This window comes from Amborella trichopoda, chromosome 5, assembly GCF_054954075.1.
Source record: "Amborella trichopoda isolate Santa Cruz 75 chromosome 5, AtrichopodaSantaCruz75HAP2 v2.0, whole genome shotgun sequence".
In the NCBI taxonomy this organism is placed as follows: domain Eukaryota; kingdom Viridiplantae; phylum Streptophyta; class Magnoliopsida; order Amborellales; family Amborellaceae; genus Amborella; species Amborella trichopoda.
Genome location: NC_142340.1, coordinates 28,403,227 through 28,458,025, shown reverse-complemented (window position 1 = coordinate 28,458,025; position 54,799 = coordinate 28,403,227). Strand labels below are relative to the sequence as shown.

Genomic DNA, 54,799 nt, shown 5'->3' with positions numbered 1-54,799 from the left:
GAATCATGGTCTGACTGACGTTGCGGCGTTTAATGGCGGAACATGGTTCGTGTAGCCGACCTCAAATAGTTGAGATAAAGCTCAAATGTTGATGATGATTCATGCATTTATTGTTTCCTACGTATATCTAGACTGCAAAGAATATAAAATAAACTACATAGAGAGGAGGAATCAGCAAGCAACCACATCAAATACTTACTTGTAGCCATTATGGTGACTCTTGTTAATTCCCTCTAATAATAGCAGCACACCACAGGTCAACCTGCCTTTAAAAATTAACACAAATCACCATTAACATATGTGACAAGTTAAGGGTAAAAGATTCTTAACAAAATCAATATGGCAATCATAAGCAGGAGAAATGCTTTAGTTGTACAACGTCAGGAAAGAAACCAAAAGGTCACATTACCATCTAAAATATATGGCAAAGCATTATCCATCATTTATAGTACGGGCCCGTTTGGATTGAAAATTAATTTCATCTGAAATAGACTCTTATCCAAAACTAATACATGCTAGATAATATTATCTTGTTAGCTATATGATATGTATCTTGCCTTAAGTGTAATATTACTTTATTGAACTCTTTCAATAATTTCTAGCTATTTTCAGCTATGTTTGACCAAAAATATGTGATTTTTTAGCAATTACTATGAATAAAGCAAAACGAACTTTAAAAAATGTACATTTATTTGCAAAACTGCCTATAGGTTTATATCAAATAATTGTGTGATGGACACTACCAAAGACAACTAATTCATTGACTAGATTAATTTTTATTGAAATTATGAAACATCTTAACAAGCATGTAATTGCAATGGAGCTCTTCATTCATAGTATGCACGCAACTACATTGAATATGTACAATAAAAGAATCCAGAAGATGATTAAAAGACACATTCAAATTCATTGGAATGCAAAACTCACACCCAAAAGTTGGAACTAGCTCAGATAAGTCACACATATCAGTGACAAATATGGAATTCAAGTAGACCCTAGTTGATAATATGTCAAAATACCACCAAGATTTTAATATAGAACCATCCAATTCCAACTGAAAAAACCAAAGCCCAAACCAAATCAATCACAATCATACTGATCATAAACCCATAAAAACATAAATTCAAATATTAGAACATAGAATTATAAAACCCTCCCAATCTCCGTGAATCCAATCATATGGCACCACATTTTTTTCCACATATTAAGATAACCCATAACAACTGTTAAGGGCATATTTGATAATAGGAAGTGGCTTTTAGAAGTTGAGAACTTATCAACTTTTCGTGTTTGATAAAAATGAGAACCCCAAATCGAAACTTTTCATCTTCCCACACCCGTGTGTAAAAAAAGTTTCGACTAGTGGTTTAAAAAACGTATCGGTGCCCCAGATCGGGCATCCCAAAAACTCATCCGAACCGGTGAATCAGCGTTTTAGATCGGGAATCGGGAGGAATCGATAATTTTTGTCTCAAAAAATATTTTAAAAATCACTATAAATCTCTAAAAATAATGCTATTTTAATTTGTAAATGAATTTAGGAGTGGTGCGTTATGCATTTTCATTACTTTGTAAAAATAGGTGATTATTGAGACGATGTTTTTATATCTGAATGTCTATATAATTAAAATAAATAAATTAATAAATAAAATATAAGACTTAGTTATCATTTATAATTAGTATAATTATTAATTAGAGTATTATAATAAACGTGATTCAAAAAAAAAGGGTATGACCCTCACAAATAAATAATCTAATATATAACAACTAGTTTGGATAGAAATATAGAATTTAGAAATATAATTTTACAATAATATTTTAATAAAATTAAAAAGTAAATAAATAAATTCATACTTGCAATGTGATGTAACTAGTTACAAATACTTCCATGTTAGAAGATTAAAAAAATTAATTTCCCACATAAATTAGTATCACATCAAAGTATCAAACATTTATTAATTTGTTTTACTTATCCAAAATTATTACAACTTTACTAACTATAATAATATATATGGAAATTGAGGTTGTTAATTTATCACTTTATATTTTATAATTATTTTACTATACAAATAAAAATATAAAATGTCTTATATATCATCTAATTTAAAAAATCTTATTTACAATTATAAGAAAAAATAATATATTATAAAATTTATAATATAAATAAACTAATAAATAATATAAATGATTTGGTTATTAATAAATTAAAAGAATTATATTTGCAATGTGGGATAATTGATAAAGCAACTTGAAATAAATTCTAAAGTGGTATGAATTAGTATTATTTTTCTATCTTAAAATATCCTCTAAACACTTTTTTTTAAATATCCAATAGACTAGAAATAGCATTATTATTATTATTATTATTATTATTATTATTATTATTATTATTATTATCCTATGAGCTAGTACTAATTTTTTAATCCTAATTAACTACTTAATTAATTATTACTTATATAATGAAATAATGCCATGATATAATACCTTAATAGAGTTTTTATTTTTTTTTGGTAAGTAAATTTAAATTTTTTTGGTGAAAGATAGGGGTGATGGGCACCCAATTATTATTTTTAATATTTTTTTTCTTTTTTTATCATCAAATTTCATTGCCACAATCGAACATACAACTTTCTTATTCATGACGGGCATACACCGTCGTGCGACCATCTCACTAAAATTTATCCCAAGCGAATAATATTTGCCAACCTTTCTTCTACTCACAGATATATCCCACATTGAAGCAATGTGAGAAGAACGAATGCTATAAAAGAACAATCTGGCCACATTGAATGTTGTCTTGGCTATGTGAAGCGTGCGTATTGCACCTTGAAGCTTTTTAAGCTGGCATGAAGGAAGGATTGTCAAGGCATGAAGGAAGGATTGTCAATCACGTGTAAGGGAGGAAGGTAAAGTGCCAGCTGGCATGAAAATTGTCAATCACATGCCAGCTGGCATGAAAATTGTCAGTCACGGATTGTCAATCACGTGTAGAGAGGAAGTTTCATGCCAGCTGGCATGAAAATTGTCAATCACGTGTAGGGAGGAAGGTGAATTGCTAGTTGGCATGAAAATTGTCAATCACATTTCAAAAAAACATCACGTGTAGGGAGGAAGGTGAAGTTGCCAGCTGGCATGAAAATTGTCAATAACATTTCAAAAAAACCAGTATAAAAAAAGAAAGTTGGATTGAAACAAAACATCACATGTAGGGAGGAAGGTGAAGTTGCCAGCTGGCATGAAAATTGTCAATCACATTTCAAAAAAACCACTACAAAAAAAGAAAGTTGGATTGAAACTGCCCTGTTTTACTGATACTACATTTGGATTGGTATCATCGATAACCGATCTGGATCGCCCCGGACGGATTGGCGATTTTTCAATTGTGATTCATGCCGATCCGGATCGGCAATTTTTCAAATGTGATTCATGCAGTCGATTTTTCAATTATGATTCAATCTGCATGAATCACAATTGAAAAATCGCCAATCCGATCAGGATCGGGCATCGGTGATACCGCTCCAAATGCAGTATCAGTGGTTTCAATCCTGCTTTCTTTTTTTGTACCTTGGTTTTTTTGAAATGTGATTAGCATGTTTTTTAGCAGTATCAGTGGTTTCAATCCGGCTTATCAGTGGTTTCAATCCAGCTTTCTTTTTTTGTACCCTGGTTTTTTTGAAATGTGATTGACATGTTTTTTAGCAGCATCGGTGGTTTCAATCTGGCTTTCTTTTTTTGTACCCTAGTTTTTTTGAAATGTGATTGGCATGTTTTATAGCAGTATCGGTGGTTTCAATCTGGCTTTCTTTTTGGTTTTTTTAAAATGTGATTGGCATGTTTTTTTGAAAAACTTCACCTTCCACCCTGCATGTGATTGGCAATCCTTCCTTCATGCTAGCACTTGAAATCCTTCCTCCGTGCACGTGATTGACAATCCTTCTTTCATGCTAGCACTTGAAATGTGATTGGCATGTTTTGTAGCAGTATCGGTGGTTTCAATCCTTCTTTTTTGTACCCTGGTTTTTTTGAATTGTGATTGGCATGTTTTTTTGAAAAACTTCACCTTCCTCCCTGCATGTGATTGACCATGGTTTTTTTGAAATGTGATGGAGATGCTTTTTTGAAAAACTTCACCTTCCTCTCTACACGTGATTGACAATCCTTCCTTCATGCTAGTACTTGAAATCCTTCCTCCCTGCACGTGATTGACAATCCTTCTTTCATGCTAACACATGAAATGTGATTGGCATGTTTTTTAGCAATATCGATGGGTTTCAATCCGGCTTTCTTTTTTTGTACCCTGTTTTTTTTAAAATATGATTGGCGTGGCTTTTTGAAAAACTTCACCTTCCTCCCTACACGTGATTGACCATGGTTTTTTTGAAATGTGATTGACATGTTTTTTTGAAAAACTTCACCTTCCTCCCTGCACATGATGGACAATCCTTCCTTCATGCTAGCACTTGAAATCCTTCCTCCCTGCACATGATTGACAATCCGTCTTTCATGCTAGCACATGAAATGTGATTGGCATGTTTTTTAGTTGCATTGGTGGGTTTCAATCCGGCTTTCTTTTTTTGTATGTTGGTTTTTTTGAAATGTGATTGGCATGTCTTTTTAAAAAACTTCACCTTCCTCCCTGCATGTGATTGACAATCCTTCCTTCATGCCATTCAGCTTTCGTTTTTTGTACCCTGGTTTTTTCGAAATGTGATTGGCATGTTTTTTTGAAAAACTTCACCTTCCTCCCTGCACGTGACTGACAATCCTTCTTTCATACTAGCACTTGAAATGTGATTGATATGTTTTTTAGCAGTATTGGTGGTTTCAATCCGGCTTTCTTTTTTCGTACCCTGGTTTTTTTGAAATGTGATTGGCATGTTTTTTTGAAAAACTTCCTTCATGCCATCCGGCTTTCTTTTTTGGTACCCTGGTTTGTGATTGGCATGTTTTTTTGAAAAACTTCACCTTCCTCCCTGCACGTGATTGACAATCCTTCCTTCATGCCAGCTTAAAAAGCTTCAACGCCATCCGACTTTCTTTTTTTGTACCCTGGTTTGTGAATGGCATGTTTTTTTGAAAAACTTTACCTTTCTCTCTGGACGTGAAAACTTCACCTTCCTCCCTGCACGTGATTGACAATCCTTCCTTCATAGAAGCTTAAAAGCTCCAACGTGAAATGCGCACACTTCACATGGAGAAGACAACATCCAATATTGCCAAAATCGTTGGGTTCTTTTATAGCATTCGTTCTTCTCACATCGCTTCGATGTGGGATATATCTGTGAGTTAAAAAAAGGCTGGCAAATATTATTAGCTTGGGATAAATTGCAGTGAGATGGTGTATGCGCGATGGTGTATGCGCGACAGTGTATGCCCGTCAAGAATAAGACAAATGTATGTCCGATTCTGGCAATGAAATTTGATGAGAAAAAAGAAAAAAAATATTAAAAATAATAATTGGGTGCCCATCACCCCTATCTTTCACCAAAAAAATTTAAATTTACTTACCAAAAAAAACATAAAAACTCTATTAAGCTATTATATCATGGCATTATTTCATTATATGAGTAATAATTAATTAATTAATTAATTAGGATTAGAAAATTAGTATTAGCTCATAAGATAATGTGACGACCTAAAACTTTTGGAACGAAAAAAAAATATTAATGGTGTCAACAGAAATAAATACAAAATAAATAAATAAAATAATAATTATATATTAGTAATGATAATAATAATAATAATAATTTTATACCGTTAAGATATTTCTATTTTTATATTAACAATAAATAAACGATATTATTGTTAATATACTTGAGGGTTCAATTTTATTTAGGTGGACCTTAGGTCCACCATCTTAAAACTTTATGTTAACGCTCCTTGTACAACACCTTGCATCTCAGGTGTTTCTACTTCATTCGCCAATCTCTCTCTCTTTCTCCCTCTCTCTCTCTCGCTCTGCGGAAACACTAAACTCTCCCTTCCATTACATATCCTGTTTTCTCATTTCATATTTGTGAACCTTCTTTGCAAAATCCCCTTTGCAAATTCCCTTCTCATTGATCCCGTCCAAGTTTCTCTTCCGAATTTGTATCTCCGTCCCACACAACAAAGCTTCATGATGTATAGCAAAAATCCCCTTTGCAAGTTTGTCCTCCAAATTTGCACGAGTCATTACCCATCTCATTGATTCTAGCACATCAAAATTTGCATCTCGTCCAAGTTTCTCTTACAAATTTCGTCCCTTTGCGAATTTTGTTTTGCATCCCTTAAAATCTACCTTTTGCTTTTGAGCCTATAAGGCTGTTGGGCCACAAGAGCCTATTACAAACAGACGATTTGTATAAGGTCACAATCCTTGTTAAGTTGATTTTATATACTTTCTTTCCCTGGAAAAGATTCTTCATTCACATCGAGTCTCTGAAGAAAGTACCGATGTCTTTGTGTGGGATGGAACTGATGCTCCCCCAATTTCGGAGTTAATGTAAGTGGCCTCATTGTCTTGAAAAATAATTCATTCTTTTTAAAAATAAAATGAAATAATTACTTCTGCTTATTATCATGAATTTTAGGCGTGATAAATTTTATGCGCAAGCGACCTCATTATTTCGAAGAATAATCTTTTTAGTAAAAATGGTGACATTTTATCTATCGTAAAATATTTTAAATGCTGTAAATTTTTAGAAATAAATTTATTTATTTTTCTTGTCCATTGTTAGAAAATTTTAGATACATGAAAATTATTAGAAATAAATGTGATATTTCTGGTTTTAGTAAAATTGTGAGATTTCTTTCTACTGTTTTTGAATATTTAGACATGATAAATTTCATGTGCAAATGACTGCCTTATTATTTGAAAACTGATATTTTTGCAATTGACTATAGTATTGTCTGTGAAATGTTTCTTTGCGAATTGACATCCTATAAATTGTGATAATTCTGTATTCTTGAATTTCTATAAGAGTTTTTCTATACATATTATATTGACAATTATGCTAGAATATCTTTACGAACTGCTCCCTTTCTAAATTTGAGCCCAAAATATTTGATTGGTTATTTTTGAAATGTTATTGAAAGTGACTGTTATTAATGGTTTAAGTGAAATTCATATTAATGATTTCAGTGATATGTTAAGTACATGATATTGCTGCTTTCGAATGTTTAAAGAGATTTAGAAATACTTTAAGTATGCAAGTGGACTCATCCGGTTCGCCGGTGAGGTATAAGTGGACCTATCCGATACGTCGGTAGGGATTAAGTGGACTCATCTGGTAGCCAGTGAGATATAAGTGGACCAGCAGGGATTAAGTGGACCTATCTGGGAAGCCGATAGGGATTAAGTGGACCCATCAGGACGCTGATGGGGTATATAGGTGACCTACTTGGGACGCCAGTAGGGTATTTTGTGAAATATTTTGAATTATGCATTGATGTTAAAATGTTATATGCATTTCAATTATTCGGATTATACTTAATTATGCATTTTTTAAAGTGAAATTGTTAATGTATTCCTGTTAATAGATCTCCTTTTTGAAAATATTGATATATTTCAATCATGATTATTTTTAGGATTATGATGATCACTTACTGAGTAGCCAAACTCATCAAACTATGGTAAACCTTGGAAGATAATTGGGGTTTCTTTTTTAGTGCTCGTCAGGATCAACCTTGGAAGATATTGTAGTTATGCTTAAACTTTCTTTTGTTACTTTGTAAGAATTCGCCACTGTAAATTTGTCCTATCAAGAGATGTATATATGCTTTGACTGTCACATCTCAGGAATATCAGTATTGTAAATTCTTGGGGCGTGACAAATAATAAAAATAAAATAATAATAATACCATTTCTAGTTTATTGGAAATTTAAAAAAAAAAGTTTAGAGGATATTTTAAGATAGAAAAATAATACTAACTCATTCCACTTTAGAATTTATTTCAAGCTGCTTTATCAATTATCCCACATTGTAAATATAAATTTTTTAATTTATTAATAACCAAATCTTTTATATTATTTATTAATTTATTTGTATTATAAATTTTATAATATTTTATTTTTTCTTATAATTGTAAGTAAGATTTTTTAAATTAGATGATATATATGACATTTTATATCTTTATTTGTATAGTAAAATAATTATAAAATATAAAGTTATAAACTAACAGCCTCAATTTCCATATATATTATTATAGTTAGTTAAGTTGTAATAATTTTGGATAAGTAAAACAAATTAATAAATGTTTGATTTTGATGTGATACTAATTTATGTAGGAAATTAATTTTTTAATCTTCTAATATGGAAGTGTTTGTAACTAGTTACCTCATATTGCAATTATGAATTTATTTATTTACTTTTTAATTTTATTAAAGTATTAATGTAAATTAATATTTATAAATTCTATATTTCTATCCAAACTAATTGTTATATATTTTATTTATTTGTGATGGTCATGCCTTTGTTTTTTGAATCATGTTTATTATAATATTATAATTAATAATTATACTAATTATAATAATAACTAAGTCTTATATTTTATTTATTAATTTATTTATTTTAATTATACAGACATCCAAACAAAAAAACAGCGCCTCAATAATCATCAATTTTATAAAATAATGAAAATACATAATGTACCCCTCTTAAATTCATTTACAAATTAAAATAACATTATTTTTAGATATTTATAGTAATTTTTTAAATATTTTTTGAGACAAAAATCACCGATAAAACCAATCTCCGAGCACCCCTTGGATAAAACCCTGAGGACCCACCCCATTGAGCACTTATGTCTTCGATAAGCCCCTGAGGACCCACCCCACTAAGCACTTCTCATTTGTTTTTTTACACCTCGCGCATTGAGCACCCACCCCGTTGAGCGCCCCTCATTTCGCAACTTCCCATCTTGCCGCTGAGCCAGCCCAGCACGCTATTATCTTAGGCAAACCCATGATCCTTGCCATTGATCTTGAGATATGCGCTTTATTGTCTCTGTTATTGATTATTGTGTTTGTTCTCGAGCTCCTGAAGCAAAAGGGCTCTTATTATTGATCTTTGTGTTTGTTCCTCTTGAAGCTTAGAGCTCTTATACCCCATGATTTTAGGGTACAAGTTTTTTTGTGGGGTTTTCTCTCTCTCTTAGTTTTTTTTTTCCTCTTTCTCTCTGTTATTTTCCCACTGTTTGAAAATGGGCAATGGATGTTACTTGCTTATGAAATGCCCTAAGTGTTTAATGTTTGCTGGAACTTAGTGTTTCTATTCAATTATTTGGGGTCGTATTCTTTGATCATGGATCATTTGATTTTTGTTCATTTCTCCAATGTTGCTGTACTTTGGGCTTCTCTTTCCCTGGCGGTTGGTGAAATTGAAGTATTGTGAAATTGAAATATTGGGTTGGTTTTGAAATCTTATGCGAGTGCTTCTGTGATGTATTCATTGGTGTAGCTTTTGTGTATTGGATGTGAATTCTCCTTGGTAAATTATGAATGTTTAATGTTCTATGAATCTATCAATACGGAAACTCCAGTATGACCTTTGTAAAACTGTCAATGCAAATGTGGTAAATTGATTGTACTTGCTTTTTGTTGTAATTTTCAAATGCTATTTGATCTATCTTCAAGTGTAGATGAGATTTTGGGATCAGAATTTGGTACAAACTACAAGTCTAATTTGGAAAGCATAAAAGGTTTTAAACTTTACCTTTCTTTCAACGACATGCTTAAGTTTTTGCTACAAAGGCATCCATCACAAGAGCTTTTGCTGACACTTCCCCATCTTAGATTTTTGATTCTATTGGACAGATTTTACTGCAAAACCAGTTTCCAATCCAACTTTTATTCTTACGTGGTATTCATTTTGATTCCCTTTCCATTTATCAAAATGATTTAGCAATTTCCTTTACAGTTAAAGTCATTTGCAGTGCCTGAACTAACCATAAATAATATCTTCTTAGGCACATTTGAAAAGAAATGTATTGTTTAATTTAATGGACTTTTTCTTAGTTTCTTATTTGATTTTGAGGTGTCCATCTTAAGTTTAATTGACCATCATCTCTCTTGATGTAATTGAGTCATATCTTGACCAAATTTATCAATTTAGAGATGATCACATGCTATGTGTAATAGATTAGCATCACACATAGATACATGTTCCTTTCAGTGTTTTAAAATGCGGGATGTGGCCCTGATGCAGTGGGGGGCCGATGCGGCGATGCTACCTGGATGCAGGTGCATCGCAATAATGCGGTCAATAAATGTAAAAAAATTCTAAAAAATCTAAAAAAATAAGTTAATGCATAGAAAAAAAATATGAAGGTGATATATGTGATAGAAGGTATTTTAGTTTAATGATTAACTTCAAAACTATTAGATGTCGGAGATTATGTATCCAGTTATCTACTATCCCTTGATAGAAACTAGAAACTTGAAACCAACTTCATAAAGCATTCAACAATCAACAACCATAAGCACAAATTTGCACCATAAGCACAACCATCAACAAGCATAAGTACAACCATAAGCACAAAATAGTGATATTACAAATAAAAGAAAGCTCAAGAAGAGTTAATAGTTAATAACTTAATACAATCATCCATTTTGAGAGTCAATTTTGAAATTTGAACTTCATTTTTTCAAATATCAATCAAACAAGTCATCTTGAAAGTCGTCATGCGCATCATCAATATCATCCTCGACGGCCTCCATGTATTCTTCTTCATCAGTCTCCTCTGAGTCAGCTTCTTCCTCGACCTCTGAAGCTAATGTGTGAGTGCGACTAGACCCAGCAGCTCCTTTACTCCTTTGTGCTCTAGTGTTAAGTCGATCTTCTTCATTAACCCCTGTTGCTAGCTTAACATCAAGCCATGTAAGATCCTCACCCTCAAACACACTCTCTTGTCTTGGATCCACGGTCCACTCACTTATGGAATCACCATAAGCTTCATATAATTGAATAGGGTTGAGCTTCGTGCGATTTTCATACCCTAAGCCGCTCGTTATACCGTACATAAACCAAATCATTCAACTTTTTCTGCTCCAACATATTTCTTTTTTTTGTATGGAGCTGTGGTAAAAATTTGAAATCAGATAAATTAGATTTTACATTAGGAAATTGAAATTCAAAAACTAAGGATTAAGGAATAAGGTATAAAGGACTTACATGCTCAAATGCACTCCAATTGCGCTCACAACCAGATGAGCTACATGTGAGATTCAACACTGGAATAGCGAGACGTTGTAGATTTGGTGTCTCGCTTCCATATAATGCCCACCATGCAGCTGTATAATATTTTATAATTTAAAATATAGTTAAAAATTAAGGGCATAAAATAAACAATAGAAATATACATAAAGTAAGAGACAAGTAAGATTATTTTTGGGCTTTTGGCCTTTACCTGGATCTGTAGTGTCTCTATTTCGAGTGGCAATATCTCTCCCAAAGTTTCCCAAGGCTAACTTGAACTTAATCAATTCATGGTTCTGGATCTCATCCTGGATATCTTTGTCTGGCACCAACCTCTCCAGCACATCTAATAACCCACCATTTATTACACGATCTGACTCAATGGATGGGTGCTTGTAGTGAAGAGATGGGTTTAGAAAATAACCGGCTGAATGGAGGTGCCTGAGAAGCTGGGTATCCCATCTCCTATCAATAATTTCAAGCATAGCTTTGCGCATATTTTCATCATCCTTTAAAACATCTTTTATTTCAGTTCTTGCCTTAGTCATTTCCTCATGTATATAGCCCATGGCGGGCTTAACATCACCATCAACCAGTCGAAGCACTCTCACTAAAGGGCAAGCCACCTCCAATGCAATAATTATTTGACTCCAAATAGATGTATTCAAAATAATTCTTTCAGCCTTTTTCCCATCCTTATGCTTTGACCATTTGCTTTGACTCCATGCTCTGAAGCAAACATGGTCCTCAAGGCACTTTTTTGCTTGGCTAGGCTTCAAAGAGTGAGAAATGACGTGGCAAATCTAGTGATATCCGATCTCACTAATTCTCTCTTCTTTGTAAAAGACCTCATCATGCTTAGGACTATGGTGTGATTGTAAATAAATCCAACAACAAACATAACGCTTGAAATCACCCCACTAAATAAAGATGTTGTAATCCTTTCCTTAAGCATAAGATTAACACAGTGAGCTGCACAAGGTGTCCAAAATATATGCTTCCTTTTCAAAGTCAAGAAATGCCCAGCTGCAGCACAGTTGGCCCCATTGTCAGTGATAGTTTGTACCACATTTTGTTCCCCAACAAAATCGACAATCTCATCCATCAAGCCATATAAGTTTATACCATCATGTGACTTGTCTGATGCATCAATAGACTTAACAAAAAAAGTACCTGTTGGGCAGTTAACCAAAAAATTAATGAATGCCCTTGTTTTCTCATCGGACCAACCATCACACATAATAGTGGCCCCATATTTCTCCCACCCTTCTCTCTGAGAAATCAAAATTTTATTCACATCAAATACAACATCCAATAAGGGCTCCCTAACCTCATGTAGTGAAGGAGGAATAAGTCTTGGGTCATATTGCCCAATTGCTTGGACCATACATGCAAAACTATCTAGAGTTATAGTATTAAAAGGAATGTCGGCCATGTAAATCCACTTATATACAGACTTCATTTGTTCTTTCTTATATTTATTGTTAATTGTGGTTTGTTTTATTTTTTTCTGTCTCCTGAACCACAATTTCGTGGCTAGGGGTGAAAAAAGAATCCATTGGCCCCTTAGAGAGATGTGTTCTTCTCTTAGCACTACCACCAATATTTATAGCCCTCTCTTGAGGTTGGAGTATGAGTACCCCTTTGCCTCATAGCAACTTCAGACATATCATCATCATCATCATCAACATCATCAAATAATTGCATATCATCAAGTAATTCCTTTCTTCTTTTTTTTCTCGTTATCTTTTTTCAATCTATTCAAATATTCTCTAATCTCCTTTTTTATATCAATTGTAGCTTGTGGGCATGCTTTTACATTCCCAGAAATTCCGGCTAAAAGCTCTTTTTGTTGAAAAATACCACCCATATAAGTATTTCCACAGAGCAAGCATATCACACAATTTCTATCTTTCGGATTTTTTAGTTTAGCATATTTTCAAGTCGGATCCTTGTTACTAGAAGATTGGGAAGAAGATATTGCCCCTAAAATAAGTATAACAGTATTATTGTACAAGAAGGAATAAAAAGTTACCGACTATATGAAGTAGTGTTCGATTTCTTCACGGCTTCTGAAATCCCCAATTTCTTATCACAAATTCACCTTATCAACCCCAAATCAACAATAAAAGGCATCAAATGACCATCCAAGTATCATACGACCGCCAAATCAAAGATTTAGATGAAAAAAAAAATTTCGCCAAATTTTTTTTTTCCTTCGATTTGATACAAAAGAAACCACAAAAGTGGCTGGAAATCTTCGATTAGGGGGTATAGTAACCCCCCAAACAGTTTCCTTAAACATTGGAACAAAAAAAGACCATTTTGCCCCTCTTCGAGGGGCAAAATCGAAAAAAAATTTCATGGAAATAGATGCGGCCTGATGCGACCGCATCTGTCAAAAGCGCACATGCGACTGAACGGGATGCGGATGCGAGCGAATCCCGCATGATGCGGTCGCATATGCGGCGATGATGCCGCCGCATTTTAAAACACTGGTTGCTTTTGCATCAAAGGAATGCAACAAAATGGGCAATGGATGTTACTTGCATTGTTTTGATCTATTTTTTGCATGAAATTTATCATGCTCGAGCTCTACATGTTGATAAAGTACATGAGCATAATTTCTTAATGATGCATTTTTTTGCAATAGAAAACTAGTAACAAAGTTGTCATTTTCCAGTCAATTTCTTGTCATGTAAATATGTGTTGCAATTGTGTATATGATTATCATAATTATTTATAACCATACAATGTAAAATTTCATAGCTTGTGTGTGTCACAAAGTTCGAAATTTTGTTTTTTGAAGTAGGAGTTTAGTTACTAGAATATAAAAGAGGGTGAGGTTTGTATAAGGTTGCCTCCTTATATTTATTAGATAGAGATGTCATTTCAGTCTCGAAAACTTTATTATGGCTTCAAAATCTCTTTTCATCCTCAACTATATAATTTTAAATTTACAAAATGATATATATTGAGCCGATCAAGAAATACTTGAAAATCTTAAAAATTGACAGTCCGGATAACTTGCTACAAGATATGCTAGTTTTTTGACTTGGAATATTTTTTTTTTTTTCTTTCATATCCATTCATCTCAAGGTCTAGATGATCATCTGGTGGGTTTTTCTATGCCGGAACACTCTTCACTGTAGGATTTTTTAGGTCTACCTTACTTCAATAGTATAAGGTTGCAACCTGATGCTTCAGTTGATTAGGTGTTCATGCATATTTGTGCTTAAAATATAGGGCACAATATTGGCGCTGGTGTGATGGAATTATCTGAATATTGGTTATATTTGTTTCTTACACCTGTGGCATTAATATCTTATGCATTTGTATAATTAGTGAATGTGGCTTTATCAACCTTTTGAAGTCTTTTGTTTCATAGATTGATGCATCATGCGTGTAAATTGGTCATGATTATCTCTACTTTCATGACTAGTCTTTGATTTCTCGTTGCTGATTTGATGATTTACTTCTCCATTTTGAAGGGATCTATTATTTGAGATCTTTATTCCTATAAAATATTTGGTAGTGTACCTCTACTATTTAAGATCTATCATGTGGTGTTAGTGGTGGACATATGAAAAATGTAACTCTTGCCACTTGGATGAAAACCGGTCTTTTCTCTAATCCAATACAGATACCCAGTTCTTCTTTAACTTTCCAAGAGGTTATCAAACACAAAAACCAGGAACTTCATAACTTCCCACGAGATTATCAAAAACAGAAGCCATAAACTTCTTAACTTCCCAAGGAGGTTGTCTAACACAGAAACCAGGAACTTCTTAAGTTCACGGAACTTCTTAAGTTCACAGAACTTAAGAACTTCCAATTTACAGTTCTTGAACTTGCTTCCAGTTATCAAATAAGCCCTAAGAGTATGATCACAGCTCCAAGCAGATTATTTAATCCAATGCCACAAGAGGGCCTAAAAAAGTCCGTATACAAGAAAATCCCATGAAATATAGCACATAAATGGCTTAATATTGCCCAACCAACTCAAAAGAAAATCCCATGAAATATAGCACATAAACGGCTTAATATTGCCCAGCCAACTAACTCAAGAAACTGGCCACCATATAAAACTCAATTATTTTGTTTGTTAAAACTCATGGAAATCCTTCAACTTTAACCATACACAAATTGAGAAACTTGTATTCTCGATAAAAACTTTAAACGGGTGATCTGTGAAAGTGCAGAGAACACTCAAAAACAACTTCAAAACCTCGAAAAACATCAATTGACAATACAATAAAAAAAATCATGAGTAATTTGATTTAGGAGTGCGCAGGAGAAAAGATAAGGAAAAGGGGGCTTAAAATTATTAATTTATCACAAAGAACTAGAAAGAGAGAGAGGAGAAACTGGCAGCTTTCCTACTTTGTATAACATAGACAAACCTCTATGGAGGCAATTAGAACTAGGGCAGAAAATCTAGCCTCCAAAGATTAAAGAGTTCAATGATGGGTTGGGGTGGGGGGAGGGGGTTGGAATGAAGAGAGAGAAATTACGAACCTTGTAAAGAGACCAAGGGGATGCAAACGCTTAGTAAAGACAACAAGAGAATGCAAGCACCTGCAAAAAAAGCAAGTGGGAAAACCCAATAATCATAAATAAAAGTGAGCTTAAAGAGAGAGACTCAGATACTCGAACTCTGAAATCCCCACCCAAAAAATAGACCATAAGTTTTTGAAAGATACCCTTTAAGAAGGGAAGCCTTGACAGAAAAGAAAGAAAGCGTTATCAGAGGACAAGTAGATCAGTTTTACTCATCGCATAGAAGATATTTACAACATTTTACAATGTTATAAATTTCTTATACATCGCATAACAACATAATGATACAACCAATGCATGAAAATTAATCACAATAAGAGACTTTAATTCCAAATCTTTGAGCATTATTATAAAAAAAAATACACAATGTAACTAAAGCAAAAATTCAAATTATACATGGCACTTGAAAAACATAAACTCTTCATAGAACCAAAAAAAAGAAAAAGAAAACAGGATGATAGTATCTATAATATTAATAATTTTTTCAATTGTATCTATTAAGAAAAAAAAAAAAAAAACAGATGAGCATTTTTCCCTACTATTACAGTGAGATTTTTTTTTTTTTCTTATAGAAAAATTGATATTCAAGGGGTTTTGGATAATAATGAATTTGAATCATTTTCTTTTTTTAATTGGGGGAATACTAGAGCAGGAAAAAAAATCTTTCGACACCTACAAATAAGAAAGTTTGCCAGCTATTGATTGATGACTTAAGATAGCACAATTTTTTTCAATGTATTGTTTTCCTCTGAGACACCAATTTTTGGACACCATTTTTTCAGAGCATTGTTTACTGTTTAAATTTTTCAGAGCATTGTTTATTGATTGATGGCTTAAGATAGCATAAATTTCTTCAGAGAATTGTTTACTGTATCTATGAAAGAAACAAAAAAAGAAAAAGAAAAAAAATAGATAGGGCTTTTGCCCTACTGCAACAGCAAGATTTCTCTGTTTTGAAGAATTTTTTTCTAGCTACGATTGGGGAAGAGGGAGAGAAAGAGGGAGGAAAAATGGGAGAGAGTGAGAAAGGAATTGCACAAAAAATTGTACTTTCTGAGAGAGAGAGAGAGAGAGAGAGAGAGAGAGAGAGAGAGAGAGCCATTTGATGATGCTAAAAGGAGTAGAGAGGGAGTGCGATTTGATTTGAGAGAGAGCCATTTGATGCTATAAGGAGTAAAGAGTTCTTACCGATTTTGGTTGGAGATTAGGGCTGATTTTGATCTATCCCTCGTCCTTCCACGTTCTGCACTGGGTTTCCACGCTGAGAGCTTGGTGGGACGGGGGCGGAGTCAAAATGGGGGAGACGGAGAGAGAGAGCTTTGGGGACGAGAGCGAGAGAGATGGAGGGAAATAGGGAGCTTGGTGAGACGAAAGACGACAGAGAGAGAAAGAGAGACATGAGAGCCTCTATTTTAAAAGAAGGGGAGAGCCCCTGTTTTGTAATCCCATGCGTCCATTTAGTGGGGATATTGGACGGCTCTCACTCCACTGAAATACTGTTCATATCGCTGGCCAGCGTTTGAGAGATTTTTCCATATACCGGTGTTTCGAATGCTAAAATTCATCTCAATGTAGGGGGAAAAGAATCAATTGCATCTGGAAAGCTACACCGACGGATATTATTACTTTGGAGGCCTTAAATAGCTGGTTGATCAGTAATGATCAACAACCTATTAAGGGGAAGATCAAGTCCATCTTTTTATCATATATTTGGGAGTTAATTAGCTATACCAAACTTGAGTCCCTTGAGCTGTGTGATGAGCCATCTCGATCATCAGGAGCTCTAAGGTATTTCCGTGAATGGTATGCTTGTAACCCATCTAATGATAGTGAAAACCATTCAAGATCTTGAATGGTTTAATACTTCGATTAAACCCAAGCTTTCTGACTACAATACTCTTCGATGTTATGGTAGATTAAGTGTGTCTTTAGAGGGAGGGGGTAGACGACGTATATTTTTCAAACAATAATTGTTATATCCCTATCATGTATGGTTGATGGACTTATTAAAGTCCTTGCCGACAGATGAGACATATAATCAAACTGCCCCTCTTAGTAGGTCTTTCAAACCTTTATAATTCGATCTAAAAGCGGCTACTGACTGTTGGCCAGTAGAATTGCTTTTACTTATGGTTAGTAAATGGTTTGGAGCCAACCTAGCGAAGTGTCTTGTGTTATCAGCTTTAGGTTTCAATGTTTTCGGTTGTTCTTTAAATCGGAAACTTTGAGGCCTAACCTTTAATACGAGTCAACCTCTAGGTTATAACCCTCTTTGCATTATCGCACCATATGCTGGTGTGGTATTGTGCTGAGCAGATATATCCTGGTGTAAAGTTTTTGCGTTATGCCATTATAGGGGATGATGTGGTCATTGGTGGCACTTATGTCGCCAAGTTGTATGAAGATTGTCTAAGCAATTAGGTGATGATGTGGTCATTGGTGACACTTATGTCGCCAAGTTGTATGAAGATTGTCTAAAACAATTAGGTGTTGAGATATCACGACGAAAGTCGTTGATCTCCGATACCAGTTGTTTAGAATTCGCTAAGTAGTTTTGTATTCGAAACGTGACTAAAAAAAGATATTAGTCCTGTTTCTGTACGGACCTTGCTATCGTACTCTCATCCTTATGGTCTTATAGCAATAGATGAGAAATCTTGTTTCAAACGGTTTTCTACATTATTGCGTATAGGGGGTAAGGGAGCGAAGTTGAACCATCCAACATCACGTCATGTTCTCAAGTTACTTGCCATGTTTGAGAAGTCACGGTTGGACCGTAATTCCCCTTTAGAACTATTGTTATAGAGTAGAGCACCGGAACAAATAAAGATAGACGGGCTTCTCTCTGCTTCGGATATGGATTCAGGGACCGATGGGATTGATATTCCTATCTCAGAATATGCTGTTGAAAGGTAAGCTTCGAAACTTGATCTTCCAGAAGAAAGAGGGATAGCAAGCTAAAGAGCAACTAAACAAACATCCCTGACCCCAAGAGCAGAGGACGGTGAACGAAAAAGCCTACTAGCAAGGGAGATAAATCTGCCCATCTTCTGTTCGCTCCTACCACTTCGGAGTGATTACTAGAAGTCGTTGATCGAGGAAGGCATAGGAGAATAGGTGGGATTTACGCTTAGATATGTTATTCTCTTTTAACCAGCAATCGTGCCTCTGCTAGCTAGCTCGTCATACCCTTTAGATCATTCTTGATTCTCGAGGGATCAATCTTGATTCTCAAGGGATAGTCGAGGGCCATCGGGCCGGGAGAAAGCTTTATTGACGCGGAACCTCCTATGTCTCAATCTATCTCTGGACAAGGCGCATTGGCATCGGTCAAACCTGCACCGTGAGGTGTTGTAGAGGAAAGGGATTTAGGCAGCGAACTAGATGCTCTTTCGAATGGAGGCTAGCTGCCACTAGCCCATTTGAATGGAGCGAAGGAGTGAAGAGGGAAATGTTTTCTACGTAGGGCCGGTCAAGTTGTAAAGGGGTTCGGAGATGATGTCATCTGTGTACATTTCAGCAAGTTGAGAAGAGTAGAGAGGAAGGGGTTGATAAGGTAGCAAAGTCGTTCCCAATATCTGATCCGTTGATGTCTCTTCTGAATATCTTCCATTTGGAGATCCATCCGAGGGGGCAGTGTTGAGTGGTAGCTCTTCCTATGCCTTTAAGGCAGGCAGGGCCTATCTTATTAAATTAAGCGATCTGAGCCACCTAAGGAACTAGGCAATCAATCAAATTCAAGCTCTGACCCTATTCAAAGATCAGCCCTTTGTCTCTCCATCTTTTGCTGATCCATCGAATGCTCACAGGCACTATTGATCCTATTCCATCTTCACCTCTGGCTGTTGGGCGATCCAATCGTTCTAATGTAACTGGAAGAGAGGGACGAAAGAGTGAGAAGTCATTCGATTGGGATTCATTTCACAAAGATTGTAAGCGAAGGTGTTGGCCATATGGATTATCCAACCTCTGGCTGTTGGGCCATCCAATCGATCCAATGTCTCTCTCTCTCTCATCTCCCGTCCCACCAAGTTTCCTGTTTCCCTCCATCTCTCTCACTTTTGTCCCCAAAGCTCTCTCCTAGTCTCCCCATTTTTACTCCGGCCCCATCCCACCAAGCTCTCAGCGTGGAAACCCAGTACAAAAAGTGGAAGGACGAGGGATAGATTAGAATCCGCCCTAATCTCCAACCAAAATTGGTATGAACTCTCTACTCCTTATAACATCATCAAATGACTCTCTCTCTCAAATCAAATGGCTCTCTCTCTCTCTACTCCTTATAGCATCATCAAATGGCTGTCTCTCTCAAATCAAATGGCTCTCTCTCTCTCTCTCTCTCTCTCTCTCTCTCTCTCTCTCAGAAAGTGAAATTTGTTTTGTAGTTCCTTTCTCACTCTCTCCCATTTTTCCTCCCTCTTTCTCTCCCTCATCCCCAATCGTAGCTAGAAAAAAAATTCTTCAAAATAGAGAAATCTTGCTGTTGCAGTAGGGCAAAAACCCTATTTATTTTTTTTTCTGTTTCTTTTTTTGTTTCTTTCATAGATACAATAAACAATGCTCTGAAGAAATTTGTGCTATCTTAAGCCATCAATCAATTAACAATGCTCTGAAAAAATTTATACAGTAAACAATGCTCTGAAAAAATGGTGTCTCAGAGGAAAACAATACTTTGAAGAAATTTGTGCTATCTTAAGCCATCAATCAATAGCTGGCAAACTTTTGTATTTGTGGGTTTCGAAAGATTGTTTTGTCTTTTTTTTTTTTTCCTGCTCTAGTATTCCCCCCCAATTAAAAAAAGAACCTGATTCAAATTCATTATTATCCAAAACCCCAAGATTATCGATTTTTCTATAAGAAAAAAAAAAAAATCTTACTGTAACAGTAGGGAAAAATGCTCATCTGTTTTTTTTTTTCTTTTTTCTTAATAGATACAAATGAAAGAATTATTAATATTATAGATACTATCATCCTGTTTTTTTTTTGGTTTTGTGAAGAGTTTATGTTTTTCAAGTGCTGTGTATAATTTGAATTTTTGCTTTAGTTACATTGTGTATTTTTTTTTATCTAATAGTGCTCAAAGATTTGGAATTAAAGTCTCTTATTGTGATTAATTTTCATGCATTGGTTGTATCACTATGTTGTTATGCGATGTATAAGAAATTTTGGCTTACAGGAATGGAATAAAATGTCTTATGATTGAAAGTGAAAGTTTCCATGTCTCTTGTTGTTTTATGGCTTCCATGAATGGAATGAAGCTATCAAATTTTCCATGTTTCTTGTTGGATTAGCTTGAGGCTTGAGGAAAACAATGCTCTATGTTCAGCAATCAATCAATAGCTGATAAACTTTTGTATTATAGGTGTCCAAAGATTGTGTTTTTTTTCCTACTATAGTATTCCCTCAATTAAAAAAAGAAAATGATTCAAATCTTTTTTTTGCCTTAATAGATGCAATTGAAAGAATTATTAATATAATATATACTATCATTTTACTTTGTTTTTTTTTGTTTTTGGTTCTATGAAGAGGTTATGTTTTTCAAGTGCTGTGTAGAATTTGAATTTTTGCTTTAGTTACATTGTATATATATATTTTTGTTATCTAAATAGTGCTAAAAAATTGGGAATTAAAGTTCCTCATTGTGATTAATTTCATGTATTGGTTGTATCACTTTGTTGTTATGCGATATATAAGAAATTTTGGCTTACATGAATGGAATAAAATGTCTTATGGTTGAAAGTGAAAGTTTCCATGTTTCTTGTTGTTTTATGGCTTACAGGAATGGAATGAAAGTTATCAAAGTTTCCATTGTCGGAATAGCTCGAGGCTTTGGGGTTTGATCAACAATGAATATGGGCTTGAGGCTTTGGTATGGGTATTGGCTTGAGGCTTTAAGATTGGGTGTTTATTTTATTTTCATAAATAACCATACCAAAGCCAACCAAAGCCTCAAGCCCATATATCATTGCAATCATAAAAATAATAATATTTAGCTTCCTCTCTTTTGTTTTTTACGAAAAGATTCATGTATTATGGAGAGTTATGATGATTGAAATATTGAACTACCCCAACTTTTGGACAGCTTAATGTTTGCAAGATTGGACTGATCTAGAATTGGGGCTATTTGGTATCTAGCCAATCAGACAGCCCTAGCATTCAAACAAATTTAGAAATAAAATAAAAAACCTATATGATATTTAAGCAAAACAAAAATAAAAAATCACGAAAAGGGAAGACTTACATAAGATCAAAACAAAATTTTGAAAAAACTGCAATTTTCATAAGGCCTAGGGTTTTAAAACTTTATTCATAAATACTTCTAGCATAGATAATTGTTATGATGGCTCTAAAATCTATTTCCTTGATTAATTATGAAATTTGTAACTCAAAGAATGGCACAGATCTCGTATATCCATAAGGACATAAAAACTGACTGTCATAGATAACATGCTACAGAATACACTTCTTAGGCTCTGAAATCCTAATATTTTTTCAAACACACAATGGTCAAGATCAAGAAGATTGATTTGAAGGATTTTCGACCTTGAAACTTACAATTTTTTGTGAGATTTAAGATGAAGCTTTATTTTTATTTTTATAGGACCTAGACGTTATTTTAACTTTTTCTATGGGTAAATATTACTTGTCCGTAATTTGGAAAAATGGTTTGATTGAGCTGCACACTGTATCAAAATAAGTAGAGCTTCACTTCATAACTCATCCAACATCACAATTCAAGCATTGAAAAATCTTTACATGGATCATCTTAACCTGAATATTATGTTTATGAAAAAAAAAAATTTCTACCTCTAAAAATAACGTATATTGTAACAAATTATCTATATTATTTATTTTACCCCAGAAAAAAATATTCACCAACATGTAAGACCAGTTCCATTTTTTTTAGTTTAAAATTTATAGTTACAGTTGGAAATTAATTTTAGGGTGATCATGGAGATTTCCTCGTACTTTCCGGACGAGTATTTAAGATGGGGCGTCTATTTTATTTTCACAAATCTTGGCCTTTCCGTAAATTTTCCTTTTCAACTTCTGTTTATTGAGGTTTTTCTTTTTTTTTTTTTTCCTCTTTCAGCATTTGCCTTTCACAGATTCAAAAACCAGAATTAGAATTTGGAGAGAGAGCGAAGAGAGAGAGAGAATGGAGGGTCTGTGCTGTATTGTTACTGGGGGAAGGGGATTCGCTGCTCGGCATTTGGTTTCTATGCTTTTAGCATCCCCCAAGTGGTCTCTAGTTCAAATCGCTGATCTCCCCACTTCTATCCAATTTGATGATGGAGAAGAGGACTCAATTCTTGGCCAATCCCTGCGATCTCGAAGAGCCCTGTATGTCTCCGTGGATCTTTGTGATAAAGCCCAAGTCCTTCAAGGTACTCCCCATTTCCACTTTCAACTCCAGTTTTTTCTGTGATTTTTAAAGAATCACTGTTTTATTCGTGCTATCTCATCTCTAAGAGATCATTGTTTCTTTACTTTGGGTTCCATCAATTGGTTTCTTGATGTTTTAATAGAGCAAGTACAAAAAACATTGAGTGAATTTGGTTGATATAAATGCCTATCTGCCCTTTGTTTTGTTTTGGGTTTTTTCAGGGTCATATTTTACATTATCCATTCCTTCTTCCCCCCCTTTTTATGCGCCATGATTGCCAAAACCACTTGCATTTCGGATTTTAGGACTTGATTTATGTATCTTTTGTTTAATGGTGATAGAAAAATAACCTTTTGGATGCTTTTATCTTTTACTATTTGTTTGGAGGCTTCTTTATCACTACAAGTAGGTGGCTTGTATTGGGTTACATGATTCTTTTTCTTTTGAGTTCCTCTCTCTCTAAAAGGGGCTGGGGCTTCCTTGGGTTAGGTTGAGACAGGGAAGGAGGTAATGACGGTTTTTCTTGTCCTATTTTTGGGAGGAATGATATGAGCTTGTGTTGATCATGTTCTTGAGTCGTCCAAAGTGAAGCGGGGTAAATCGTGTTCTTTTAGATGATCACAAGGAAGGTATTTTTGGTGATGTCTTTTCATCAATTTTCTTTGTGGTAACTCTGTATCCCCTTATAAATTTCTCGTTTGATGGTGGAATACTTACCGGCTTGCCCATGGACGTAGCCCTACACGGTGAACCATGTTAAATTGGTGTTGCGGTTTGTCTCTCTAATTTTCTCTTATAATTATGTTTTCCATCTCTAATTTATTTTCTTAAATTGTTGCACACGATCCATGATCTTATTATATGATTATCGATTTTACATATTTGGTAATGAATGTGTGATTTTCGGTGATCGATAGAATTGGGGTTTCGAGAATTCGGATCTTCGACAAGTGGTATCAGAGCATTAGGTTTTGTGCAATATGTTTTGGCAAATGGCGAGTAACAGGTTTGAGGTGGAGAAATTTGATGGACAAAATGATTTTTAGATATGAAAAGTTCAAGTTCATGATCTTTTTGTCCAACAAGGATTATACAAAGCATTACTCGGAAAGGAAAAGAAGCTGGAGTCTATGAAACTTTACGATTGGGAGGAAATTGACCTCAAGGATATGGCTACAATTCAATTGTGCTTAGCAAATATGATTTTATTCAATATAGTGGGAGAGAAGACGGCAAAGGGCTTGTGGGAGAAATTGGAAAAACAAATTTCTTACGAATCGTATTCTATTAGAGAGAAAATTGTTTACTTTAAGGATAAAAGGAGGGACAAAAGTTTCCGATCATTTGAACACTTTCAATAACATAATTTGTGAACTTGATAGTGTTGATGAAAAAAATGAAAGATGAGGACAAGGCGGTAAGTTTGTTATGTACTTTATCGGAATCTTATGATAATTTAGTGACAACATTAAGTTGCATTAAAGAAGGTTCACTTGACTTATGTACGGTGACTAGTACTTTGCTTGCCCATGAATTCCGAAAAAAGGCATCTATTGGAGAACCAGAATCGAAAGTGCATTTTTCAAGGGGTCGTTCAACTGAGAGAGGTAATTCCTCTCGAAATTTTTCTAAATCTAAGTTGAAAGGTCGATCTAAGTTTAAAGGCCGAGAGCACAAGTTTGTTTTTTGGGGATGTGGTGAAGCGAGACATATGAAAAAGATTGTACAAAAGGTAAAGGACATAAGTTCGAAAAAGCAACGGAGCCAATGAGTACAAAAATGAGGTGAATCAAGTTGAAGAATATACATCCGATTTTATTGAAGAAGAGTTTTATATCGTGGGTAACAATTCTGAATTCCATCAAAATTTGATTTTGGATAGTGGTGTTACGCATCATATGTGTCCACACAAGTCGTGGTTTAGTTCATATGAACCATGTGATGGTGGTTCTGTGTTGATGGGAAACAATTCAAGGATAGAATATTTGGGATTGGCACAGTGAAATTAAGGATGTATGATGAAAGTATCCATACATTTGAGCATGTTCAACATGTACCAGACTTGAAGGAAAATTTAATTTATCTTTCTTTATTGGATTCCCATGACTATAAATTCACCGGACAAGGAGGAGTTCTCAAAGTATCTAAGGGTGCTCTTGTTGTGATCGAGGGTGTTGAGAACTTGTATAAGCTATTGGGAAGCTCCATTGTTAATGATGCGACAACTTCGGTAGTGGAGAGTAACGATCTTCCACTATGCTTATGGTATAGGAGGTTGAGCTACTTGAGTGAAAAGGGTATGGAGATTTTGATGAAGAGGAAACTAATTCCCACCATAAAATTTGGGGAATCCGAATTTTGTGAGCATTGTGTCTATGGAAAACAACAGAGACGAATTTTCAAAGTTGGAAGCCATACAAGCAAGGGAATACTTGATTATGCTCACTCAGATTTATGGAGGCCCTCATCCAGATTGTCTTATGGTGGTGCATTGTATTTTATCTCTTTTATAGATGACTATTCAAGGAAGGTATGGGTGTTCAAAGAGTGATGCCTTTCTAGCCTTTAAGCATTTTACGGCTAAAGTTGAGAAGAGTACGAGGCGTCACATCAAAACACTTCGCACCGACAATAGGAAGAATTACAATTTCGATGAGTTTACAAAATTTTGTAAAGATAAAGGAATCATGAAGCATTTCACCACGGTTTACACTCCCCAACAAAATGGTGTTGCGGAAGGATGAATCGCACTTTGATGGAGCGAGCAAGAAGCATGTTGAGCAATGCCGGATTGGAGCCAGAGTTATGGGCCGAAGCCGTGATGATGGCTTGTTATCTCATCAATCGATAGCTTTCGGCGGCTTTGAGGGAGAAGAAACCCCAAGAGGTATGGTCCGGAACTTCTTGTGATTATTTCGATTTAAAGATTTTAGGTTGTGATGCTTATGTTTTAATTCCTAGTTGCCGAAGAAATAAGCTTGAACCAAAATCAAATAAATGCATTTTTGTTGGGTATAACAAAAGTGTTAAAGGATACCGGTATGGGATCCAAGTGCTTGAAAGACAATTACAAGCCGAGATGTGCATTTTGATGAGTCATCCGTGTTGACAAGAGGTGTCATCATGAGATTCTTTTGTTTTTTTAATCTCATTTCCTAACCTCTTGTCAATACGGATGACTCATCAAAAAGCACATCTCGGCTTGTAACTATCATTCGAGCACTAGGATCCCATAACCAATATCCTTTCACACCTTTGTTATACCCAACAAAATTGTATTTTTTTTATTTTAGTTCAAGCTTATTTCCTTGGCAGCTAGGAATTAAAACATAAGCATCACAACCGAAAATCTTTAAATCGAAATAATTACAAGAGCTTCCGGACCATACCGCTTGGGGTGTTTTCTCCCCCAAAGTCGCCGAAGGTGATCGATTGATGAGATAACAAGCCATCATCACGACTTCGGCCCGTAGCTCTTGCTCCAATCCGGCATTGCTCAGCATGCTTCTTGCTCGCTCCATCAAAGTGCAATTCATCCTTTCCGCAACACCATTTTGTTGGGGAGTGTAAACCGTGGTGAAATGCTTCATGATTCCTTTATCTTTACAAAATTTTGTAAACTCATCGGAATTGTACTTCTTCCTATTGTCGGTGTGAAGTGTTTTGATGTGGCGCCTCGTACTCTTCTCAACTTCAGCCTTAAAATGCTTAAAGGTCAAAAATGCATCACTCTTTTATTTAAGAGTGAACACGCATACCATCCTTGAGAAGTCATCTATAAAAGAAATAAAATACAATGCACCACCATATGACACCCAAGAAATTGATTTTCAACCTTATGTTCCATTATCTACTGAAGCCCATTTGTCGGAAGAAGCACCCACATGTATTAATGAAGAAGTCCTTGATGAATAAGAGCAAGTTGAGAACCAAGTGATTCCCATGGAGAAGTTGCACCATCCATAACAAGAAGATCTACAAGGGTAATTCGTCCACTTGAGCGGTTTAGTGACTATGTGGATCCGAAAGTACTATATGCTTTGGTTATTATGAATGCAAAATTGAGCATTTACCAAGAAGCTATGGAAGGGGATGATTCCATATCTTGGAAGAAGGTTATGGAAGATGAAATGTTGGCTCTTCCTAAGAAAAAGACTTGGGATTTGATAGAGTTGCCAAATGGTAGAAAAGCGGTTGGTTGCAAGTGGGTGTTCAAAATCATGAAAGGGATTGATGGAAGTTTGGAAAGATATAGGGTATGGCTAGTTGCAAAGGTGCTTGCACAAAAGGAAGGTGTTGACTTTCTTGAAATATTTGCCCTGGTTGTCAAGTTAGACTCCATAACATTGGTGCTTGGGCTTGTTGTATTGCATGATTTGGAGCTTGAACAAATGGATGTAAAAACGACATTTTTACATGGTGAACTTGAAGAAGAAGTGTACATGCAACAACCGGAAGGATTTCTTAAAAAGGGAAAAGAAAGGTTAGCGTGCAAGTTGATGAAATCCTTATATGAACTCAAGCAAGCATCAAAACAATGGTACAAGACTTTTGACTTGTTTATAATTGGTCTTGGATATCATAGGAGTGATTATGACCATTGTGTTTATATGAAGTTTTTTATGGTGGTTCTTATTTAATCGTAGTTTTGTACGTTGATGATATGCTTTGGCATGCAAGGATAAGACTAGGATTGATGAGCTCAAGGCATCTTTGAGCAAGAGCTTTGAAATGAAAGATCTCGGGCTGGCAAAACAAATACTTGGAATTGGAATCCAAAGAGATTGATGGAGTGGGACTTTGTCACTTTTACAAAAGAGCTTTGTGGAAAAGATGCTTGAAAAGTTTGGCATGAGCAAGCAAAGCTGGTGAGGACTCCATTAGCTCCACATTTTAAGTTGTCTTCCAAGCAAAGTCCGAACACCGTGGAACAAAAATAGAATATGGCTAAGGTGCTTTGTGCATGTGCCGTGGAAAGCCTAATGTTTGCCATGGTGTGTACTAGACTGGACATAGCATATCCGGTTGGTGTCTTGAGTCGTTTTATAGCAAATCCCGGAAATGCTCATTGGGAAGGTGCAAAATGGGTGCTTCGTTATTTGAGAGGCACAAGCGATTATGCCATGACGTTTAGCAAAGGCTCGGGGCAGATACAAGGCTATGTTGATGCAAATTATGCCGGTGATTTTGATAGAAGAAGATCAACTACCAGCTATATTTTCAAGTTTGAAAATTGACCGGTAAGTTGGATGTCTTTAATCAACGGTGGCATTGTCCACCACCGAGGCGGAATACATGGTGGCAACTGGCGCAAGCAAAGAAGCGGTTTGGCTTCAAGGCCTTATGGGAGAATTGGGTCTCAATTCTAAGTCCATGGAAATACTTTGTGATAATATGAGTGTCATTAATTTGGCTAAGAATCCCGTTTATCACAAGAGAGGACCAAGCATATACTAATTCGATACCATTATATTCGACAAGTTGTCGAAGATGGTTTGGTTCGGTTGGTGCAAGTTGGAACTAAGGAAAACGTAGCAAATATGCTCACGAAGACAATTCCAGTAGAGAAGTTGCAATGGAGCCTAACTTCTCTAGGCTTTATGATAAAGTAAAAAAGGGATTATTAGCAAGGCAAGTATGTGATTTACTATCAAGGTGGAGATTGTTGAATGGTGACAGAAAAATCACCTTTTGGATGCTTTTGTCTTTTAGTCTTTTACCATTTGTTTGGGGGCTTTTTTGTCACTACAATTAGGTGGTTGTATGAAAGCCAAATATGGGGTTTTTTGGGTTACATGATTCTTCTTCTTTTGAGTTCTTCTCTCTCTAAAAGGGGCTAGGGCTTCCTTGGGTTAGGTTGAGAAAGAGAAGGAGGTAAATAAGGTTTTTCTTGTCCTATTTTTGAGAGAAACGGTATGAGCTTGTGTTGCTCATGTTCTTGAGTCATCCAAAGTGAAGTCGGTAAGTCGTGTTCTTTTGGATTATTACAAAGAAGGTATTTTTGGTGATTTTTTTTAATCAATTTTCTCCTTTTGAGGTAACTATGTATCCCCTTGTAAATTTCTCTTTTGATAGTAGAATACTTGCCAGCTTGCCCGTGGACGTAGCCCTACGGGGTGAACCACGTTAAATTGGTGTTCTGGTTTGTCGATCTAGTTTTCTCTCATAACAATGTTTTCCATCTCTAATTTATTTTCTTAAATTGTTGCGCACGATCCTTGAGCTTATTATACGATTATTGATTTTACATATTTGGTATTTAATGTGTGATATTCGGTGATTGATAGAATTGGGGTTTTGGCTATTCGGATCTTCAACATCTTTATTTCACATGGAGAAAAAATATATCAATTTTAGTATATTAACTGATAATTAAACAATTTACCCTTACTCCGATTGCATTTTTTTACTTCCAAACCGGAATTTTTTTTTTCATGTTTTAGTGACTCATGTTTGTAATCTGGTAAATCTCTTGGGGTTTTCCCCTTCCAAACTATCAAGCTTCTGTTGTTGTCACAGATTGTATCTTGGATTGAGAGCTTGAAAAAGAATCAATGGCTACATTGCTTTGAGGGAGACCACTTAAATTCATGGACGTCATCTTATTTAACTGACATAAAAAAAAACAATTAATCAGCTCATACATTATCATATATGTAGTGTCGACTCAATCCTACAACACTCAGTTCACGTATATTGGAGTTAATTGATTGTTTAGATTCGAGTATAACTAAATTCTCCATAGTGTCCTTTGTGCTTCTTGCTAAAAGTAACAAAGGCTATGTAATCACTCCTACACAAATCACTTCTTGTGCTCATTGCTATTTTTACATCACAAAGGTAGTCACATAATATTTGTTACTCTGGGAGGTCACATCAGAAACATGTCATTGTCACGTCATATTGTGAATCATTAGAGAGGTTTCGAGCATTTCGTTTTTCCTGTTTCCTTGCAATAAATTTGTGTAGGTCAAGCCTTCTTATGATTGGTCTGGAATAAAAATAACTAGACTCTTAAAAAGCTTTATTGTTCTATTTTCTTACTTTTTTTATGAAAATAGCTAATAAATTCGTCTACTATATTGATCTGTAATCCTAAGTTTTGATGACAGTACACGTACTTGTCTAGCTTCATTAGTTGATTTTGTTAACCCATTTTGTGGGTAGGTGAGAATATGATCTAGATTCTCTCTCAATTAGAAGTAGAGATAATGTCTGAGGCTTCCCTTTTCTTTTGGTTTGGGTTGGGCCGTAAGTATAGCACATCTGAGTCAAAACCATAGTTACCGGGATCTTTGTTGCTTGGCGATCCTTTGCAGAATCTCGATTCTCTCGATCTCAGAGCCAATACAATCTGAAACTCAATTTAGCGTTTTCAGGATTTCATTTCATCTTATAAATGAATGAGTGTCTTACAATTTAATTTCACATTCCTGAACATTGCATGATCTAGTTCCCTAGTCTTATGCTTCGTGTTCCATAGTGTATTGGTACTTAGATTCCAAAATAACAGAACACAAACATCGCACATATGGCATTCAGATCCCACCAATTTGAGATCGCAAGTGTGGAATGATGGTATATCTCTCTCTCCCCCCTTCAAGTGGTTGTAAAATCTTGATATTGGACGGTAAATTGCAAAGCCAAGGTTTGCACGTTGCTCTACCCCCCCTTCCCACACAACAACATTAATCATCACCCACTAATGTTTCATGATTTTATTATAACTTTACATCATTGTGATATTTTGTGATAATTTTACATCAATAAACAATTGCTCGCTATCCTTAATAATGAGTACTCACCTTTATTTTCTTTTTTAGAAAGCAATACTAACAACTCAATTATTCCTTGTATATGTAATGTTGATTTATGTATCATTTTTTGTTTTTGTTTAGAATAGTGTTGGTTTATATATATTTATACATAACTATTTAGAATTTCATAATTTTTTTTAGTGAAATGATCTATCTACTATATTAATATAAGGAACAATGGATTAGTTTAAAGTTCCTTACTTATTTCATAGAAGATTAGGCCTACATGTTATTGGTTAACAACGCCGGGAGCTACATTTTAAAGCCACGGATCCTTATTCCAACCTACTTGAGGAATTTGTACTCTAGAAAGTGGAGTTCGCTCCTATGAAAGTTATTCTTCTCTCCATAATGTGCTGGATCACTTTTATTGATGTGCTCCCCAAGTTAGGAAACTTAAAAAAAATGCCTTTGGGAACTTTACTTCTTACGTATAGGTCTCACATCTTTATATAATGATTCTTGGTCCTATATAACCCAAGACACATGGACCTCGACCCCTACCTTTGAGATCGTATGGGCATCGATCCCTAATACAAGGATCTTTAGAATAGCTTCGATTCGCCGATCCCGGAATCAGAACCTCAGGATTTATGCTTTACAATTTTGGACGGTGCGTGCAGTGTAATTCCCACTATTTAGCGAAAGAACGCAAATGAAGTTTCAATTTTAATATCCCAATTCGTGCTTATTGTACTGTAAAAAAGAGCACAAAGTATTATGATTATGAAAATTCATCTGGATTAGATATGCTTTACGAGCCGATTTCGATGTCCTTTCAAAATCAATCTTTGAATTCTTATAGAAATTTTAAATGTCCACAAGTGTGTATAGAAATATGCACAAACCCGTAAAGGACTATCAATTGATTTAGCAATTTATAGAAGTCTCTCAGTATTGCTGTCCTTACATTTGTATTTTCTTCTGTTCTTGCTATGACATTCCACACCTTTTAATTATCTTTGGTTTGGTTGAAATGAACTTGTTTTGTAATGCAACTGCCAACTGAAAAATAATGTCATGGCTCTCAGGGGATGAATTTTTTCCAAGATTTTAACAATGACAAAGCAAACTATGTGATTGGACCAAGAAATATATAATTTTAAGATATGTCCTGAGCGAGCATCAATTGACCAATTTACTCATCTGTCATTGGCATGAGTTGTATGCCTTTGTTGTTTTAAGAAAAGTGGGAGCTCTGGAATTTCTTTTTGCTGATTTTAATAATCATTGTGGTGTAATTAATTATGTTGATCAATGTTAGCTTATTTGGCAAATGAGTATTTATAGAGTGTTTTCTATAATGCTGCCTACAACAATTTCATGGACTCTTGTAGTTGCATCTTTTGAGACTAAAATCTACCTTGCAGCTTGTCGAGGGGCAGATGTTGTATTCCATATGGCTGCTCCGAATTCATCAATCAATAATTACCAGCTTCACTATTCGGTCAATGTTCATGGTAAAGTGCACTCAATGTCTTGATATGCTTTGCTTGTGGATATATAAAACCTATAATAATCGGTGCATCAGTACATGGCGCTCGTGAGAGAGAGAGAGAGAGAGAGAGAGAGAGAGTCAGTTGTTTCCTATAATCAGTGGTCTTAGTTGTCTCCTCTTGCATTGACTGAGATGCAAATTTAAGTCACGAGTGATTTATATGTTTGGGTTTCTCTATTTTATATTCCCACAATTATATAATATAATATTACGAGGATATAATAGCTGTAATAAGAGAACATAAGCAGTTAAGAGTGCAGACCACATGCAATGTTCCCGGGGGGCATCAACTTGGATAATGGTGCTCGTAGTGAGGAGGAACTCCCTGGTACATCAGTCAGTACGTGGACACTACTGTATGGGCAGTGTGTGTGGTCCACACACTCATACACTTAGACACAGACTTCTCACTAGGGAATCTACTTGCTCTCTTCTGGCACCTAAGCTTCACAAAACAGGTTGAATCATATTTTATTTTGCCTTCCACTTTTAGTTCCTCTACATGTCAAGCATTTCGAATGCAAACTCTGGTTTTACAGGTACAAAAAATGTGATTGATGCCTGCGTTGAGTGTAAAGTAAAAAGGCTGATTTATACCAGCTCCCCCAGTGTGGTCTTTGATGGCATTCATGGGATACATAATGGGGATGAGTCATTGCCATATCCAGACCAGGTGCATTGATTCAAGCATATATATCTTAGCTTGAAATTGATGTTTTTCTTCACACACTAATGTGTTTGTTATAAGAAGCACACTCTTTCTTTTTTTTTCTTTGTTATAAGAAGCACGCTCTTTCTTTTGCTCTTTCCCTCCTTTTTGATACTGCAAGGTCAATCACCTTTTGCTTGCTTAACTCATGCTTTTTCACCATCAATGTTTTACCTCAGCACAATGACAACTATTCAGCAACTAAAGCAGAAGGAGAGGCACTTGTTTTGAATGCAAATGGAAAAGAAGGGCTTCTAACTTGTTGTATTCGCCCTAGCGGCATTTTTGGCCCTGGTGACAGACTTCTAGTTCCCTCTTTAGTGGCATCTGCAAGGTCAGGAAAATCTAAGGTATAATAATAGTCCTCATTATGAATAAATTCTTCGGACATATTTCCACATGTTATGATCATTGGATTTTATCTTTAGTTACATGTTAAATTATACAGACCTGATTTAATCAGAATGATGAAATCCTCTTCTACCATAACTGTCGAAATGCCCATGTGATGTATGATTATGAACCAAAGAAATAGGAAACTGGCCATGAACCAACAAAATCACCAGCTCAAGAGTCATGTATAAGAAGTAGATTTTTCTTTTTTTTTTTTGGCTGTAGTTTTACATTATGCTTTTCCTTCTAATTTAGCAAAAAGTATATGCATATTGATTATGAAGCTTTCTACATGAAAATTTTAATTCCAATTGCCTGACTATGAGTTATTTGTTTCAGTTCCTCATTGGTGATGGCAATAACATGTATGATTTTACGTATGTCGAAAATGTGGCACATGCACATATATGTGCAGAGCAAGCCCTACATTCTCTATGTGGTAGTGAGGAGACAGGAGCTGGGAAGGTAATAAAGTTCGATTTCTGTATACTAGTTTGATCACCTACTTTGCGGGTCTTATTAAAAGTTTATACTATCATCATTCGAACCTTATCTCAACTATTTGGGGTCAGCTACATGAATCTTATTCCGCGTTGAAGATTCATGAAAGATGTGGCAAAGTTTTGTGATGGTTGTCCTATCTAATACAACCCTCCTTTATACGGGCTTGGCATCGGGATGATCAGTTGATTGGCTTGGGACCGGCTATGACAAACTTCATTAAATGGTTTTATAAATAAATTAATTATCATCATCATCATCATCATCATCTAAGCCTTATCCGAACTATTTGGGGATGCAAGTAAGATAATATTGATGAAAATATTATGGTTAGGCTATTTTTATTTGAACTAGGTAGATTCTTGTATAATTGTAGCTTATAGCAATATTTTGGATGTCACACCTTGAATTCAATACTAAGGAATGTCTTTTGGTCAAGATCATTTGTTAATGTGAAACTTCCATTGCTTGTTCCATAGTTGATGAGGGCATCATGGCCTTCTATAGTTCTGATTTAAATAAATTTTTTTATTAGGGGTTTTCATTTTTTATTTGTTTTTTTTGGAGAGTAAAACTATGGTTATGTGGGCTTTTAATTTATTGTAATTATGTTGTCTTTCAGGCGTTAAGATAATTCAGGGGCAGTTTGCCCATTCTATTATTTTGTTTCAGTTAGATGTGTTTTAGGTTGCTTGATGGTTCGGTTGGGACCGTAGGACATGCAAATCCAGGTTTTGATGGCCTATGGTCGTTTGGGGTGTAGTTTTTGAGATCATATCCTAGATACATCCTCAAAACAATTCATAACTAGCATTTGCTTATTCCAAAAAAAAAAACTTGGAATGAGCTAATGCAAGGTTTTGCGAAAGCTATCTTTTTCATTCGGGCATGTGCCACCTCTTTTTCTTAATATAGTAAATGAGAAATATGACAATGTGTTTCTCTTTATGCTGTGTGTAGACATTTATTTAATGAATGATTAAATTGACATGATATCTTTTATTATCACATAAAGATTTGATATTGCAAATTAAGTGCTATAGAGAGCATATTATTGTAATTATAATTAATTCAATTATGACTATATTTAGTACTCGTAAAATGAATGAATTCATACTATAATTGTTATTATTATAATTAATATAACTTGCCATGGCCGTTCCCAAGCCGGTTACGCTGGTCTCAAGCTCAGAGAATGGAGGAGGGCTGTGTTGAGTTGGCAGCCAATACAGATGTTGTCACATTTATTTCATGAAGCCAACCCCAAATAATTGAGATAAGTCTCGGATGATGATTTTGATGGTATATATACACACACATATACACACATAGGGTTGGAAGCTATATACTCCATATGAGTACATTAAGAAAATACTTTATGTGTAGGAATATCTTAGCAAAACCCACACACACACACACACACATATATATATATATATATAGAGGCAGGTTTATTTTTCCTTCCTAGGAAAAGTACAAGGGCGAATCCTGGATTGCCTACAACACCCAAAATGTGTAGAACCTGAAATATCATTCCTAATAACTGTTCCCCACATTTTGGCACAAAATATTCAAGAATCGTGTTATAAATTGGAGGTAGACAAATCTTCTTAAACAATTGGCTGGTCCAAGTCCTGTATTGATATTTCAAGTTTATGGACCATCAGCATGTCGCTATGCAGGTGTTCAAGTACTCTCTTGATAATTTCCCATTTTTTAGTTTCTAATTTTTATAGGATAGACATGAATCCGTTACAGTTTTGCAGGCATATTTTATCACAAACATGGAAGCCATAAAATTTTGGGAGTTTGTCATTGATTCTGGAAGGGCTGGGTTATGAAAGGTATGTTTTGTAAATAATTTCGAATACTAATTTAGCCATGCTTTGGATTTGTTTGAGCCTTGTGATTTTCTGCTCCTAAGTACCAGCAAAGAGTAAAAGTAAATTTCGTCAATATCTCTCGCCCTCACCCTCATGCTCACACATACAGACACACACAAAGAGAGAAAACACACTTAAAGAATTGAAAGTGAATTCCGTCAATCCATTTAGCAGATCTCCAATCACAACGGGATCAAGCCCTAATCAACAAGACCCTAATCATGAAACTTGTTGAAAGGTAGTACAAAGAGAAGAAGAGTTGCAGATAATTAAGAAGTTTAGGGAGTGATTGTGGATTCTTTCCCAACATTCAGCAGGAACACATCCTCCCCTCTCATCAACGACCAAAACATGCGACACCATTAAAACAAGTTCTGAATTCTCCCTGAACTTCTCATCAGCCATCTCCGGATACCGATCCTCTCTTTTCTTCAAAGAAGTCTCTAAAGTCCTCGAAACCTCATATTCATTGACTCTCTCTTCTCTTGACCATTGATGCCCTCTGTCTCTCATCTTCTCTACTGCAAAAAAGAATAAGAAGAACTCTCCAAAACCCATGTCTAAATTCAACCCCACTTCCCATCTTGGTTTCCACTAAATTCCCAAAGCTAGAACATCCATGAGGTTCTAATTATAATAGACCCTTTAGCTATGACCATGTACATATAAATTATAGAGCTACATCATTGTTATTTTATATTTTTGTGGTTGTGACGAGATATTTTAAAAGAGAGTCCCAGACGGACAAAGTTTTAAAAATCATTCATTTAAATTGAAGAACATAAATGGTGGGTATTTTAAGGGGGAGGTAAGGGCTTTTCTCTATGCTAAGTGAACTTTTAAAGCCACGTCATTCATTTAAATTGAAGAACACAAATGATGGGAAGGCCTTGGGTGTAGACACTATAGCCCAAGTTGTATTCATATGGAGAACTTGAGTGTAAATGCCATACCTAATATATATATATATATATATATATATATATATATATAGGAAAAGTCTTTCCAATACCTATAAGCGAAAATGAATAGTCATTTCGTCTAACCTCATCATAGTCTAAATTTCATCGTGCGATCACGATTGTCCTGTAGTATTTCATTTTTCATTTTTTTTCTAGAAATTGGAATGACTTGAAATTTTGAGGGTATGTACAACTTACTGAGGCGCATCTAATAAAAATATTAAAAAAATTATCCATAAAACTAATTGACCAAAATACCTGCTGTTTTTTATGAACACATGCTCCAAATTTCAAGTCATTCTGATTTATAAAAAAAAATGAAAAATGAAACACTATCGGACAATTGTGATCGCGCGATGAACTTTGGACAGTGATGAGGGTAAGTGAAATCACTATTCATTTTCACCTATAGGCGTTGCATAGTGTTTTCCATATATGTATATATATATATATACAAGTTTATCCAGAGTAAACAACCCCCCAAAATTATAAAGGTTAATCTTAGAATGAGTTGTAATGGGTGTATTTATCAAAGAATCATTACTTTTTGTTTAAAAAATTATTTTACCTTGTAACTTAGTCATTAAGACAAATTTGAAATTTTTACAAAGTACAATGGTATTTTGAAAGTTAGTGCCTTGAAACTTTATTTGTAGAACAACATTGGCCTTTAATAAAATTTCAATTTTACCCCTTATAAAGACATAAAAAGTACCCTTTGTCTTTTAGTAATATTTCCACAAACACCCTTACTTGATGATCAAGATATCACAAAAGGTATCTTTTTTTAGAAAAGAAACGACATAATTAGTAAATCACAACTCACTCTAACATTAATCTTTGTAATTTGCAGGGTTGTGAGTTGTAGATTATTGAGTTATATATATGGAATTTATAGTTTGTGACATCTAAGTATCATAAAAATATCATGCTATCGTGTCAAAGATATTCAATATATCTTTATATCAGTATTTTAAAATTGAGGATGTGGTCTCAATGCGGTTGGGTTTCTGATGATCTATATGGCCATGATTTTTCCCTCTGCAAGCAATCGCTTCCAATGCAGTCAATAAATTAAAAAATTATAAAAAACAATAACAATACTTAGGACAACATAAATTTGTGATTTACCTAGTACTATTTTAATTTAGTTCACAATCACATGTACATATTACATAACGTCCAACTTCAAAGTTTAAACTCCAAGAACCAAAAGTTTATGACATAAAAAAAACAAAGAAGATAATTAATGCACTAAATGGCTCAAGTCTCAAGTCTCAATTTCAATCGAACAAGTCATTTAATAATCTATCATGTGCATGGTGAATCCTCACCACATCCTTCAAAGCAATGTGCAAAACAATCTCAACTAATAGCCTAAAGTTCCCCTAAGTTCACCACTCTACCAGCGCGCATCAGAGAAAGTAGAACAAAGAGGGGTCCAGATTTAATACCACATAAAAAGTTTCCAACCAATTGCAAGGTTACAATATTGAGTTCTCTTTACATAAGGGAGTGACCCTTCATTGCAACTTTGAAGATTGAGATGATGTGACAAGTTGTAGTCTTTTAAAGTAGCTGAGCTGATTGCTGCTACCAGGAATAAGGGAGGTCCCACTTGACAAGCTTTGTAGGAGAGAACTTGTGGTCCACACATGGTACTTGGATTTAGCAATATCAATGGACTAAACTCCTTGTGGAGGTATGCTAATCTAGTAGATGTGGAAGAAGCTTTTATAATCTGTATCAAGCTACAGAACTATAGAACACAAGAATTATGTTAGATTACAAGTTGGCTAAACCTTTGATAAGATGCCAGCATTAAGAACTCTCTCAACGCGGAAAAGAATCTCAAAGTTGAAGCCAAAAATGGTAACTTTCTTTATTCTTGGTCTAATCTCATAGATTATTAAATCCTAACCAAAATTGATCAATCAAATTTTGGAAACCTCATCTAAGGTATCTAGATCATTCTAAGACCATCTCTTGGCAATCTTGAGCCCAAAAATCATAAATTTGATTGTTTAACATTAGCACAAAAGTTCATTGTGAACACAACTTATCTTACAAACTACAGTCTGGCAGTGAGCTGAGTTTAACTCCCTCATTAGCATAAAAAATTCATGAAATTTTAACTCGTGTCTTTATACATCTCTATACTAGCCCACAAATCCTTTGTTCAGTACTTCAATATAAAAATTTTGATCCACCTTTTATGTCTGGTGGAGCCCACTTTGCGTGTTGCATTATTCTACATGAAATTGGTACAGGACAAAGATTAATTCGACTAACCCCCTTATAGGTGTTCAAAAACTTTGAATCCGGCAAAAGTTTTAATCTATTAGCCCACAATATTTCAGCTTGATTGGTGGTCAATACCATGGTCTAGAAGAGTTGTTGTGAGCTTGTTCTACACAATCCACTGTCTGCCACCTGAAACTGATAATCTATATTTGACTATTTGGACCCCTTATCTTTGTCGAATTACATAAACGTCAACTGCAGATTCGCATTCCCAATACATTTTTCAGTCATTATCAACATCGTCATACAAGCTTTATCCCAATTATTTGCTAGATGAATCATGTTCCTCCATTCTTCTCTTGAGAGGGTCGTGCCCTCAGTAAGACCAAAAGTTATATCCATGCCCTTTTGGACCTATGCTTGCTCTTTTAGAGCCTTCCATTTGAACCGAGTCACACCTAACAGGTGTTGTATTAAGTTTACGCTGCACATGGCCAGCCCACCTAAGTCTACTTTCATATTTATTAGAGGTCTCTACATTCTCCTTTTTAAGCTCGTTATGAACTCCATTTTGACAGCCTATTGTAGCACAACAAAGCGGCTTGTCGAAAATATAGCTCTAGTGTACTTTCTTAATCATGAGTAAACGTCATCTAAATTCTAAGAGGATTGGCTATAGAGAATTCCAGGCTATAAATTTAATTTTTTTTAATTACCAGAAATTCTACTAACAAATGCCACAGATGCAATAAAAAATAAACCTAGTACATCCTAGGATCTTTAAACCTCACTACCAAAATAAATTTCATTGAAACTAAAAAAAAAAAAAAAAAATATGAGAAAAAAGGGAAACAACAGAAAATGAATTATATAACTGAGGGAAGGCTTATTGACTTTTGGCAATGGTTGCCCCCTTAGGGGCTTAGCATTACCCCACACCTGATAACTTAACAGATGGTGTACCTGTTTAGAAATCGCTAAATCCATGAATATTAGCTTTAGAAGCACTTCTGGGACACCCTTATCTAGAAACTATGGGGCTGAGAGCACGGGTCACAATTAGGGTTTTATTAAACTCCTTTCTAAGCCTTGGGGTATGCCTTAAAGTGACACCTCCCCTATTTAAAACTAGGAGCAGGTGTTGCCTCGCCTTAGCTCTCTTTTGAGGTGCACGCAACTCTCTTTTGAGGTGCACGCAACCCCAGACACTTATGGGGGGTGGCATGCCACCTTTTAGAGAGAGAGCGGGAGGGAGGGAGGGTGGCATGGAGGAAGAAAGATGAGAGAAAACGATCTGGTATAAAGAATGAGGGGAGGTCCCCCCCCTCCTTTAATAGGCATGCCACCTTTTATAGAGACGTGCCACCTTAGAGAGAGAGAGAGAGAGAGAGAGAGAGAGAGAGAGAGATATGACATAATGAAATTTGGGGGTAAAGAATGAGGGGAGGTCCCCCCTCCTTTTATAGGCCACAAGGGCCCTAGGGTGTCCTAATAAGACTACAATTCAGCATTATCCAAAATTTCTAGGTAATCAGCGAGGTGAGAGAGAAAAAAAATCTGAGCCATCCATCTCTAAGATCAGCCATCATGATCTAGAGTAAATATTTGAGAACTTTAACCCTTGAGATTTGACCCATATCTACTTTTAATTTATCTAGACTTTGACCAGTCAAATTTTTATGTGCAAACTTATCTAGAATTATCTAGGATTCCTTATCTCTCACAAAAGGATAATAAGGAATTCAAAATAATTCAAATTTGGTCAAAGAAAATCTAGATCGCAAAAAAAAACATGTCCAATGAAATGATTTTCACTGAGAAAATACATTAAGATAAACTCGCCTAGATATTTGGTCCCTTTTAAAATTAACACCCTTAAAATAATATCCAAAATAAAGAATTAATGGGGCATCCGACTTAGTGGGGCATGTGGCCCATGTGGGCTCAATGTGCCACCCATGTGGGCTCCACTCATGTGGGGGCTGGTCCTTAGTCCTCCCCCACTCCAACCACATGCATCCCACCTGTTTAAAATATTTTCTAAAATACCCTCTTATTTAAGAATTACAGAAATACCCTTTAGGGGTTTTTATGCATTTTAAAAACAATTTTAAAATTCTGAAGAAAATATTGTTAAATCACAAAACATATATTAGTTTAAAACATATTTTTAGAGTCTTAAAAAAAATATATAGAACACACAAAGATTCTACTTAGGAGTTAGAAGTTACCAAAATCGGTAAAAAACAAGTGATGTCAATGGCAATCCACTCGTGCCACGATCCATGATCCACAACTGTCCTTTAAATAAATCCAACAAGACCCATTATTCATAGTCAAATGTAGGGATTCATGATTGGCTAGTCAAAGTTGACCAATAAATATGTAGAGATTCATGATTGGCTAGTCAAAGTTGACCAATAAATATTAGAATCATAGTCCTAGACTCTTAGTATGTGGATTACATTTTCTCTCCTTAAGAGCAAGTCAAAATGCACATGTCATTATAGTGCAAGGGGGCTCTTTTTATGCACAAGTACACGTTTTCCTCTATAAAAGGTTGCTTCCAAAAAATGTTGTTGTCATATGTACATGCCATGGAAGTTTTATTGAGGACTTGGCCTTTACTCTCACAAGCCTACATCTACATACAGGAGACCACACAACTCTCTCAGTCTACAAACAACGTCTTAGAGTATCTCTCCAACTTCAACAAGGCATGACCATTTAGAAACCCTCAACAGTAGTACCACATGCCTAGGGGTAAGGGCTTTGGACGTGACTCGGGCCATTGACCGGCCAACCTTAGATTAGACAACCACAGTATGCTCCCATTGAAGTGTACAATCCACTATAATTTAATATATTTACATGCTATCACAAACCCCAACAAATTCTATGAAATTTGGAAATGGAGCTTAAATGTCCGTTTTAAAGCAATTCATCAAGTTTGGAACATACAGACACCATTTGCTCCATTTTTTTAATGTTCACTAGGAAGGCTATTGACAAGTCCTGTAGCTCACAACAAACATTTAGAACACACTTCAAATCACTCTATCGTATGAAATTTGATGTACAAGTGTACAATGCGCTATTCGCAAGGCATTCCGAAATTCTAACTACTTTGATATTGCTAACACACCCAAACAGATGCCCTCTCACAGCTTGCATGTGCGACATACCGCTAAGTGTGACATTCAACTTATTTTGGTTTGTTTTTTTTTTGAAGTGTTAACAAATTCAACTTATTTTGGGTTAATGGAGGAGATCCCTGAGTGATGATCAGATATGGACTTCTTATAGGAATTTAAAAAGTGGGATCAATCTAGCGTACATGCGCATATGTTGCATTATAGGTTTGTTCGAAGATGTCTACTTAAGTACAAATAAATAAAGCCCAATCTTTCCCAAAAGCCTCAACATGCATATATGCCTATAATCCTCCTCTGATACCGACTTGCAAGTGGCGTTGTATCACTATATGTATTTATTAAAACATCAGTCCTATGAAACTTGAACCCCATTCACAATATTAACTTGCAATATACTTCAGTGTGATTATATGATGATCCAACCTCACAATATACTTGTATAACCAAAGTCCGCTTGTTTGTGTAATCTCTGAGTAGCTTAGTGCGCATCATGCAGCTTTTATTTCTAAGGATTCATCATCATATATCATTTATTAAAATGCTCCATTCTGGGTATAGGCTACCATAGGATTCAGTATAGTCACATGCGTGTGACTAGAGTCTCACGTAACTCTTCGGATTTGTTTCTTTGTATGAGAAGTTCTCTCTTTTTAGGCAGGCAGAAGCTTTACTAATCATGCTCCTCATCAGCTCGCAAGAAAACCATGGTGCAAACCAATCTCCTTGTATTGCCAATATCAGCATAAAAGGAGAGGGGGCATCATGCGATTTAATGTCATGTGATAAGGACAAACACACCTTCCAATTTGGCATTGTATAGGAGGGGCCTAAATGTGGACTACCATATCCCCTACAAGAAAAGCAGGCCACCATTTTTCGAGTTGTGGACTCAACTGTGACCTTGCAGTTTAGCGTCATGTGTCTAGGATATCACATAATATTGCATCATTGCCTGTGGACTATTACAATATGTTCAATGAAAGCCAAAATAAAAAAGCAAACATGAACTCACAGTTGGGCATATGTCCTTATGACATCCTCAGGGGGCTGACCACATCCGTATCTGAATGACAAAAGGGGGCTTCCTTAGGCTCATGTGCCTAAGAAGGGGAATTTGATATGGATGGAAGATGGGGGCTGTTCTACCAGATTGTGCCTAGACCTGTACCCGGCAGTTTTGATCTTATTATATGGACCTACTAAATGATCAATTTGACTTATTGGGGTCATGTAGCATGGACCAACTATGGGCAGTCAAAAGTGACTCATTGGGGTTTATTAATCCACTCGAGGAAGTTGTGGTCACCCAAAGAAAGACATGGAGAGTCGGTATTCCTACGGAATGTGAGAATTGATGTGCAAGTAGGTAGGTGCTATTGGAGTAGACCTTTATCATGAAGGGGCCTTCCATTTGGCTTTCACATGACTCTGTAAGGGCAGAAGTCACATGAAACATGAGCCATGAGTCATATAAAACATGAGCCATGAGGCGTAAGTCATATGGGACATGAGCCATGAGCCATGAGTCGTATAAGACATGAGCTATGAGTCATAAGTCACAAGGACATGAGCCATGTGGCATAAGCCATATAAGACATGAGCCATGAGCCATAAGCACATGGAACATAATCCATCAGGCATGAGACGCATAGGACATGAGCCATGAGGCATTAGTTGTATAAGCCATGGGCCATGAGGTATGGGTCGCTTCATAATGGATCCTGATGGTCCTCTTCTTGTTCCTCAAGGCCGTGCCTTAGACAAGGGGCTGAACTTGTTGAGAGTGGGCAATGGAGACCTCGTCTGAAGAGAGGATTCTTGGGCTTCTTATGCATTCTTATGGGAAGAATGAGTTCTTCTTTGGCTTTGTGAGCTGTAGGCTTAATGGATCCTACAGATAGCAGTAGAAGTCTCCCTTCATGATGAGATCCTTGCCTACCATAGAGCTTCTTGATGTAGGTTCTGGTGCTCATGTTTGCTTAGGTAGATCTCCCATTCTCCTTCTGAAGTGGATGAATAACTAAGCTTCAGAAGGTTCAGATATCGACCCTTCAATATCATTGGGCTGAAGAGACTCGTTATCAACCATTGCCATCGTGGATGCCACAAAAGTTGGGTTGGCAAAGCCTGCATCCTCTTTTGGCCTATTTGGAGATGCGTTGTCTACAAGCAGCTTCTCCTAGAACTGGCATGATCTCCTTCATGATCTTCTAGAAGCTGCTGCAGGTGGAGGTATGGTACTTCAGCTAGGCTATTAGCATTTCCCAAGTGACACATCTCAAGCAGTGATTGATCATGTGCAACATGTCCTTTGTTGGCTGCCATTTAGCATACTACTGATAATTGTGGCATGGGCAGTACTTAGGCAAATTTTGGGCGTCTCTTGATAAATGCATGCCGAGCTTGGCCTTTTTGACATGCGGCGAGCTGAGGTTTTTCACAATGGCAGATTCATGCGATGTGGTAAATTTCGGGCCCCACAATGATGTACCATAACATGTTTAACCTATACTGGGAAATGCTGAGTCTCGCTTCCTTTATATCTATCGATATTCATATATGTATTTGGGCATGTTAGCTTATTGACAATACAAAATAAATAAGGTAGCTCCCCTACCCCTAAGATACACACATATATATCAGAGAACGAGATAATTTGTATATTATGGGTTTGTTCTAAGGTAGACCATTGGTTGCGGTCTACTCCATTCAATGTATGACAAATAGAACATGCATTTGATGCAGGAAAATTTGAGGAAACAGTAAAATAACAAGAAATAAAGCTAAACACAATCCTAAGTCGAAGAAACAAAAAGTTTCATCTCCACACCCAAGCTAGGGTTGCAAAAGGCTAAGCTTTTCTCTCTTTCAATTTCTAAATATCAAGTGGCATTGAGCCTCTCATGCCCTCCCCCCCCCCCCCCCTTCCTTTCCGCACACCTTTTATAATAACAATTCAATGTTCAAAGACATTATATATCATAAAATGATTAAACTGACCTACACATCTTAACTTAAACTTAAATTTTCATTCATCAAAAAAAATTTGCAATGACAATTTTGCCCCTGTGAATAGTACTCGTGAATAGTACTTGTGAATAGTTATCATGAAATAAATAAAAAACTATAAAAACCATAGAATTATTAAAAACTAAGAAATAAAGTCCTAAAACTGAAACTATAATATACATCCTTTAAAGTTGAATTAAAAAATAAACTAAGAATACAGTTCGGCAACATTCTTCAACTCGAATATTATAAACATGATCCTGGGACTTGTGAGTTATTGGACTAATCAAAACACAACGATTGTGTATTAAAATTGAGAAACCCCCGAGGAAAACATCATTGTATGTTGGTAGAATATTTTTAGTCACATAAGTTTGTTAAAATTGCATCACGTCAGCCATGTAACCCTAAACTATCAATTCTCCTTTGAGCTCTTTTTCCTTGTCTAATATCATTTCAATCACAAAGATCACCATCGTAGACTAGATATTTTACAAGATCTTGTTTTTCATTAAAGTATGTGTCGAAGATTGGTGGCAGATCCCAATTTACATCTGATTTTCGATACGATTTATGTCAAAATCAAGAATCTCATCCTCTAAATCGAAATTCCTAGAGTGATGTTCCCCACATCTAGGTCTTTTGTCACTATCTCATCAGTCAATTCCCCATACGGGGCGTAAAAGTGAAAAGACTCATATTTGAGATTTTCTTGGGCGAAAAGATCACTGTTTTACCTTTTATTGAGGCTTGCGAACTGCTGCGCCTGTTGTTGTACTTGCCTTTCAGTTCTTCAATTCTATTATCTATGGGATCATGGAGTGGATCTATGAAAATCCCCCTTCTACGGCCCCTTCTTGTTGTCATGGATTCGCTGAAATTACAAACCCTAGGCAAATAATCAACAAAAAACTACTGAAATCAGCAAGATCTAGGATGTTTTGGCAAAGCCTTAACCAAAATCAGTAAACCCTAGATCCCCAATGTAATTTCCCCACTTTGTTGTTGACTTAAGGCACCAAAAAAGTTGATGCTACAGTATTTTTGTACACTGCTGCAGTACTTCCATATACTGCTATAATACTTTTCTTGTAAATCGCTCTCTGATACCACTTGATGCAGGAAAATTTGAGGGAGTAGTAAAATCAAAATGAACTAAAGCTAAACACAAGCAAGAAACTACATGTTTCTTCTCTAAGCTTTTACCTCTTTCAATTTTTAAAAATCATGTGGCATTGACCCTCTCAAGGCCCTTGCACACTTCTTATAATACCAATTCAATGTTCAAAGACGTTGCATATCCATAAAATGATTAAAATGGCCTATATATCTTAACTTAAGCTTAAATTTTGTATCAATAGTTTTGCCCTTATGAACAATGCCTGTGAATAGTACTTATGAATAGTATTCGTGAAATAAATAAAAAACTATAAAAACCATGGAATTCCTAAAAACTAATTAACCCTAGAAATAACTCCTAAAACTAACACTATAATATACATGTCATCTTTAAAGTTGAATACAAATAAAAAATAAGAATAATTTGCCCTCCATCAGCATTATAGCTACTGTTATTAGGGAAGCTTGCTCTTTGTTTTTCTGCTTTATCTTACTCCATTTGTTATCCTTGTAATTGCTTTCTAGCGTTCTGTTCAATGGGACTCTGACTCCCTTTTATTCTGCATGTACTATTCTACTTAGCATTTTGATAATCAGATACCTGTTTTGTCATTTTGAGGTTATGCTATTTTTTTATTGTAAATATACGTTAATGAATTGTTTAGTTTCTATGGGCATTTCTGGAATTGTAAAACTCTACGTGGGGTTTGCCATTAACCATATTTGTAGTTCTTGTGATAGAAAGTTTGTAGATTCTCAGTATGTTCTTTTTGCAATCCAACTGTATGCTATGAAAATGCCCATATGATACTTTTCCCAGATTGGGAACTTACTAGAATCTAAAAGGTAGATGATTTAAGAATGACAAAAGAAAAGTGGCTTTTCTATCTCTTCACCTGCAAATTCATGATTGACATTGTGTTAGAAAACATTTTCATTTTTATCTTTTTGCACACACTCCTACCCAGTATGCCTTAATTAAAAACTGCTGCCATTTGGGGTTATGACCACCTTCCATTTAGATGGCATTTGTATATACGTTTTTCTCCTATGCAACTCTTTGATTTGGGAAAGGATATAGGGTAAGTTTATTATAGCACTATGGAAAACCATGGTCCATGGGGTTTTGGCACCATCCAATGAAACGATAGATGGTTGTGGAGAGAGAGTGGGTGCACTGTTGGGGTCCTTAACTTCTGGCAGGTCTCACTCTCTCGCCTTCACCATTCATCATTTCATTGGATGCTACTGATTCCAATGGACTATGTTTTTATCGGCACTTGGATTGTCGTATACTTTCCTCTTGGTATTCCACTTTAGTATATTAATGAAAAAATAAATGAAAAACTTCACTGTGCCAATATAAATGTTTTTTAAAGTCCATCATTTGGTTTACGGGCCAAAGATTAAGGTTCCTGCATCTGTTGTGATGCCAATTGCACACATAATGGAGTGGATGTATGGGAAACTAGGTCGGTATGGAATGAGTGTACCTCAGGTGACACCTTCACGTGTCAGGCTTCTCACCTGTAATAGAACTTTCAATTGTTCAAGAGCTAATACTCTGCACGTGCCACTTGAGGTTTGTTTTGGCACCGCATTGCATTAAAGAAATACAAATATGCAGCCAAGCCATGGATGAGTTGGACTCTGAAAATTTGGGATGATCACCAACCAATGAAATGACGGACAGTGCTTGAGGGATTGTGGGATCCACCATCAAGGTAGTTTCCTGGTGTCGTGGGTTCTACTCTCATTCTATCACTGTCCATTTGATTGGACTGTGATGACCCCTTGGGACTATGTTTTAGTCTCTCGAACACGGTATACATTTCCCAAAGGAATTCCTATTTGGAGTTGGATTATTGAGGCCCTTCTCTGGTCTTGCAGGAAGGTCTGAAAAGGACATTGGAGTCCTATCCTAATCTGAGAGCTGAGAATAAAGCGGAAAGAACATCATCAAAGGCTTCTATATTAGTGGGAGAAGGATGGGGTAAATAAAAGGAGCTTATTAAGTATATGATAAAGTAAACCATAGTCTCATCTCTCCTGGACCATGGGTAAACATTAGTCCATTGGGGTCATCACCAACAATTGATATGATGCACGGTGATGGTGGAGATAGAGGGGAACCCAACAGAACCTGGTATAACCCTGATATTGGGTCCTACTCTCTGTCCATAGTTGCACATCATTCCATCCAAGAGTGCTGACTTCAATTGGTACTATGGATAATCCCATAGTCTAATGAACTATATAGTATACTTTCTCCAAGTAAGTTTCTTCTGCATATTTTGCTTTGATAATCCTGAACCGGAAGTAAATCTCTTGTTGCAGCTGCTGACATATTGCTGTGGAAAGATGTGAAGCAGACACTGGGGATTTTGCTGTCTTTCTTTCTCTTTTATTTTTACTTTTTTCCCTCTGGATCCACCTTCATTACTGCTGTTTCGAAACTTTTTCTGGCGATGACTGTTTTCTTATTCATCCATGGCCTGTTGCCTTCATCAGTGTAAGACATCCTTGGTTGTATCTGTAATTTTGTATTTTGATATCTAACTCTTTGGAGTTTATTTTAAGCTCAATCGTCAAAGAACTTCTCCAGTGAAGGTTTACATGGAATGGATTTTGGTGCAGATTGGGCTACAAAATAGAGAAACTTCAGGCATCATCATTTCATAGCTCGGAAGAGGTGACACGTCAAATTGTTGCCTCCATGGTTTGTACGTGGAATTCGATGGTGGGCATTCTCAAGTCTCTTTCCCGGGGAAAGGATTGGCTACTTTTCTTCAAGGTACACGTATCTATGAGGGATTCCTTTGCAAGCTTCATATATCTAGCCAACTAATGTTTGTTTAATTTTTTTGATTATTAAGATAAGAAACTTATGAAAATTTTTTGGGCCATTAGTTATTGTTGTTATATATATCAATTAATAAATATTTTTTTAATTGTTCATTGTTTCCTTTACTTACTGAATTGTGGGTATGTGTTTTTAGAAAAGGGCCTTCTTGGGCAATTTTGATTTATCATATGAGCACTAAAAGGAGTAAAATGGATATACATCCTTGAATCCCTTTCCGTGCTGCATTAAGGTTTTATTTTTTCTGTTTCCCAATTGTGCTCTTGTTCTTTCATGATTTGGTTTCTTTTGGTTTATAGTAGTTGTTCTTTTCAATTTTCTCTCTCTTGATTTCCATCTATTAGTTGGTTGATCTCAATCTTTTGTTTTTGGTTTATATTAGTTGTTATTTTCAATTTTCAGTCGTTTGATTTCCATCTATTAGTTGGTTGATCTCAATATTTTTTTTATTTGGTTGTCTTTTCATACCTAGGGATTTCTTCCTGAATCATTTTCTTTTATTTTATTTTATATTTTTCTCATGATGTGGATGTCACATGCTAAAATGTGTTTGAGATATTATATTTTCTGGGTCCAAAATTAAACAACTATTTCTATTTCTATCAAACTACTGATTTTTTTGCTAATGAATAAAATATCATCTGAATTTGGGGCAGGTTGTCATCATCCTCTCAATTCTCAACCTCATGGGAAGAGTTTCAATGCAGAGCCTACTTGGAACAGGTTCATCTACAGTATGATCTACGCGTGGATTATGCCTTGTGAGCATCAAGGGAATGAGATGGGTTGCTCTTTTGAGTTCTTGGATCTTCTGTCTTTTTCCTCTGCCCTTTTTATTCCGAAGTACCAGTTATTTATGCAGATTGAAGTGTTAAAAAAATATTATTTTTGATGGATACTTTTAGAAGACTCTCTCTCGCTTCCTCGAAAGGAGCGAGCGGAATTAAATCCGTCCGCTATTTTGCTTTCAAAAAAAATAAAAATAAAATAAATCCGTCCTCTTTTCAGTGTTAGGACCTACACAACTAAGCAACAAAAAAGGAGAATAGCAAGACGGTTATTAGAACCTGTTTCGATAGGAGGAAATTAAGAATCTTAGATATTTAAAATTTTAAAAAAATTCGTGGATTATTAATATCAAGGATTTTTGTCATGGATTCTTCAGATCTCTTGTTTGGATGGACTATACAAAATTCATGGATTTCTTGCAATCACTTCTATGTCCATTGTTTGAGAACAAAATTTAGTATAATTTCTCTTCCTAAAATGTTTATACGTTCTCTTTCTAAAACTCAAAATTCGAGAAGGTGTATAATAGAAAATTTTGATATAGTTTTTTTCTTTAAAATTTGATGTGGTTTCTCTCTTTAAAAATTAATATGGTTTTTATCCGAAATTTAAAATTTGAGATTGTCTATCTAAAAATTTTGAGATAATTTCTCTCTAAATTTTTAGGTGCTTTACACTCTTTAAAATTTACTATAGTTTTTTTTCTAACATTTTAAGATAGTCTCTCTCTTAAAATTTAAAAGTTGAGATAGTTCCCCTCTTCAAAAATTTAGAGATAGTCTCTTTCTAAACATTTTTAAGTAGTTTTACTCTTTAAAATATGTTATAGTTCTGTCAAATTTTAAGATACTTCTTTTTAAAAGTTTAAATTTGATATAATTTTTCTCTACAAATTTTGAAATAGTTTCTTCTAAAAAATTTGAAAAAATTACATACATATCCATTATAATTTGCGTTATTACGAAACTACCAAATACTTTCTGCTATTACCTAACTGTCAGGTGTTTTTCACACCATAACAAAAATTAAAAAAAAAAAAAACAATTTACCTTTTTTTGGCAGTTGAACAACTGAATTCAATGGATTTTTTGTTGTTCAACAATCGAAATCAGGTCGATTTCGGTTTTTAAAAAATCGAAAAATTCAAAATTTTCAGTTGTTAAAGAACTGAAAATTTTAAATCTTCAGTTCTTCAATAACCAAAAAAATTTTCTCACATATTTTTTGGATTTTTTATTTTTCCCTTTTTTCGGTTGTAGCACAACAGAAATTCAATGGATATTCGGTTGTTGAACAATCGAAATGCTCTAGAATGGATAAACTAAGCAAAGAATTTAAACCCTAAGGTATAGAGAGAGAATGGATCAACATAAAAGAGAGAACATATAAGGTATAGAGAGAGAATGGATAAACATATGAGAGAGAATAAATAAATATTAAGTGGATTTAAACTCTTCTCTACCCTTTAAACTCTCCCCTATGTTTATCTATTATTTATATATACCTTAGATTGGGAATATGAAGGGTAAACTATCAGAGAGTATGTAGGTTAAAGTGGAAAGTTTAGTTTGTTAAATTATTGGATAGACCTCAAAATCTCTCTCCTATAGTTGTCCATTCTTTATCATATGATTTTCGGTTGTTCAACTACTAAAAATGAAAATATGACATTTCGGTTGTTCAACAACCGAATTTGATTGATTTTCAATTGTTCAACAACCAAAATTAGACTTTCAGTTGTTCAATACCCAAAAACTCTAATTTGGGTTGTTCAACAACCGAAACCATAGCGGGAAGTGAAAACCAACTAGTCATGTTTTCGGTTTTTGAACAAACGAAATTCTTTTGAGTTCGGTTGTTCAACACCAGAAAAAGGGTAAAACTTCTTTTTTTCAAAAAAATTGCATTATGAAAGGTAAAAATTGGATATCCAGGTAAGAACGAAAACTAAAAGGTGGATCCGTAATAACGGATATTATAACTGATATTAACGTAATTTTCTCAAGAACGTTTATGTATTTTCTGTCTCTAAAATTTGATATAGTTATTCTTTTAAATTTTAAGGTGATTTTTCTTACTAAAACTTCAAGTTTGAGATAGTTTCTCTTTCTAAAATTTTAAAATAGCTTTTTTCTAAAATTTGATATAGTCTCTCTAAAATTTGATATACTTTCTCTCTCTAAAGTTGAAAATTTGAGATTTTCTCTCTCTAAAACTTAAATTTTGTGATAATTTCTCTTTAAATTTTTTTAAGATAGTTTATCTCTAAAAAGTTCATGTACTTTGTCCATCTAAAATTTGATATCGTTTATCTCTCCAAAATTTTAAAATATTTTCTCTCTTTAAAAAATAAATTTCAAGATAGTTTCTCTTTCCAAGAATTTTGAAATGGTTTCTTTCTCTAAAATTTTTTAAATAATTTCTCCCTCTAAATTTGATATAATTTTTATCTTTAAAATTTTAATATATTTTTTGTCTCTAAATTGTAATTTCGAGATAGTTTCTCTCTAAAACTCAAAATTCAAAATAGTGTCTATATCTAAAAAATGATATATTTCTCTCTCTAAACTTTTTTGACAGTTTCTCTTTCTAGAATTTATAACTAAAATTTTAGGAATACTTTCTCTGTTTACAATTTTAAAAATACTTGCTCTCTCTAAAACTTAATATTTTGATATAGTTTTTCTCTCTAAAAATTAAATTATGAGATTGTTCTCTCTCTAAAAAGTTTTGAAATAGTTTCTCTCTCTAAAAATTGAGATAGTTTCTCTTCTAAAAATTTGCATGTACTTTCTCTCTCTAAAATATGATAGTTTCTCTCAAACTTAAAATTTGAGATAGTTTCTCCCTCTCTAAAATTTTGAGATAATTTATCTCTCTAAAAAAATTTGGTACTCTCTCTCTAAAATATTAACATACTTTTTCCCTCTGAAATTTTAACATACTTTCTCTCTCTCAAACATAAATTTTGAGATAATTTCTATCTCTAAAATTTTTAGATAATTCATCTCTTTAAAAAATTGGTACTTTCTCCCTCTAAAATTTTAACATACTTTCTCTTTCTAAAATTTTAACATACTTTCTCTCTCTAAACGTTAAGATTGGATCCACATTCTCACACTCAAGTAAAGTTACTAAGTCATGAAAATTCATAAAGACATATCACAAATCATTGTAAAATTAATCTTCCCAATTAATCAATTTGGAGAGTTATTATATTCTAACTCAGCTTGTTGTAGGGCCAAATCCAACAATTTCTCATTTTCTCCGACTAAACTTCTACTTATTATTGTTTTGCTATCGGTAGTAGATGATGATGTTATAATGCATTGAATCCCATTGATTATGGTATTTCCTCATAGTTAGTTAGGAAAGTTCCTATTAACCGCAGATTCTTATTAACAACCTACTATTATTTAGAGAATAGTCATGTCCTATGTGGATTGGGATGGTCATTTCGGTCCAAGATTGAATGTATAAGGGCCAGGAATCCAAACAAAAAGATGGGGAAAGTTGGAGGGCCTCATGTCTTTCTCATTGGATTTTTCTTTTCTCCATATTATATTATTTTTCGTTTACTGTGTTTTTTTTCGCCTTTCATGTCTCAAAAGTCAACGTGTTTTGGAGTTTTTACGCACATGTGGTATCATAACCTAGTTTGAGGTTATCAATAAGAACAATAAACTTTTCAAATGCAGAGTTCAAGAAGGAGAAATTTGATAAATAACACATTGAAAATCAGCTTGGCTAATGTACCCGAGCTTTAGCTGAGTCCGAGTAACGTGGCCAAGTTGGGTGTACCCAAAAGAAAAGGTTAAAAGGAGCTAAAAAAGGGGTAAAAACTCTCTCAAAATCTTTAAAAACCAAAAAACGTTTAAAGTTTAAAAACCAAAAAACGTTTAAAGGATTAATATAATTATTAGAAGATAAAATAAGATGAGAGAAAACTACAAAAGATGAATTGTTGAAAAAGTAGATTTATATGTTGAATATTTCAAAATCTGACAAAAACAAAAAAAGAAAAAAAAAACAAAAGAAAAAGAAAACGAAAGAAAGAAGTCCAAGTATTTGGCTCTATACAAATACTTCAAATAGCTCAGCCGAGTTCATGTATTTGGCTTTATAATTAGAGATGAAATTATATTTTAACTTTTTTAGGTTTTAAAGATTTTTAGAGTTTTCACCCTTTTGTGGCATTTTTTTTAGTTTTTTTTTTTATGTACACTTAACTCAAGTGAATTATTTGGACTTGGGTGAGTTACTTTACCAAAACCCAAATACCTTGGCCGAGTCAATTTTAAACATGTTGGTTATATATATATATATATATATATATATATATATATATATGCACAATGGGTGCAATTTGTCTAAGGTAACAACCTTACAACGAACGATGGGAAAAGGGGGCCGCGTATTTCTGACCACGATTTGATGAGACAGGGAGAACCATTTTACACATTTATTCATTCTGTTTCATTCGAACCCGGTCAACCAAAAAAGACCCTCTCTATCGTTCCTTCCATTGGCCACTTCGTCTCTCTTATTTGTTGACCGAGTAATGGAAGCATATTATGCTCCCATGGGAGCATACTGTGTAAATGCTCTTTTTGGAAGACGCCGTGCATGGAAGGAATTTGGGATTAGTGAAAGACATCAAGTTATTACCATTTAAAATAATTGGGTTTCTGAAATATTCATGGATCTCGCCCTATTGGATAGTCTCATGATGATGT

General features: G+C 35.0%; 1 pseudogene across 1 annotated transcript; it reads left to right on the top strand.

The window, feature by feature from the left end:
* Nucleotides 1-5,934: 5,934 nt before the first annotated feature.
* LOC18431743 (3beta-hydroxysteroid-dehydrogenase/decarboxylase-like) lies at nt 5,935-50,222 on the top strand (annotated as a pseudogene). The gene is made up of 13 exons (XR_016055324.1): nt 5,935-6,484; nt 21,514-23,122; nt 32,309-32,398; nt 32,976-33,109; nt 33,325-33,495; nt 33,878-34,003; nt 35,806-35,883; nt 39,513-39,519; nt 47,817-47,997; nt 48,282-48,404; nt 48,749-48,923; nt 49,049-49,205; nt 49,931-50,222. The product of XR_016055324.1 is annotated as a 3beta-hydroxysteroid-dehydrogenase/decarboxylase-like (transcript).
* Nucleotides 50,223-54,799: the final 4,577 nt, after the last annotated feature.